The sequence below is a fragment of the Mustela erminea genome, chromosome 21 (assembly GCF_009829155.1).
Source record: "Mustela erminea isolate mMusErm1 chromosome 21, mMusErm1.Pri, whole genome shotgun sequence".
Classification (NCBI taxonomy): domain Eukaryota; kingdom Metazoa; phylum Chordata; class Mammalia; order Carnivora; family Mustelidae; genus Mustela; species Mustela erminea.
The window spans coordinates 26,873,334-26,945,270 of record NC_045634.1 but is presented as its reverse complement, the minus strand read 5'-3'; the positions used below and the strand labels follow the sequence as shown (position 1 = coordinate 26,945,270).

At 46.4% G+C, this 71,937-nt stretch overlaps 1 protein-coding gene across 2 annotated transcripts; it reads right to left on the bottom strand.

Moving 5' to 3' along the window:
- Nucleotides 1–20,601: 20,601 nt before the first annotated feature.
- On the bottom strand, nucleotides 20,602–44,682 carry DCTD (dCMP deaminase). Of its 2 annotated transcripts, XM_032329108.1 has the most exons (6): nucleotides 44,559–44,670; nucleotides 42,883–42,997; nucleotides 42,377–42,512; nucleotides 24,636–24,752; nucleotides 23,216–23,312; nucleotides 20,602–21,950 (listed from the first exon to the last, which is right to left on the bottom strand). In XM_032329108.1, the coding sequence occupies exons 2-6, from the start codon at nucleotides 42,988–42,990 to the stop codon at nucleotides 21,872–21,874; spliced, it is 537 nt and encodes a 178-aa protein (XP_032184999.1). In that variant the 5' UTR covers nucleotides 42,991–42,997; nucleotides 44,559–44,670; the 3' UTR covers nucleotides 20,602–21,871. The 2 variants fall into 2 exon arrangements, with proteins under 2 accessions (XP_032184999.1, XP_032184998.1); XM_032329107.1 differs by lacking the exons at nucleotides 20,602–21,950; nucleotides 23,216–23,312; nucleotides 24,636–24,752 and adding exons at nucleotides 36,262–36,525; nucleotides 36,898–37,169 and having other exon boundaries at nucleotides 44,559–44,682.
- Between the last annotated feature and the right edge of the window lie 27,255 nt (nucleotides 44,683–71,937).

The window sequence follows — 71,937 nt, the reverse complement described above, 5'->3', positions numbered from 1 at the left end:
ACTATTCCAGGTTTTTCCATTGGCGAGAACTAGTCCCATAGTTCCATCCCAGTGCAAGTGGGGCTGTTGTCTCTGGGTGGGCAGCTGCTGCTTCTCTGAAATGGCTTTTTAGTGTGATAGAAGGAGTATGAAATAGTGGGGGTCGGCTGACTGCCACACCAGGGTTCAGTAAGGCCTCTTTGTTCACAGCCAGAGGGCACAGGGCAAAAGATTTGAGCCAGGATCTCAACAAGGTCAAGAAGGGGGTTCTCTCCCTCTCTCTCTCTCTGCCCATCTTGTCTCCTTAGAAGGGAGTTATGGTGTTCAATGAGAGACTGAAACAGGATCAGGAATTGTTAAACGCAGGAAGCAGAGCTGTGGTTAGCTCCGGCCAGCTGCCATGAATGCACCCACATAAGGCTAGGTCAGCCATGAACTTCTATGCGCCTGGCGTTCATTTAAATGGTCTTTTCCTGGGAGCTCTATAGACCCCTCTGTCTTCTGGTAGAACTGTCCAGGGAGGGGTCCCTCTGCCTCTGGCCACAGGATGGATCGTTGACCCAAAGTAGACCAGATTAACCCTTCTCCATGGAACTGGAGTCTTCAGCGATGGGATACAAAAAGTGACATGCACCTGAGGGTCGGGTCCCGAGGAGGTATTTTGCATCCTTATCTTTTTCTTGGATTCCTGAATGGTGCTGGGATCCTGGTGTTTGGGGAGCCTTGTGTGTTAGCTCTGATTCTGTCATTGGCTTCACAGCCTTAAATGATAAGCCTTGTTAACTCAATCAGAGTTCTTTCTTGTCACTGGCAACACAGAATCCCAAACAATGCTCTACTGGGGGCAGAAACCCGAGACTCATTCCAACACCCTTACAACCTTGTGCATTCAAGTCCTACTGATTCCTTGTCCTACAGAATGCTCTAGTCTGTCTCCTCGCGGATAGATCCTCCATGGTTGATGCTGGGGGTCTCACCATGGCCTGCCTGAACTTCGCAAGATCCCTTAACGACTACCTTCCGGCCCCCATGGAAACTTTTCTAACATGCAAGGGAGGGTTTAAAAAAACGACAATACCCCCATCAATGCAGTGAAGTTATGCATTCATATATTACTGGGGGGGGGTTGTAATTTTTATAACCTTTCTGAAAGGCAATTTGGCCAATATGTATTGAAACCATTTAAAAAAATAGTACCTCCTCTGACCCAGCTCTTTGAGTTACAAGAATCTTTTTCCTAAAGAACCAGTGAGAGAGAAATAGATGTATGCCTCACAGTGTTCTCTGAACCACTTGTTCATCCGTTTATTCAACCAGAATATTAAATGCCCCTTATCTGCCAGGGACTACTAGTATTACTTTTAATAACAAAATAGTGGGGAAATAAAAGAACTGTCCAGTTAGTGGAAATCATGTATGGGTGTATGATTGAATGCTATGTAGTCATTAAATAACTTTATATGTATAGTTAAATAAAATATAGTTAAATAAAATAAATTTAAATAAAATAAATTTAGTTATGGTTGCATGATAGAATATTGTGCAGTCATTAAATGCCATATTTTTAGAAGAATAAGACACAGGGAAGCTCACATTACAGGAAAAAAAAAAACCAGTTCCAAAACAGCACATAAAATATCATCTCAAGTTGGAAGAGAGAAACACACATACAGGCGTGCCCACCAAAACGTTAACAATGGCTAGTTCTACATAGTGAGAGTAGGAGTGATTTTTATTTTTTTTGCCCATGTTCCTATAGATTTCTAATTATTAACAATAAACAGAGAAAATTACTTCAAAAATTACTTAAAAAGCAATAAGCAAGTATGATCAGGCCCCATTCTATATAAAACCCATCTCCGGTTCTTGCCCTGCAGCATCCGTGCTACAGAATTAGTTCCTCCAATGTTCCCAAGCCCCCATCTGTGCCGTCTGAGCTCAGCCACCACTGCAGAGCACACTGTGACCTTTCCCACCTCGGGGCCTTCCCCACATGCCTACCCCGTAGGTCCTTCTTCCTGCACTGCCTCTATGTCTTTGTTCATTCAACAAACACTGGCTGGGGCTGTTCCTGTGCCAGCCTCTGTCCTAGGCACTAAGAATACAGTGGTGACCGGGCGCCTGGGTGGCTCAGTGAGTTAAGCATCGAGCTGTTGATTTTGGCTCAGGTCATGATCTCCGGGTTGTGAGATGGAGCCCTGCAATCAGTCCCAACCCTCAGCAAGGAGTCTGCTTGCGATTTTTCTCTCTTTCTCCCTCTCCCTCTGCCCCTCCCCTGCTAACACCCACTTGTGCGCACTCGTTCTCTTTCAAATAAATAAACAAAATCTTTAAAAGAAAAAAAAAAGACTAAAATCAAGGCGTCTGCAGGACTGGTTCCTTCTGGAGGCTCCAGGCCGGAGTCTATTTCTCTGCCTTTTTTAGCTTCTAGTGGTGACGGTGGCCTCGCGTGTTCTAGTGGTTTCCTCCATTTCCAAAGCCAGCTTGGGAGCATCCTCTCGTGTCTTTGAACATCTGTGTGTCTGTGTCGGTCTGACAAGGACTCTTATGCTTGTGTCGGGCACACTCAGATAATCCAGGCGCATGTCCCCATCTCTGGATGGTTAACTCGATCACATCAGCAAAATCTGTCCTACGGTATGAGCTAAGGGGTCACAGCTCCCGAGGATTAGAACATGAACATTTTGCGGGGGGACCAGGACTCAGCCTACCACATGTGGTGTGCCGTATGGGTCGAATGCTCTGGAAAACAAGTCAACAAACAAAAAATAAAAGACTGAAAGTGATGTGGAGGAAAAGTCACGAGTTTTTTCTTTCTAGGGGAGAGTCAGGCACAGCCTCCCTGATCAGGTGACGTTTGAGCACGGATCTTACCACTCTCAGCATTCCTGTGGTTGTCCTGGCCTAAATTAATTAATTAATTAATAATTCATTTTCCAAGAAGTTGTTCAAGGATCCCTCCCCTGGAAACCTTGACTCCATTGACCACTGCCCCCGTGGGTTAGTGTGGCCAAGAGCGTTTCCATATATCCCCACCACCATAATGCTTGGCGTCCTGAGTGATCACGTTTGTGTACAGGTGGGCTTTCCCTAAGAGCTTATGACCCTCTTCAGGGCAGAGTCAATGTCCTGTGACCACCCACCTCCTCCATTCAGCACAGCACCAGGCACGGTCCACTGAATGGTTGCAGAGCAGGTATAGAAATGAGAGGGAACTCAACTTGGAATCCAGCGTGACCCCCAATTCTGCCACGCCCCGCCTTAGCATTCCACGGCCAGCGGGCCAGGTATGAGACCGCCCCACCACTCTCTTCCCATCTGTGAAAGAGATGACAACATCCCTCGCCTTCTAGGATGAATCCGGGAACCCATCTAGAACTAGCGATTGGCTTGAAAGAGTTTCATTCAATTCTATAAAGCTGTGCTGTCATAGAGGCCAAGAGCAGCCAATAGAAAAGTTTATTTTGACGACCTGCGACCCGTTGCTTGAACTTTAAGATCAGGCTCTGAGAGGAGCGTGGACACTCCCTACCGGCTTATGCCTCTGGCCTGTCACCCACAGGAACCTGCTCGCGTGTTGTCTCCCCCATGGGGCCAAGAACGTATTCGTCAGCCCAACAAGCACAGAGAATGCCACCTGCGTGCTAGGAACCGTGCTAGCGGCTGAGGGTACACAGTTGACCCATGAGACCCATGTCCTGGGTCACAAACAGACATGCACTAAACAGCATGGAAGGGCCAGACGCTGAGGCTGGGGAGACTCCCACGGCTGGGAGGGCCTGTGCTTTGGGGCAGTACCGGCTTGTTATTTGCCTCCCAAAACGCCTCGGCCGGAAGTCTTGCATTTCCAGCTTCGCTGCGATTTTGAGAAAAGACAGGGCTTTCTTAAGACACTCCATCTTTTTTCCACGCAGGCTTCTGTTGACAGCAGTACCACTTTGCATCTGTGAAATTTGCTAATGCACAATTCTGTTCTCATGCATCGCAAGGCGTTTGATGACATCCGTGCAGCGCTGTGAAAGAACATGCTCACAACTGGGGGAATAAACAACCAGCCAGGAAGAGAGCGGCACGGGCTCTCAGGAAATTTCCATTTTCTCCTCACTTAGCGCTGTTAACCACCATGCTGGGGGGTTCCTGACTCCGAGATGCTATCAGGGCCCCCATGCAGTTCTCTCTGGACTCTGAGTTGGAGGTGGACAGAATGCCAAGCTTCTCTGCCCTCCCACAAGGTAAGAGGCTCCAGGGTTGCCTCCTGCTTCCTTCCCTGGGGAAAGGTAACACAGAGAGACCTCTCTGACCGCCTTGGCGTGGATGCTGCCCTCTTGGCGTAGTTGTGTTCCAAGACCACAGTGTCATTGGCACTCCTTCCTCCAGCCGGCCAGTGAAAGGCTGTGACAGAGCTGAGACATGCGCACCTTACCCTGGGCAGTGGAGGGGACCTCAGTGGCTCTCCAATCCAGGCACTGGTCCAGTGGCTGTGGCAGTGAAGGTGGGTCCTGGGGACACTGACAGATCCTCACACTGGGACGTCCCTGGTCTTGCCCACCTGCCCGACACTCCTGAGCTCAGATTTGTGCCTTACTTGCTATCCTGTGTCTCCTTTCCCCAGGATCAGCATCTTCTCGACGATACTGCTTAGATTTTCCTTCCTGTCCGTGGGTACCGGCCTCTGGCTGGAGTTCAAGAGAACAATGGGAAAAGTGCAAATGGCCATAGGGTCTGCGAGGACAAATCTGACTTACTTCAAATTTTAAATTTGGTTTTAAGTCATAAAAGGACTATAAAAACCTTACACTAAATAAGGAAAACTATCCCATTCGGGGGCCTAATCCCGGCCCCGTTCTGCTCGGCTTCTCTCCCTCATTACACTTGTATAATACAGTACGGCTTCCACTGAGTATTTCCTTCCGGTTTTTACACTTATTCTTGCTTCACTGACTTTATTATCGGCAGAATTTTGCAGCATTTTTTTAACACAGCCATAAATACTATTCAATTCAACAAATGCATACAAATGGTTTCCATTAGAATTTTAATCTACTCTCAAAATGAAAGAAAAGCTTAATATAAATCTTTTTAAATTACCAGAACATAAATTCAGACAGGGACAGCTCCACCTAGACTACACACACGGGGTCACATCCTGCTGTCCCCACTCATAAATTAATTGAGGTCTCTCGCTGCCGTAAACGAACAGCGCGTCCCGGAAAGATCATATCTGTCAAGATTGCAGATCGGTTTCCCTCAGACTATGTAAAAGTCACAGCTTACAATACCTTCATTATGCCGATGAGAACGGCTGTCCCCCCAGCTGGAAAGAAATAGGTGTTTTGTTCTGTTGGACCCAGATTTACAGAAAGCAATTTCCCTCCATGCAGGAGATATGACAAACCTGCTGGAAAAAAAAAAAAAATGTCATTTCAGAACTTCTTCCATTCCATCACCGTTTTTATTGCTCGACGTAGATTCTCTCCCCTGTGCGAGTGGGCTGGTGACATTTAATGGCTAAGTGAGGTAGTCCCTGGTGAGTGGAGGCACCTTTCTGAGGGGCTACATCGTAGAGCTGGTGTTCCCTCCTGTGTCCCCTCCTAGAGGCTGTCAGGAGAAGCCCCGGCACCCGTCCGCGCCCTGGGGCCACACCCCGGAGCCCCTGAACCCACAGGCCAACTTGAACTTGAGAACTCGCGAGCATCTCCACACGGGCTTTTGCAAACCGCGAGGTTGGCTCAGTTTTCCTCCTGTTGGCTGAGCCCGAGAACCACGCACAGCCCTCTGTCCTTGGCCACGGGCAGCCCGCGGTCTCAGGACACCTGAAGGGCAGAGCTTGGACTTCGGGGTTTTTTTGCCCCCCCCCCATTTCCTCGTGTCATAACCTAACTCTGTCGGGGCAGAGCTTCCAAGTACTAAATTGCCTTTTAGCCACTGGAAAGGGGGTAGCATGATCCGTGGAGAAAACGGATGATGATGGCTGACACTCCCCCCACGGAGGAGAATGGGCAAGATGGGCTTGGAGACCGGGAGTCAGCCAACCCCAGGAAATGTCACTCTTTACAGCCACTTTGTTCTCCTTGAGTCAAGAGCCACTGTCCTGGGTCCCGGCCCCGGCCCCTCATCGCAAGCCTGCCACCACCTGTTCTCTGGGCCGTGGCTGGTGACAAGACCAAGGAAGTCTATGCAGGAGCGTAGGTAAGGTGGTTTGGGTTGGGAGAGCTTTTCTGCAGTTCGGGTACCAGGGAGATCGAAAGATAAAATTAAACCTCTCTCCTGCCAAGGAGAAGGGCCTGGATCTTGGGCAACAATCATGCTACAGAGGGGGTTTCCTACCTGGATTGCCACTTAGCTGCCCTGGGCAGGGAGGGTCCAGCCACCGAAAAGCTTAGTGGGGTGTCACCTCTACGGGCTGGTGAGGTTTTTGTGGCTCCTCCTACAAACAATGCTCTCTATCCCCATAAACTGGCCTAATAGCCTCTTCGCTTTACTGCGTGGTGCTGGCTGTTCAAGTACTTACTTCTTGATTCTTAGCCCATTTGCTTTCCATTAGCAGTAATTCCAAGCCTGGAAAACTCCAATTACTAAGTGATAATAGAAAAGCTGCTCTGCCTGGAATTCTCTGGAGCGTCGGGGTCCAGAACCAGCCCGGGTCCCGTGTACAGCCCCGTGATGATCGTACAGTTGCCATGAGAACGAGACATCTGGCCAAGCCCTGGGTGGAAGGCCCCGGGACCGGGGCAGGGAGGGAGGGGGCGTCTTAGCAGGTGTCTGCCCCACAGGGTCCTCGGAAGCTGGGCGAAACGAGAAAGGTGCCCTTGACACCGTCCAAGGCACTCGGGTGGAGAAGTGGCATCTGGAGGAACCGAGGCATGAGACAGGGTGCTGAATGCGTGTTTCTTTGACTTCTTGGGCTGGGGGCAAGGGTGTTCTCGAGTTGGGAGCAAGGCCGTCCGGGGAGTGAGTGTGTGTGGGGAAGGATGGGGGTGAAGTCAGGTGGGGCAGCTCAGAACTTTGCCCAAGCAGAGGAGAAAATTCACCCTCTCTGTGGCCCCTGGGGACCGCACGTGGAGGGGGGTGGCCGGTTTTTTTTGTTGTTCTTTATTGTGTTAAAACACACAAAACATAAAATTTGGCATTTTAATCATTTCTGAGTATGTAATTCAGTAATACATTCACGTTACTGAATCCAGTCTCCCGAACTTTCCATCTTGTGAGACTGAAATTCTGTATCTGCCGAACAGCTCTCAGCTCCCCCTCCCCCGCTCACAGCTCCTGGTAATCTACTTTCTGTCGCTATGGCTTTGAACCACCCTAGAGAGCTTGTATAAAGGCAACCGAACAGTGTTCCCCCTTTAGTGACTGGCTTACTTCACTTAGCAAAACACTCTAAGGTTCATCCGTGGTAACAAGTATCAGGATTTCCTTCCTTTTTAGGGCTGAGTAACAGTCCACCGTATCGATAATCCGTGTTTTGTTTCTTTGTTGATGGACTGTCGGGTTCCTTTCATTTCTTGGCTGTTGTGATTAGCACATGACTCTCTTGAGAGAGGACACAAGTCAAATGTTATAGCAACACTCAGGGGCCCCATTGGCCCCATTTGGCTCCTTCTAGAAAACTGGCCACTCTCTCCTCCTAACATTTCCTGCCCTTGGCACAAGCTCCCTACACCCTGATCAGCTTCGTCCTGACTTCTTACTCTCCACGGCTCCCTCCATATGACCCCATCTCCCCCCCCCCCTTTCTGGCCTTCAGGAATAACTATCTTTCTTTTCCATTTCTGCCTTAACCTTAAAACTACTCCCCACCTCTTGCTTGTTTCGCTACCAAGCCCTTCTGCTGAATTTCACCAAACACCAGCCTTGCCTCTCCCCAGTTTTTCTTCAAATGTTGTCCATTGCAAAATCCTCTTCTAGATATACTAGAAAGGCAGACTTGTCTAACTTTTATCTATCTCACACCCAGGGACCAACAGATCCCAACAGACAAACAGATGGTAGCATTTCCGGTGTTTTGGGGTTTTTTTGTTTAGACATTTGTACACCTATCCCCCCTTGGAAAACTCACAAGTCATTGTCACTACCGTCCTGCAAAAACACGGAGGCCTTCTCACCTGAGCAAATCCCACCAGAAACGTGTGTCCTGCCTAACAATGAAAAGTAGCAAAAAAAAGCCAGGAGCCTGTGCTCTTTCTCGCTGGCCCCTTGGAACTCACTTTTCTGAGTGTCTTCTCACTCAAATTGTCAATTATGGTATAAGCCACATTTTTTTTTCAGATTTTTTTTTAATTAGCAGATCTGAGTTTTCAGAGCAATTTTAGTTTTACAGAAAGCTCCACATGATCCCCTTGATTCTCTGCCTCACACCCCGAGAAATTCTCCTATTCCTAACATCTTGCATTGGTGTGGCAAATTGGTTACGATTGACCATCCGATATTGATACACTATTATGAACTGAAGCCTATGGTTTACCTTAGGGCTCGCTCTGTGTTGTACGTTCTATGTGTCTTGACATACACAGAATGACACGTAGCCCACAGTATCACGCGAAATTCTTTCGCTGTCCCCCCCCCAATTCCCTAGCCACCTATTTATTCCTCCCTCCCTCTGAACCCCCAGCAGCAGCCATATTTAACATGGCTTTGGAACAATTTTCATGAGACTTGCTGCTAATAGTCTCTGATATGTTTGGCCTCATGTGTCCTCGCTTAAATCCGAAAAAAGGGAGGGGGCATTGATGGGACAGAGTGAACTCTAGTTCTCCTGCCAAGGTTTCTGTCTGAGAGGCCACACAGCAGGAGGTTGGAGCAGAAAGCTGACTTACAAATCTTCTGTGTCATTGAGAAAATATTTCTCCTGTGTCATTGAGAAAGATTGTTCATTGCAAAAAACGGGGAGGGTATGTCTTCTTCTGACACACCATTCCAAAACAATGTAATGAAAGAAATGTTTGTTATTTGGAAAATGCTTGTATGTAAGCTATTAGATGATCAGAATTTTTTTTCTCCATACAGGTCTCCGTTGTGATCAGCTCTCCCCTGGCCTTCCTGGGCCTGGATCCTGAGTCTAAGCCCTTCTGCTTTCCTTCCTCTGAGCAGCAGCTCCAAGACTCACTGGGAGATGTCTCTATCCTGCTGTCTTAGAACCAGTCCCAGCTCTTGGCCCCCACTAGTGTGGGTTATACCCTGGCCCTTCCCAGTCCTGGTTATCATGTTACCTGCCTGAAAACCCAGCCCCTGGAGAACAGGTAGCCTTCCCTCTCTCCGGCAGTTCCCCTCTCCAGGCCCTGCCCTAGTGGCTGGGGCTCAATCACCTAAAGAGCCTTCTGCTCAGGTCATGATCCCAAGGTCTTGGGATGGAGTCCCGCATCAGGCTCCTTGCTCAATGGGGAGCCTGCTTCTCCCTCTGCCTGCCGCTTCCCCTGCTTGTGCTCCCTCGCTCTCTGACAAATAAATAAAATATTAAAAAAAAAAACCTTTTTATTCAGAACTGCTCCCCGCCCAGGCCCTATTCTAGGCACTGGGGAGTCAACAGAGAAGTAGAGAGACTTGGCCCCTGCTGTTTTGGCGGGAGACAAGTAGAAAACAAAACAAAATCAGCCAACACACAGAATAATGCGGAAGGAAGGCAGTGGGGTGCTCTAGTAGAAACGGGGTGTGGGGCTGCGAGGAGGGCTGGGAGGCAGGGTGGGCATCTCGGAGGAGGAGGACCTGAACTGAGTGTGCCGTTGGCAGTGCCCCTGCAGGAAGGAGAAATTCCAAGTGCAGCAGCCTTGACCTGGGAGAGAGCGTCAAGAAACAAAATAGCAAGCCTGGAGCATCAAAAACACGGTAGAAGGGAGGCTGAATATGCAGCCGTGGAGGAGAACCCCAGACTGGGTCTTTAGTGCCTGCTTCAGCCGCAGAGCCAGCGTCAAGGCACCATACAGCCCAGTTTCCCCGCCAGGGCACCGGCCTCCGAGTTGCGAAGCCCGTGTTCTCCTGGTTCTACCTCCCAAGCTGTGCAAGCCCCAAGAGGCCCCTTAAGTGCACGCCCCTTACCCACAGAGAAAAAGTGCAAGACCAGAGGCTTGGACTCTCCTGTCCTCGGGCGACAACTGTGCCGCGCCCCCGCAGCCCCCAGCACCGACTCGCAGACGAGCGCTCTGTCCAGGCGCCCCGCTTGCATTTCCAGAGCCTCGGATCTTCCCTGCAAACCTGCTGCCATTCCCGAAAGGGTGGAACCCTGCCAAGCGTCGTCCAGGGACACTAACAACTCACTTGGCTGGTGAGCAATGTCACCGTCGTGTCCAAGAGAGGACAGGCAGGAGGAGCGAGCAAACAGGCAGCAAGCCCACTCGCAGACAATGAGGCTCTTAAGAGTCCTGACTGCGCGGGGCTGGAAATTGAAACATCACCCCAGTTCGGCAGGGGGATCGCACTAAAGCAGGCTGGCACGACATCAGACAGCAGGTAACACGGCTGCCCGCGCCCAGGTTCCAGCTGGCCTCCTAACTGGGCCAAAGCACCTGGAGCGTTCCGAAGCCCTCAGTTCACGGCCACGGCCACCGGGGGCTGAAACAACGAATCCTTTACTCAATTAAACTGGGCTTTCCAAGGCAGCATGTTGGCCTTCCCCGGAGGGGCCAGGGGCTGACTCTTAAATCTGCTCTGCCCTGGAGACCCACATCCGGGCTGCAAACCTGGGGGTGAGGGGGCGTGTGGAGCTCGCGCCCCAGGCCTGCACCTGCTAGGCCCGGGCGCTCTGCCCCTCCCTCCTTGCTCCTGAGCCGGCGGGCTTAACTGGGGTGTTCTTGAGATGGGGGAGGCACGCTCCGCAGTGAGTCCTCTCTGTAGCCACACGCCTAGCCCTCAGCACGAATGCGCCGCGCCGCTCTGAAATCGGGGTGCCGCTGCTGTTTGATAAAGAACCCTATACCGGGGAGGGAGGGGTAGCACCTGTCCCAAGGCGGCTCAGTACCTCTTTCCTGCCTGCCACAAGCCGGAGCTCCATTTCGAAACCCAGCCCCTGCTTCCTTCCGCTTTTAAAGATATTAGTAGTTATTTCATCACAATATGCCGGGGCGGACAGAGATGCATCTCCACCCCCTTCCCCCTTCGACTGCACCCGCAGCACAGGGCTGGAGTCATGGGCATGCGTATTCCTGCCAGGCACTTTTCCCACCGCGGACAGCACCTTCCTCCCACCCGCCCTGGGTGTTAACACCGGACCTGCCTCACTCAGCATCCCGGGGATGCGGTACAGCGAGGTAAGGGACACGGAGTCGTGGGCGTCAGTCCGTGAAGTCGGGGTGGGGGGGGCGCTAAAGGAGGGTTGCACTGTGCCCTTCCCCAGCCGGAGTTTCCCTCTCAGATGCCAGTGCTGAGAGCCGGGGGGTGGCACTGCATCTGCTCGCGGCTCCCCTCCATTCCTGACTCCTCCTCCTCAAGGTCACAAAGCACGCGGGCGAACATGCTCACAGTACGGAGTTTCTTCTAAGTAATACTTTTCTGATTCATTTCATTAAGAAATTAAATAGTTGATCCATTTGAACTCTCATTAATAGATATTAAATGTTGCTTGTTATAAAAATGCTAATAAATCATTAGGTTTTTAAAAAATTAACCACCAAATGGCTAACAAATTAAATTTGAATAATTAAGTCTGATATTCCTAGAGAGGGATCACAGGGGGTGGTACATTAGAGAACCTGTTTTTATTTTGTTTGGTTTTAAACAAAAGGAGCCCGTGCTGACTGCTGGCTCCTGGCTCCCTGGCCCCCTTCCAGAAGGCCATGAGCATCTGTGAAGCAGCTGCCTGGGGGGGTTGGGGGGGTGCTGCAGTTTGGAGGGTGGCGGGGCTACCTGGGCTGCGGGGCTGCGTCCGTGACCTCGGCCTCATTAGTCCTCGCTCTAACCAGCTGCGCTAATCAGCGCCGACATGTGTTGTTCAAGTGTTGATGGCTCTGTTGCTTTTCGCCTCTTCATGGGCTGCCAGAGATAATTAAAAGCCCTAACTCCACCTCAAAGATGGCCAATCAGCCTCATCTGGAGTTAGAAAAACTATTGTCCCCACTCAGTGAAAAGGAAGCAGGAAAGAAGAGGGTCCCAGGAGAGGACTGAGGTTTTTTTGAGAACTCAGAGCCCACCTTTCCAGCAGCCTGCCTGGATGGCTGCTAAGATCCAGAGGAAACCTCCATCCTCTTGAAATACGATGTTGTTACTCGATTCAATGCACTGTCTTTTATTAACATTTGAACACAGGGGTATTAAATTAGAAAAGAGAAGGTGATATTCTAATTTGCAAAACCATCATGGACTGTTTCCTTGGTTGAGCTGCAGCAAACCAAGCTAGCCTGGTATGTATCAAGGTTTGGTCTTTTTTTTTTTCCTTCTCTTAAAGTGAAGATATTAATCATATCTTGCATACTCACTATGATATTAGAGGAGATAAAATTACAGGGGAAGAATTGAGGGGAAGAAAGATCAATTCTTTTTTTTTTTTTTTTTTTAGGATTTTATTTATTTATTTGTCATAGAGAGAGAAGCGAGAGCAAGCACAGGCAGAGGCAGAGGGAGAAGCAGGCTCCCTGCCAAGCAAGGAGCCGGATGTGGGACTTGATCCCAGGACGCTGGGATCATGACCTGAGCCGAAGGCAGCCGCTTAACCAACTGAGCCACCCAGGCGTCCCAAGAAAGATCAGTTCTTAAAAAAAAAAAAAAAAACTCAGCCCATGTCACCAAGCCAAGAAATGCATAAATACAAAGGGGCCAAGCCACCAGCTAACAGACAGTTCCAAGTGCCCGTTGTCATGGAGGGCAGTGGTTCTTAAAACATGGTCCCCCAGACTCTCTCAGGGGTTCCATATTGTCTTAACTATTTTCATTGCACTACTGAAATGAAATGTGATTTGCTCTTTTCACTGTGTTGATATTTACATGGATGAGACAAAGCAGTGGTGGGAAAAGAAAAGTGCTGCTGAATCAAGGCAGGCACCAACCTGTGTTCCTGTGGTTTACGCAGGAGGGGCAGACAAGAAGGAAAAAAGGAGAAAACAGGCCCGTTTCACTTAAGAATGTTCTCAGCGAAGCCTGAAAAAAAGGTATTATTTGTACTAAATCTTAACACTTGAGTCTCTCTAACATTCCCTGGATGAGATGAGGAGCAGGCACAAAGCACCTGTAGTGGTCGGTGATTGTCTCCAGGAAAAGTGCATGCTCGGTTGTTTGAGTTGCAAGCTGAACTTGCCTCTTGGTTCATGGAACATGTTTACCAGAAAGACTGACAGACCATGGTTACTCAGGTTTGCATATATGAAAATGTTTTCTTAAAAACGAATGAAGTAAGCCTATCACCTCAAGGCAAATGAAATGATAAAACTCAAGCTTTGAAGATAAAATGAAGTTAGAATTTTGGAATATTTGTTATCTGGCGCTGTGAGCTTGACAGTTTCCCAATACTTCAAAGACTTTTCTAACAAGATCAGCTGTGATATTTATATAAATGTGATTTGGGGATACAGTATAATGAAATGTGTTAACATTTGGAAGATCTATCTAATTCAGTGAACCATCCCTCTCCAAATGACCAATGTTGTATCACACACCGGTAAAACATGGACTTAGTGTAGAAGATAGACCACTGGATTTTCGTGTCACTAATGTTCACTGATTCAGTTTTGGATTTCACATAGCAACTCATCTTAAGGGAAGTACCATGTATCAAATTGTGGTGTCCTTACAAAGAATATTTACTGGGCACCTGGGTGGTTCAGTCAGTTAAGCATCTGCCTTGAGCTCAGATCATGATCTCAGGGTCCTGGGATCAAGCCCCACATCGGGCTCTCTGCTCAGTGGTAAGTCTGCTTCTCCCTCTCCCCCTCACTCTGTGATCTCTCTTGCTCTCTTTCAAAAATAAATAAATAAATAAATAAATAAATAAATAAAATCTTAAAAAAAAAAAGAATATTTACAGTTTCTGAAAAGGCTATTAAAATACTCCTCCCTTTTCCAGCTATGTTTCTGTGAGTAGCCAGATTTTCTTCCCACACTTCAACTAAAATATCACCAGACAGCAAGTACACACAGAAACGAGAATCTGTTTTCTATTAAAACTCTTTAAAAAAAGTGTTGTAAGACAGTGCTACTCTTCTCCCTAAATATCATGTATTGTTTTGGAAAACAGTCGTTTTTCAAAGAAGTATTTGTGTTAACATACAAAGGGTTTATTATTGCTATTTAAAATGAATTAATACATTGTAAAAACTCATTTTAATCACTAACATGGTACATATCGATAGCTATAACCCACATAAACAAAAGTGCTTTGGGATCAAATTTTTTTTTTAAACAAGGAATATTCTTATTTTCTTCCCTTCTGAGGAGAACTCTTGGGATTTATTTACTCTCTTAGCAACTTTCTTATATATCCTACAGCAGCGTTACCTATGGTCATGCTGCGCATTGTATCCTTAGTACTTACATATCTCGCCCAATAGTTGGTTTCTTGGTGTTTTGTTTGTTTTTAATCTTGCCCAATAAAGGGAGTGGAAAAGGGCCTTTTAAGAGTGGAAAGGAGCCTTGAGACCAAAAAGTTTGAAAACTGCTGCTTCTAAGGAAACTTAGTGTAAGACAGCGGGAGGAAAGGGCTCTCCTAAGATAAGCAGTGCCACTATGGAAATGTTCCAGGTCAAAGAAGCTAAAGCGACAGGAAAACTGAATGTAATTCCACCCTCTAGACTGATCTCGTGCTTCTGTGCCGTAAAGAAAAATTTTAAGCCAACTGACAAAATTGGAATGTGAATGGTTAAAGTATCGTAACATGTTAGGTTTGCTGACGTCATAAATAGGTTGTGGTTATAGAGGAAGATATCCCCATTCTTAGGAAAGACACAAGGTTTAGGGCACAAACTCCATTTTATAACTTGCCCTCGAATGGTGTGTGTGTGTGTGTGTGTGTGTGCGTGCCTGTGTGTACGTGTGTGCCCACACGGGTGCACCTGCGTTTTTTTATAGCTCCTCCCAACTAAGAAATGAATAATTTTTTATGCAGGAGTTTTGAAAGTCAGCACAAAGGTCCACAAAATTCCCAGGAAGCAGATATCACTCTCCAACTCAACAAATATTTTAGCACCTAACGTGTGAAAGACAGCTAGGTAAACTGCGAAATTTGAGATGCAATTTCCCAAGCAAGGTGTACACCGCGGCCAACGTCATCAGTAACAGCCGCCACTGCGCCCCTTCCCCCGGCAGCCTCCGCTGGAGACATTGGAACGCAAGTGCTCTGCCGGCCTCCCTTTGCCGGGGAGGGTGGTCACGTGACCTGCGCACGACCAAAGAGACACCAGCGAAGGCCTGCAGAGGCTCCTGGGAAGGTCTCTGCTTTCCTGCTTAAAGGACCCGCCCACCCCATCCTCCATCCCCTTGTTCTCAGGTGGAGTGGAGACCCCTGGAGCTTGACCAAACAAACCTGAAGACATAATGCTAAGGATAGTCAAGTGAAAATTCTTAAAAACCCCGGGTCTTGGGGCGCCTGGGTGGCTCAGTGGGTTAAAGCCTCTGCCTGTGGCTTTGATCATGATAAAAGGGTCATGATCATGATCATGATCATGTCATGATCTCAGGGTCCTGGGATCGAGCCCCACATCGGGCTCCCTGCTCAGCGGGGAGCCTGCTTCTCTCTCTCTCTGCCTGTCTCTCTGCCTCCTTGTGATCTGTCTGTCAAATGAATACATAAAAATCTCAAAAACAAAATAAAACAAAACAAAAAAACAAACAAACAAACAAACAAACAAAAAACCCAGTCTTTGCTGAGCAGCTGAACCAGCTCCACCGAAAACTTACTTCTGTTCTTTCTTATGATGCGAGGAAAAAATATACCATTTGTTTAAGCCGCTGAGAGGGGTCTGTCCCTTCCAGCTGCACGTACCCCTGATGCCTGCTTATTCAGGAGAAAACGGTGAAGAGGCAGGAGAAGAAATAGGAAAGGCTGTATACCCCGAGCCGCTGTATGGAGAAAGCAGTCCCGTAACAAAAGGCCCATTAAAAACGAGGGCCAAATGGCATTTTTTAACAATACCGAGGATGTAACAAATTTCATTAATAAAAGTTAAAATAAAGAACCCCTGCAACAGCAAGCATTCTGTCGTGATTTAAGACCTGAAGAGGTCGAGACGGCCTCTAATCAGATGGGTTTAAATGGAAACATCATCTCTGGGTGCTCTGCCAAGAGTGTGTATTATTGCCAAATTCCTAATTCAAAACCATATATAAGAATGCTTTATCTGAAACGCTGAAGTTAAAAATAAGACATTTAAATAGTAATCTCCTTTCTCTCTGGAAAGATAAATGTGCCCATTAACCCTGGATGCTAACAGGAAGATTTCTTACTCTCTATTGGATCATTTTTTTGTAAGACATTCACAAAGAAATCAGTACAGAAAAAATAATTTTGGAAGCTGGCTCATGATCTTCTACTTCCCTGCATTAAAGTGCAATCAGGTTCATAACTTTTAAGTAGAAGTATTAAATGTGTGTATTAAATACCTGTGTGTGAGGTACAGTGCAAACACTTCGGGGGGGGGGGCAGTGGGGCCCAAAGATACACAACACCTACTCTAGGGGCGTGAATCATCTAGTTAGAGCAGGAAGAGAGCAACGTGGAAAGTTAAATGAAGTGTTTCAATAACAGTTCTAGACGGTAGAAGAGATGTCATAAAACAGCACACGATTCATTGCCAGAAAGATTGTTGCTGACAATAGCTGCACAGGATTTGAAAGAAAAAAAGTCCTTTTGAGCTGAGAAAGGCCTAGGGAGACTTTACGGAGAAGGCAGGATCCCAGCTCAGTTCGAGAGATGTAGAGCGAAGAAAACATATTAAGGGCCTCTTAGAAAGGATTTTTAAAAAAAACTACATATATACACAATTACGTCCATATATATGCACACATATATACATATGCCTATATATACATAAGCTCCTCCAGGATGTTTAGGTGACTAGTGTAGGAAAGGAGGCACTCAGGGGCCCAAGTGGATGATGCCAGGTTGTAAAGAAACACTGGAACATTCAAGAGAAAATTTGGCCAAAAGCTGGAATCAATCCAAGTGTCCGCCAACAAATGAATGGGTAAACAAAATATGGTATACAGTGGAATATTATTCGGCCCTCAAAAGGAAAGTTCTGGCACACGCCCCAGTACGGATAAACCCTGGTAGCGCTGCTGGCTAAGTGAAATAAGCCAATCACAAAGAGAAAATTCTGCACGATTCCACTTTTATGATGTACCTAAGGTCATTGAATTCAGAGACAGAAAGAAGAAAGATGGCTGGCCAGGGGCTAAGAGGAAGGGGAATGGGGAGTTAGCTGTTTAATGGCGACAGAACTTCAGTGTGGCACGATGGAACAAGTTCTGGAGATGGATGGTGGTGATGGCTGCAAGATAAGAATGTACTTCATGCCACTGAAGATGGTACGTTTACATGCATGATACCACATTAAGGAGTATATTTAAAAACAGAATAGCAGCAGGCAAGTGAAGGTATAGACTGGGGTTCAAGGGGCGCGGGGTGGAGAGAAGAGATTTGGCAGTTGGCTACCACAAACAGGGGCAGCGCCTTTCCCAAGCTCCAGGCCTGTGAGCCCCCCCACCATGGGCTCCACCCAGGGATTCCATGACTGAGTGGTGAGCAGGTGGGATAGAGAACCCCCCTCCCCATTTTCTTTGGAAATACTGAACTCAATTTAATTTAACAAAGGACCTTTAAAATCTTTTAAAATCTCTGACCTCGGAAACGCTGGAAGAGCCAGATACCCGCAGACATGCACTTCTGCCCCCTGTCCATTTCCCACTGGCCCTTCTCAGAGAATATGGACACAAAAGTAGACCACTCAACCCCTGGGAAAGTGCACAGGCACATGGACAGTGTTCTATTTAGCTTAGCAAAGAGGTAGCCACAGCCAGCTCGGCAAGATGGCGTCATCTGCATTGTTGCACCTGGTCGGGCTCCTGGCCTGGCCGGGCCCCTGAGTGGCTCCTCAGCTGGGTGAAGGCCTGTGTCTGAGAGCCACATGGCAAACACGACCGGTTGGAAGTCAAACTGACCTTGGGCCCGTCTGTCTTCTTGTGGCTCCATCGCATCAAACAACATAATGAAGATGTTTAAGAGCATAAAAGAAGAAATGGGTTGGAACAAACTTTGGAAATACTAATACAGCATGTTGCATAAAGTGATTAAAGTGGTTCTTTTGGATTCACCAAGACGTTGAGTTAAACGTCAGAGGAAAAAATTTTATGTGGATGTATGTCAAGTCAGCATTTGTGTTTCACGTCATTACATGAAAAAAATCAAACTATGTCTGTATTCTTCAGATTACGTGTATTGTGACAAAGTGTAGAAAATGTCAATGCTAAGACCCATTATGAGAAATATTTGGATGTGGAAGTTCCTGTGCTGATAACAGGGTCGGTGGTAATTAAGGACACATGGATAAGAAAACTTGTTTAGTTAATAGATTTTCTTCAATCACTTCTTAAGGATTTACTCCTTATAGCCACTCTTAACTTCTAATCAAAATAGTCTTCAGGGAGTCAGGGTGTAGAACTACTTTATCACTCAAAATACAAATAAGCCCAAATACTGTTTTCTTCTAGAGGCGCCATTTTGGTAAGTCAAAAACTAATGATGAATCTGACTACCAGGCCAAAAACAAACAAACAAAAAAAGGTAGCCAAATTGAGCTTCATCAAACAATTGTCACCTAGCCATGGAGGTCATCTTGAACTGGAAACTAGGAAACCTCCAGGAAATCCAACTCACGCCCAGAAGACATTCAACAACTACTTGGAGATGCATATATTCTAATGATAAAATGGCTTTCAACCCTTCCAACAGTTATGAAGGAAAAATTAAGCTCTAGGTCTTTTCAGAATTCATGGGGACCCATCAATTGGTCTAAATATGACAGGCTTTTTTCTATAAATGTGATCCTGGATCCAAAAAGTCCTAGGCCCAGGGATATTGTACCCGCCTCTGCCAATGTGATCTGTAAATCTGCTCATTAGGGGGCACTGGCCTCTGGAGCTCTGGTCTTCCCACTGAGTATTAGGCAAGGCCTCCAGTCCATGACTTGCTGAAACTACCATTTTTTAAGTGCCCTTACTTTAAAAAACAGAAGCGACTGAACTATGAATATTAAAACTTATCAATGTCACCAATAGAACTACTTCCTCTGCATTCTTGCGTTCTTCTGCAACAATCCATTCTTCGACCTAAATATTTTTAATCCTTGGGTGGATATGGACATCAGATCAGCTATTATGCCCGGCCCACGGGAAGTTTAGATCACTGGTCATCCAAGCCTACATTTTTATTCAAGCTCCTCTCAATTCTACAATTCGCTTGTCCCTTTATTTACCTCATTTGTAACTTAGGAAAAGATGGCTCATACGTGGGTCTTGTTGGGCTTCAGAAATCTTTAAGGACAGACTTGTAAGAAGAAAAAAAGAAGAAGAAGAAAGCGTGAAATGTGTCAGGGAAATGGAGCTCCCATCATTCCACTCACAAATTTTGCCTTTTAAATGTAGTTCTTCTGCCAACAGTTCAGTGAAAGATCGTTTCCTTATTGTCATTTATTAGCCGTGACAGGTAGCAACACAGCTCTCAGATAGAGTCTCCCTTTGCCACAATTATCTAGTAATGCCTGCAAGGCAGAAGGCTGCTCTAAACTCCTTCCTTCTGGAATGCTTCTCCCAAAGGCAATAGTTCAAAGCAAACCTCTATTAACTGGAACAGTGACATCTGTGGAATTCTCTGGATGGGAAGATCCCACCACTCCTGCAGTGATACCAGAAACTAAGACATAATTACTTACTCTCCCGTCACCAGGAAATCAAGTCCAGGCACTGTGTGTGTGTGTGTGTGGCAGCCTTATATACCCACACTGAGAGGATCACCACCCTGTGAACAACCCAACCGCCGACTGTCAGTGGACATACTTCCTTCTTGGCGAGGATCTTTCCTTGTTCAGCTCCTCCCAACAGGGAAAAAAACAACCGTATTTTCCCCCACTAAAATTCCATGCAACCAGTGGGACACAAGATAAGATAGTACCAACATGAAATAAATTAGCTGCACTACTGGCTTATTAGCCCTTAGACGTATTTACGAATGTGACATAAAAATTACATACTCCTTGCCAACAGGGCTCATGACGCGTAATGGGCAGCTACAGAAAAACCCAATATATTTTCTTTCTCTAAGTATCTTTACCGATTTCTTTCTTCTACGTACCTTTTGCCTTATGCATTTTAGAGCAGGGAGCCAAGTGGCTGGGGGGGTAGAGAAGAGAGAGAAAGAAAAGAGAGATTTAGAAAGAGAATAAGGCAACAGAAGTGTCATGGGAGTGGGGAGCCTGGGACCCATTGGGGGGACAAGATGACCCATGAGATGGCCCACACCTGAGACTTCAACCCGGTCCCTAGAGACGCATCACCCATCAACCCCAGGGAAGCACCCAACCCGTCCCTCAAACTGTCATGTCCTCTCAGCATGAAAACATATGTGATGTGTTCCACAGACAGTACAGAAATGACAGAAATGGAGAGTTAAGCCTCTAGTGAAAATATAAAAACGAACATACTTCCGTGCGGTAGATTTTAATAAGATTTTAATATTATCGGTGAGGAACCAAATTACAGATCGCCCTAGAATACAGAGCACAAAACCTCAGAGACAAAATAAAAATTCATGAAATCAGAAGAGCACTTTAGAACGGTAATCATCTTTAGGATAAAGAACCCATTTTCTCAACAAAGCTACTGAGCACGTTTCATAAAAATGAAAGGAGATTAGAGACGAGGCTCACAGTCACAGCCCCGAGCCGCCAGGACTGGGAAGGTGAAGACACTGTGCCGGCAGCATCGTGGGCTCCCGTTACCCACAAATCTGGACTCAACTTCGAGTCTGAATTCCCTCAAGTCTCACGCACAGGGCAGGAGCTCCTTGACCCCCTGGCTGCCGAGCAGCCTTGGACGTGAACCAGGTTGGCACGTGGAGGAGCAGTGATGCTTCCACAGGGTAAAAGAAGCAGGTGCCCGTGCCACTTCCAGCCACATGACCCTGATGCCCCAGCCATGGTCTTGGGGGTCGACAAGGGGAGACAGGCTGTCTCTGTTGCTCCAGGAACAACTCATTATTCAGCTGAAGTAACGTAAGAGCTCGTGTGTGGTGTAAACCAACACGGGTCCCCACTTCCGGAAGAAAAACATTCCACCTCCCCCCACCCCCCCACCACCCCCCACCTCCCCACCTCCCCCGGGGGCAGCAGGACTACAGAGGCAGAGAAGGTGGCCCGGGCTCAGCTGTGCTCATGGCTTCTCAGGAGAGCCTGGGTGGGTGGCTGGTGGTTTCTCTCAATGCCCTGAAGCCAATACGTCCCCATTAGCTCCTGGCATGGTGGAGGGGGTCCTACTCCCCCACCCCCCGCCCCACTCAAGGGCACTACACGTTAGTTATGATTCATTTGGGTCAGACGTTTAAATCAGTGCGTGCGTTCATCCTACCAGGAACACTACAATTACTGATTTGTCGTCCCGCACCTATAGCAGCGAGGAGCGGCTGTCCAAAGCCACCAGCATCCCAGCAAACCAGGAAACAAAGCAGGAGGCACCCCAGGCCAGCCCTACGAGAAAGGCCATTTACCCGCTCCTTGGTTTTAAGCCCTAAATCAACAGTCTAAACAGATGCAGATTCCATGTGACCAGAGAGGCAGTCGGGAAGATTTGAGGCTTTACATTCTTTAGATATCTACTTTTGCTGTACTGGCTATTAAAAAGTTATGTGTAACTTCAAGATGAAAGGTATGAGCAGCTTCTTAGAAGAGGATAATCCCAATCTTTTGGAGATTTAATGAGATGTAACTCACTGAAGCTTCTGGCTCGGTTTGCTGTTAATTGAATCAAAGTCGATGACAATCTTGCTGCACTTTGGTGTGAATTTCCTAAACACAAAAAACAAAATATATCAAGATATTATCCAGCAAGTAGTTAAAGCAATTTGTTTACTTTGGCTCAAGTATTTTCTGTGGGGAGGAAAAAAATTTCCCGGGATTCGCTTGATATTTTATCTCTATAGGAGCCAATTACAGTGCACCATACCGAGAGGAACACAAACCCAAAAAGACTAAGACAAAAAAAGAAAAAAAAAGATGCATGCAGTGGCTCCGTCTGTATGTTCTCCAGCTAGCTGACTTCACGAATTATCAGGGAGTCAAAGGATTTCTAACAAGTTAGCTGCACAACATGATACCCGATTACTAGCTTTCCCAACAGATTTCTCTTCCTTCCTAGGAAACTTTTGCAGCCAACTTGGAATTGCTCAAAAGCAAAAAAGGGTAAATTTCCTTTTGCCTCTTGTACAAACAGCAAAACAAACAAACAAAAAAAATTAGCTTTAGTGACGAGGAATTTTTAAAGTCACGTTCAAAAAAATGCAGATGTAAAAATTTACTCAGGTAGCCTCTAAAACAGCTCAAAGGAAAATATTTGGGGACTAACTGCATTCTTGTAAAAAGCCAGTAAAAGCTTAATACCTAATTGTTATTATGATGTAAATAATCTGGATTTAAAGTCTCAGAAGGCACAACAGTTCAAGAGATTCATTATGTATAACCCCTGTCCCCAGTGATGAGCACAGCTACTGTAAAGGAATTGCTTTGAAAGCTTTCAATCCCAAAAGAAGTTTCCACCATGCATCGAAGATGGTTGAAGGGACCTGCCAGGAGAACATACCTCCCAATCTTTGCCTAGCAAAGATAACCGTAGAAGTCGAAATGACTTCCAATGTCAATTTAAAATGTTGCTGTCAGAAGAATTCCTGGTGTTTCAACCTTGCAGGTTCCTTTCATCCTAAATTCCCAATGTCAGAGTTGTTACATTTACAAAATTTACCAAGGTTTAATGGTACTATTACGAAACCTGTGAATTTCACAATTTCTCGCTATTGGAGTAATTTAGCCCAAGCCCCGGAAAACTCCTAACATTCAAGCGCAGTATCATCCGTCAGATTATCTTCTGATACTCCTGTCCCTGCTTTCAAAAAATCCACTCCCCACACCATCTCGAGATCCTCAGCCCACGGCACTTAAAAAGAGGCTTCCAGGTGTGGAAGTCAGGCATCTCGAGAAGAAATTAAATGTCAGCCAAGGTCAAATGCGTTTCTTCATCCGGCCTCCGCCCACCCTTCCCCCGAGCTCTTCCCACGTACCTGAAGGCCACCCCAGCCATATCGAACAGGCGCCGCGCGGCAGTCATCTCATCACTGTCGTGGTATTTGTCAGATATGAAAATAACTTCTTTTATACCTTCAAAGGCAACAGCAGCAGAAGAAGCCCCGTTAGTATAGACACACAGAGCTACTGCGACAGACACGCAGGGGCAGACGGAGCCCCGAAGCGTCCGTGATGAATTACCCTTCCCGAGCCTGCTCGCCCACAACGGCCACTTACCGCCACCCGTCTCTGCCACCTTCCGAGGCAGCAGACGACAGATTATTTTTAATCTGCCCTCCAGTCTTTATGGATTTTTTTTTTTTAAAACAAATGCAAAGTGAAAACATGTCAAGTAGTCAAGTCTTGATCCGATTAACAAATTTTCTTTACTGTGGGCAATCCGGTTTCTTTATTCACAGGGCGACTACTCCTAACACAAGAGGCTGAGGCTGGGGGTGGGGGAGGGGGGAGTGGAGCGTGCTGGCAAAAACCTGAGGTAAATGCCCTCCCTGCTTCTGAAAATGGCTCTAAGAACTGATTCCAGGCAGCTCCATCGACAGCAGATCCGCTTTCTTTTCCTGTCCCCCAGGGCTGCGCTAACCGGAGGGACACAGCGCCCGCCTTCTCCCCCAGCCTCCGGGGGGACTACAGGGAAGCTGGGTATGAGTGGGGGGAAGAAAACGCCCAGAGGGTCGTGCACCACCAAGGAAGGAGCCCAGAACATTCTTCACCGGGGGCCGGCCCCTGATTCTGCTGCCACCGGACCTCCTCACCTCGGAGACCCGCCGGCTCCTGATAAACAGGCCCTTTAAACCACGTATCTGGCTAACATGGTAAGTCTTTAAATCCAAGCTGAGAGTTTTATGGAGACAAAGTGCAGCCGAATCTCAGATGTGACAGCATGAAAAAGGTGAAATATTCAGAATACAATGGCGTAGATTTACGGTAACTGTAATGTAAGGAAAACTTACAGTAGTACCATTCGAGTCTGATGACATTTATATGCAAAGATAGGTTTGCGTCCTAAAACCTCTACCATATATTAATAAAAATTAAAATTTCATATACAGACTCCCAGCTGACCTTGCTTCTGACAGAAGTTCATTTCTCTCCCTCCCCCTAATCTATGCACGACGTGTCGGAGAACGGTGAATTGGCAGTAATTATATGCACTGCCTGTGTTGTTTCTCGGCAGCCGGCAGTTTAAGAAGTTGCAAACTAAATTAAAAACATGCTAAGAATCACAGAGGACACAATTAGTCTTAGACTACCTGGCACCAGTCAAAAACAGAACACAGGAAGTACCTTGCGAAGTTGCTAGTGCAATTAATTTGGATCTAAACAACAGCGATTTCAGATCAAGCCCGACAAGAAGGCGGCGATGCAATGTGACAAATGGGAGGGGGCCCCTCCTACCTGCCTGGATGATGAGCTTGGCACACTCATTACACGGGAACAAGGCGACATACATCGTGCAGCCCTTCACGTCGGCCGAGTTCTTGTTCATGATGGCGTTCAGCTCGGCATGGCACACTGCGGGTTTGAGAGAGAAGGAATTAGGAAAACTTAACATCGCGACTCCCGAGGAGTTGACTAATGCAGCTGAAGCATTCCACTCGCCCCTCTTTGGGAAAAAACAAAAACGTGTATAACAGACTCGATTTCTTAAAAACTGACCCGGGAAGAGGAAGGACAGAATACCAAATGAGGGCCACGCAGCCCGACAGGTTGGTGATTAGCCGCAAAACTGTTCGCCCTGGCAGCCTTCGGTCTGCAAGCACCCCAGCAGCCAGGAGAGGCCAAGGTCAAGTATCTTCGCCCACCCTGAGCAGGGCAATAGCTCATGGCTCCACAAGACCCTGGGGTACGGGACTGCGCACATAAAATGGCTCATTTGCCTATTGATACGCACATGCGGGGATCTTGGCCGTGACCGTGAAGAGGGCAGGGTGCGATTTCCAGAGCAAGGGTCAGGAGGTGAAGCAGAGCATTTCTATCCCAAGGGATTTCCTTCCCCTCACGGCTCTCGACCCCCATACACACGAGAAGGATGCTGGCAGATAACCAGTGGTTCGTCTTAGGTAAGAAAAAGTTTCCTCTACTTACTGGAAAGCCAAGTTCTGGCTATCATGGCCCATTCCACCAATGATCCCCACAGAGTGATCCGAGGTCACTCGCAGATCTGCCTGAACGCAATCAAAGGGAGCAGCCTCCTCTCCTCTCTTGCAAACCTGTAAGTCCGGCCATCTTCCCGGGCGCTGGCAAGGTGTGCCATCCCCTAACGAGCTCACAAGGGCGCTCCTCCTCTCAAGGCAGTGGTCCTCCCTGCTGTGATTGAGCTGGGAATCCCCTACTCGCACTGGGAGGCCGCCCCATTGCTCTCGTACACTGGTATTTAAGTTTCTGGGTGCGTTGCTAAAACTCGATTATCCTCTCCCTGGCAGTGATTTGCAAACCTGTCCTTGCTCATCTGGGGTGTGGCCTGGGATTAAGAGATTTCCCGCCTGATTCCAACACGCAGATGCACTGCAGAAACACTTTGTTGCAGAACCCTCCAGTAAGTCCCAAGAGACCTAACACATACTAAGCGCACAAGTGCCAAAGTCAATGTTTATTGAACAAATTAATGACAATCTGGCCGTGGTCCAAATCATACAAAACTGCTGGAATTATAAATATGGGGGGCCTCCAGGGGACCCCCACCCGCCCGCCATCCTCTCCAACTGACCAACCTTCTGCCCTGAACAGTTTCTTCTAGGAGCACGGGAGCCTTAAATGAAGAGTAGCTTAAATTCACAGTTCTTGGACATTGTAGCCCTGATGTACTTGCTTAGTCAATGAGCCTTTATTAAGATCACAGACCATCAGAGAATAGTCCCCGCCTGCTGGCCACAGAGAGACCTGAGCCACTCTCCTGGGGATGGCAGGAGAGAGAAGAAAGGCTCCCCGGCTCAGTGGCGTTGAGTACACTGGCCTCAGAGAGGCCCCCTTCAGCCCCATTCACTTCCCTGGTGACCAAGATGTACCCCAGGAGGGATTAACACTTGCTCACTGTTAAAAACAATTAGATGTAATGGTTTCTCTTATTTCCCCCTTGAGGGCAGAGACCGGTAGGTCTCGAGGTTCTTTGTAAATTTCCCAGGGTCTGATGCCCTGCCGTGAACATAATGGGGGTGAAATATTTATTGAATGAATAAAGAAGGAGATGCAGACTCCAACTGTTGATGGTGATGCTGGAAAATCCAGGAAGTCCTCTTAAATGCAAATATCGAGAAGAGGCTTTCCCATCAAAAAATATTTTTTGATGGTGTTGGTATTAATCTCCAGAACTACAGTTTCTGAGTCTGTTACTCACTGTGACTACCATCTTCTTTTGAATCTCTAAGAATGGTCCCACTGACTGCAACGGTCTTCCTCCGATTCATCCCAGGCAGTTTGGGATAATATTGAACATTGTATGGTCTGGATTCATTCATGAAAATTACCACGTGAAACCGATTCTCTTGGGCCCCATCCGACATCCCCGTACTAAGGGCAGCAGATAGAAATGAAACTTGGAATGATCAACAGAATTCCCTTCTCTTAGCTACAAAATAACAAGAAGAAAACTACAAAGCTTCTTGTTAGAAACACGGCCTACTGGGCTGTATGAACAACCGAGTGTCGGACACATGGGAGACTCTATTTTTTAAGTTTTAAATTCTTCCTTTTGATCTTTATTTTTTTTACTTAAATTCAGCTAATTAGCAGTGTACTCAAGGCCCAGTTGCCGCTCGAAGCTACGTGACCCTAGATAAGACGTGTCCTTCCTGTATTTCCCACTCCAACAACATGCATTTCCAACTAACTAAATAAAAATGAATTTTGAAATACCAAGTCATCTAATTCCCAGCTTTTTCCTATTGTGTGTCCAGTTTCCTCCCTCCTTCCTCTAGAACAGCTGACCTTCTCCAAGACAGTCTCTCGACAGCAAATCCTGAGCCTTCTCTCCTAAGGCCAAGGGCAAGAGGCAGCCTTGGCCCAGCCCGCTGGAGGCCGCAGCCCCTTCCAACTCAGGCTCTCTCCATTCTGCATGTCCTTGGTCTCCACTCTCAAGACGCCACCTTCTCGGCACTTCAGATCTCTTTTCTTCTTCCTTTCAAGACGAAATCGTCCTGCCTCCAACTGCAAGACTAATTTATTTTTTAAACAATCATCTCTTGACTTCATCATGCATCTACAACCTCTGGTTTTTGCTAAACCAATACTTTTCAAACTGTAGGTCAAGAAATCAGTTTAGTGAGTTCCAAACAGCTTGTTCCCTCTTTTTAACGCAGGGGAATGAAAACAGATGAGATCAGAATGCGTCCTACATGGCAAAGGTTAAGTCCGGTTCCTAAAAACTGTCTGAGTTCCTAAAAACTGTGTGTGTGTGTGTGTGTGTGTGTGTGTGTGCACGCGCGCGCGCGCTTTAGGTGTGAACTGTTTGCTGGGTCGCCATATAAAAAGTGTGTAACTGTAGGGCACACGTGCGGCTCAGTCGATTAAGCCTCGACTCTTGGTTTTGGCTCAGGTCATGATCGCAGGGTCATGGGATCCAGCCCTGTGCGGGGCTCCACGTTCAGCATGGAGTCTGCTTAAGTCTCCCTCTCCCTCTGCCCCTCCCCGCCGGTGCGTTCTCTCTCTCTCTCAAAATAAGTAAATCTTTTTAAAAAGCATGACTATGGAAAACTGTTGACTTCTGTAATATGTTATTAATATTTACAACAACCAGCGGGGGGTGGGGAGAAAAGGCCTTGATTTGCGAAATCTGCGGATTTCAGTGTGACCGCTCCCACATGCCAGTTTCAAGGTCCGGGCACGACAGAGAGTGGGGAAGAGAGACGCAGGGTTTGCTCAGGTGCGCTGGTAGGAGTGAGCTCCCACGTACACCCCTGGGTGGCCTGATCTTCACCCAAACCCAGGCCTTTCTGGGTGAATCTTTGGATTCGCCTGCCTGCTGGGCCCCCAGTTAGCAACAGCTCTCCACTGGAAACCCTCTCAGGCACCAGACACCGTGGAGTCTCCTACTTCTCCGTGGGTCCTTTTCTTTCTCTCGCCTCTCGGGGGATCTTCCAAGGCTCTGTCCTGCTCTTTCATTTTTCTCCTGCAGTCCCTAAGTCTTCCTGCATCTGTAGAGTCTCAGAAAGCAGATCGATGTCGTAAAACCCAGTGTCCTGTCTTCTCCACCGGCCTCTGCACTGGATGGTCTGAGGTTTCGCTGTGACTTTTCTATGATAAATACTCCATAGATATCTGACAGCAATAAATGAAGGAATAAATGTATCTTTTTCTAGTGATAGCATTTTCCCCGTGTCACCTGGGGAGAACTAAAGCAAGAGCTACAAATATATAAGAGCCAAAACCAACCAACGAGGAGTGGTCCTGTTCACGACCTTGACACGCACACAGTTTTTACATCTGTAATAAGCACAGGACAAGGTATTTCAAAGTACACAGTCCCTAGGAAGTATTCATAAGATAGCTAAAGTGTCCCCTTTGGGGCACATTTGCCAATTACCTACCTAGAATTATGCATCTATGACTAAGCGATGACCAAAAGACATCTCCAAGTACTACAAGTGTATTTGATAAGTGCAAAGAATGACACCAAATCTATCAATTATTCTCACCATTGTTTAAAACGAAAAGAATCAAATGCTGAAAATATCAGATTCATGCATATAAAGTTCTTGATTGCTAGAAGGAGAACCTCTGTTTCAGGTAATTATAAGACAATTCATATGCTTTGGTCTTTTTTTTTTCCTCTTCTATTACTAACTGTCAGAATTCAGAACTGCATTAACCTTGGACCACTGAGAAGAGATTGTATAATTAGAAAACTGTATTTTTCAAATTCCCTCTTACTAGGGCTTGATTAATCCTTACTGTCTCAGGTAGGTGGTTCTCTCAAAGTTTGACAAATTAACAGGATATATTCCATCCTGGCTAGATTTAAGAGATTCAACATTTTATAGATTTGACTTTCATCTTATTAGATACAAGACTAAGACAACATCTATTTTAGCTAGTACTATTATTAAGGTTACTTCAATAGGTTTTACCAAAAAAAAAAAAAAAAAGAAAGAAAGCAAGCATCTTGAATAATGCTAAACAAAGGCTAAGTATGGCACAAATAATTTAAGCGGTAACAGCGTGGCTCTACCCCTCACTTCCTTAGGGGGTGAGGCTCTCCCCCCTCAGCCTATTAAATGAGGGGCGGCTTGGAGGGTCACGTAGGTCACATAGCCCGTTTCTGCACCACCTTCTGCCACCAATCTCCAGGCTGGACCACAGGAGCCTCAGTAAGTCTCTGGGGAAATGTGCCTCTGCCCCTGACCTTGAAGGTTCGAGGGCTGGGTGGCCACCCCTGGGGAAAAGCACGGATGGTTCGCTCGCTGACAGGCCGGAGGGACAGGACTCAAGGGCCGGGAAGCATCTGCTCACGAACTTCCAGAACGGAAAGGTGGGAGGCTTTACCCTGCAGCCGACAACATACACGACGCATGGTGCCCGAGCTCAAAGTTGACCCTGAGCATTTTTTAAAATAACTCGAAGTTAATTTTTATAAGATATTTCATTTCTGTTCTTTTCATCATCGCCTCTTGAAACAAGGATCTATGCGCTTTTATTTCAATGGTCCCATAGCTGTCAATCACTGCACCCCGGTGCGTCTCTCTACTGGGGCGCGGGCACCCTCTTTCCTGTGGTCGGAGCCCCACGGACGCGAAAAGTCCATGGAGGGGTGGGGCGCGAACTCGCTCCTGGAACAGATCATTTAGGCAACTGGGGCTTCGGGAGCTAAAATGGAATTTCAACTACTTTTTTCTTAATTATTGAAAGCTGTCCTGACAGGGCCTCGTACATCACTGCCAGCCTCCAAAGTACCTATCCTTCAAGTCAATAATTTAACAGCAGAGTGGCCTCGGCATTGAAGCCCCCCACCCGCCTCCCGCCACCCCTGGAGTACTACCCCCAACGTTATCAAAGTCCACTACTAGGGCTTCCCCTAAATCCAAAGCATTGCTAGAATTTAGCCCCCAGGCAAGGTCAACACTCTAGTACCTTATCTCCCCTTCCTGAACTTTCCATATCGGTCAAGCAGCTACTGAAGTCAGTATCTGAGTTTTCAAAGGATTTGAACTAAAGGTGGGGGCAGGGGGAGGGACAGACGACTTGGAAACAACAGTCGCACCACGTCCTGGAGACAATCCCGTGCCCACGGGCCCATGGACCACGTCGACCATGTGCAGCCTCTGCTTCTCCAACTCCTCCGACCCCACCCCCACCCCCAGTCTTCCTGGCGACACTTCCTGGCATGCTCCAAAGCCGATCTCACTCTCAGGGCCTCTCAGGCAGAGCGATCCCCCTGCACTGGGCAGTAGGAGGAAGAGGAGACAGTTTGAAGCTGTAGGCGCGTCCCGCAGGCGTGGAGTGAGGAGCGCAGGTCGCAGGCGGAGCGCTCACAAGGACAGCATTCCTAGGACTGCGGGAACAGAGGAGCCCAGCCCTAGAGCTCAGGCCCTGCCCGGCAGGAGATGCCTGAGCCCCAGGCAAGAGGCCAGAGACACAGAGAAGGAGCAGCGAAGAGGTAAAGCAGCGGGAAGAGGCAGGAAACGGGCTGAGAGGTGGAGGGAGACAGGGGCCAGCCCGTCTGCCTCACCTGACCACGTCCACCTGCTCAGAATCAGACACCGCTGCCCCCGGCCCCCCCCCCACCCCGGGCAGTGGGTGGTCTTTCTATCCGGAGGATGGAAGGAACTGGGCCTCACAACCTTCTGGCTTTGAGGGACACACAGCCCCAGTGGAGAGTTAATGATGACGGCTGCGTTAAGTCTGCGGGTGAAAATCAACACAGGTTCCAGCGATAAGGCAGAGGAAGCCAGCCCCGCGCCTGGGAAACGTCCGGAGTCTGTTCCATGACCGCGCTGTGCCCAGAGAGGAGGTCTGCAGGAGAGAAGGACAGCGGAAAGGCATTCTGGCCAGGCCCAGGAAGACGGAGATGAGTCACTCCGAAGGCGGCCAAACCCTCCAGGCTCTGAGTGAAGCCCCGAATCTTGGGGCCCCCGCCTGGGGCCGCTGGAACTTCCCATCTCCACTCCCCCTTGTTCCTCGGGGCTGGACGAAAGGCCCTGGGGCCTGGCTCTGCCTTCCTCTCGCTTCCTCCCAGGGTGACCCCTCGGCCACTCCTCACGGGCTCTGTCCCCTCCACCTGCTGATTCTAGGACCCACCCCCCTTGTGGAGCCTCAGTCTCCTGGCCTGTGAAATGGGAGAGACAAAGACCCGTTAGCGTGACTACGGTCCGTGAAGAGCGCGGCACAGAACTGCAGCCTGGTCAGTGCTCGTGCTCCCTAAGCTCTCCGGCCCGGGCTGTCCCCTGGAGACCCGGCAGCCCCGGGCTGCTCGGCTAGGCAGTGGGAGAGCAGACGGTTCTTTTTCTCTCTGTCCTACCCTGGTCCCCATCCCCTGCCCCCTTCCTCTCTGCCTCTTGCTAAGTAAGGCTGCTGGCAGCGACGCACGGCACCCGGGGGAACCACTTAGCCCCAATGGTAGTGCTTAGGGCTAAAGAGATTTCTGACTGTGGTGTTTCCATTATGGACAATAAAGCCCCCAGAACTCTAATTACATTGCTTCCCTATGTGCTGAGGGCACACAATCAGGTCAGAGGGAGGAGGGTGCGGAAATGCTGCATTTCGTTGATGGGTAAGCCCTGCCTCGCTCGCGTCCTACCGTTCACGGGGAACGCGTGTTTGATGCCTAAGACGTACTCCAGAAACATGAATTGAAACAGAACACTAATCACTGCTTGACAGCTGTGGAATGCAAATACACACAATAAAAACTCCAAGCTTCCCTCTTGCGTTAATAGCTTACAAAGGGTAAACTGGGACGGAGCAGTGAGCACTGGAAGAGGAGTCAGGACGTGTGTGTTCTAATTAATTCCGGCTCTACTGGGCCTGCCTCAGGCAACTCACTGATCCTGTTTCGGCGTGCAGAAAATGGGGCTTAACCCACCTGCCTCTGGTTTCTGAGATGAGACAGGAGCCGTGACCCTGCCCTACTTTTCTAGGACGTGACTCTGGCAGGCCTTCTCCACTCCGCACAGCAACCTCCTCCCCGATTCCCCGCGGCTGACAACCTTGCCGCATCCTTCACGGAGAGGCTGCCGTGGATCACATCCCCCTGCAACTCCGTGGACCTCTGCGCCGGCTGCCGGCTGCCCCCCCCACCCCTACCCCCAAACCTAGTGATCCTCTTCTACCGCTAACGAACCTGCCTGGGAGGCCGTCCCCGCACACCGTCGCAGACCTTCCTCTTTTTCCCTTTCTGGACTCCTCAGTCTCCTACAGACATAGAGACCCTTCTCCGGGTCCCGTCGCGCGGTCGCCCTCTGTCTCCAAACACAGCTCCAAGCCATCTCTGCATGCCGGCCCCGGCCCCTCACCTGCTGCTGGCCCTCCGTCTGCCGTGCCATCACAACTGCCCGCGGCAGCGTCAGTAATGACCTCCAGGTCGCTAAACACCGAGGACATTTGTTGCCCTTCTTAAACCTCTCAGCAGCCTTTACGGAGGCTGACGGCTCCCTCCTCCTCCTTAGAGCGTGCCCCGAGGTCCCTGAGGGCTCCCCCCTTGTCTGCCGCCTCCACCCAACCTCTCAGCGTGCCAGACCTCAGAGACCAGCCCAGAGTCCAGCCTTTGTACCGACCCTCCATCCCCTCACCCATTTCCACGGCCCAATGTCACCCGAATGCCAAACATGCCCCCACGGACGTCCCCAACCTAGACTTCTGTCCCCACTCGCGTACCCAACTGACTAGGTGACACCCCTACAGGGAGGACTCACAGATGCCCCACACTCCAGGGTCCAAATCTTCCCCCAAACTGAGGTGCTCAAGCTGGAACTGCCTGAGGGAGTCCCTCTCCCTCTAGGACCCCCTATCGCCCAGCCCTCTTGAGGCTGCTTCTAGAATACACCCAGACCCATCTCCGACACTCCTACCAGTGTCACCAGAGAGCCACACGTGCCAGTCACTTCAGGGCTGCCATCCTTGTTTCCATTCCTGCCCCGAACCATCCGCACACCCCCTACACACCAGCTCAATCTCGTAAATCAAACTCCTTATCCTACAGTCCCCAGCCTCATCTCATTACTCCAACCGTGACCTTGACCGACCTGGACCTTCACCGCTAAGCGTGGGCCAAATCCTTTCCCTCCCATATAATGCTCCAAGCACCTTCCTGACCAAGGGCTTGCACCAAGCACTCTTCTCAGCAAGGGATGTCCTTCCCATCCCCCAAACACTGACCAGCCCACCTTGACCTCTTGGGAACCTATCCGGTCCTTCAGGTCTCAGCCCAACCGTCACTTCCTCAGAAAGGAATATTCAACAGCATGTGTTGATGTCGCTCCTGTCTACCTCCATCACGGAGTCTGAGTTGCAAACACAGACCCTGGACATTTCGCTCACTACTGCAGAGAGTCTGGCATGGGCCACGCTGCGTGAATGCATGACCACAAGTGAACCTCGTCTGAAAACTGTATTGTGACAGAACATACAGTCTTGATCGCCCATCACCAACAGACAGCGCGTAACGGATCGTGAGAATTTCAATTCCTAAAAAGTTGTAACTCACTTGGAGGAGGAGCCACGACACTTCCCTCTTTCACCTAAACTCAAAATTAATGGCGTTCTGAACAAAGTCTTTTAATTGCAGAATTAAAAAATTCATGCTCCGTTATCACATTCAATATTTTAAATTTACGACGGCATCTATCATTTGGAAGAAGCGCAGAGATAAAATTTACCCCTCTGCTAATTGGCCAGGACCGACCTGCTCCTGCCTGAGCAGGAGGAAGAGTGAGCGCCCCCTTGAGCTCGAACTCCCTTGTTTCACCAGTTCTCCGCTCAACCCACGATTCCCTGATACCGTGTTTCAGGAAACACTGTCGCGCTGACTGATTCACAAAAGGATTTCTGAAATCCTTCCTCTCCGTTTGGTTTGGTCTTAGAACACCCTCTTGTCTCCTCGAGTTCTACACCTGCCTCCTCTAGTCTATATTTTTTTGGACTTCGACGTGGGGTCTTTTCCTACCCTCCAACCTTTTTTCATCCAATGTCTATGAATCTCCATGTTTGTGGGGTAACCTGTAACTTCAACCACCCCCTCCTGCTCGTGCATCCTGTCTCTGTCCGACTTGGAGTCTTCTTAGAGCTGGCACAAGTTTTGACCACTGGAAGCACAGAGAGAATACACCCTGCTTCTCCCCTTAGTAATTCATCCACACATACAGATGCGAATATCCTCTCTGTGTCACTGCCACCCACAGCTTTTTACAGCTCGGAAGCTTTCACCCAGGGCGGCTTTGGAACCTCCTTCAGCCCCACAGGCAGAGAAACGAGTCCCTAATCAAATGCAATCAAAGCTGTATTGTTTAGGGGCACCTGGGTGGCTCAGTGGGTTAAGCCTTTGCCTTTGGCTCAGGTCATGATCCCAGCGTCATGGGATTGAGCTCTGCATCGGGCTCTCTGCTTAGCAGGGAGCCTGCTTCCTCCTCTCTCTCTGTCTGCCTCTCTGCCTACTTGTGATCTCTGTCAAAAAAATAAAGAAAATCTTAAAAAAAAAAAAAAAAAGCTATATGTTTAATTTTTCCCTAGAATTCTAGCACGAATGGAGTTCTCAGTATCATTTATTTCATAAAGATATTGAGAAGTAAATGTCAAGTTATGTTTAGCAAGCCCACAGTCGCTGGGTATAAACATGGCACACCTGGACCCGAGGCTCCAGAAGCCTGTCTGGGATTCTGCCCTGGAATCTGGTCACTGATGTTTTAAGCACTGTGGGGTCTTTCTTAGCCAATACGCAAAGACATATATAAAATCTCATCCAAATATTTTAAAAGGTCCTAAGAAGTCAAAGCAAAATGCAATATAAATATGTCCAAAAATCTCCAGGAACCCAGTTTTATTCCGTATTTCCAGGAGCAAACAGTATATACATATTCTACTTTTCTACCACTATTAACAAGGGTAACGTTGAAATGTTGAAAATGTTGAACATTGAAAAAAAAATGCAAAATAAGACCTTAGTCATTCAGGCTGATTTCAGAGACGATCGGCCCAAATCAGCAAGAACAGATGTAGAATAGATCAGCAGAACAAAGACTAACAAAACCCATCGTTGTCAGCTGCTCTCTGCACCCCCACTGCCTGGCAGCCCAAAGTTCCAGGCCAAAGACTTACTGAAATTGAAAAATTAAAGAAGTTCTATTTACCATAAGGAATATCCACTTGCACTCAGAAAATTAACGTGCTCCCATACCTATAACATAAAATGGGTTGAATGTGACCCTAAAATTTTATTGATACTATTAAGTTTCTCAACAAACCTTTTATGTTGAGAGAGAGTACAAAGATGAACTTGAGCTCACTTCCTGTTCATTAATTTGGAAATCGCTACCCTTGGATTATTTAGGTAAGCTTGTATTACAAATTTCGATGAAGTAAACTGGGTCTTTATAAAACCCAGACAAACGCATTTTTACGAGTAGGCTGAATCCTCACAGATGAGCATTTTAGGTTTTCCTACAGACTTTTCTATATATGCTTTGCAGAATGTGCTACTCTCTGTATGTGCTTTCTAGATATTCCTAGTGAAACAGTAATCTTTGGCTCGTCAAAAATAATTAACCCTGAATCTATAGATTCAAATACGTAGACGAAAGGGCACCTGGCTGGCTAAGTTGATGGAACAAACGACTCTTGACTTGGGGGTCATGAGTTCGAGCCCCACGTTGGGCGTAGAGATTACTTAAAAAATAATAATCTGTAATAAAATAAAATACAGATAAAAATCAAATAAATCAACCCCCCCCATCATGATTTGTTCTTTTCTTAAGACTATTTATAAACAGTTATCCCTGATCATGAAATATCCTTAAATTAAGCTGGTTAATTTCCAGGGGGGAGCCTCACACATAAGCTGTGAATTTCCCCGATTGCCTAAAGCATCACACAATGAAACTTGAGTTTGCCCCTTGATTCATATGAATAATGGACTTTCTTCCTGGGATAAACTTGCTCAAAGGTTTTCCATTGATTTTATTCGTTATTTCATACAAAAGGTCCTCCTTAGGCACACCGTCAGGGCCACCACTGCTAGGAGGCCGAGCAGGGAGGGACAGCAGGAATCTGCAAGTGAAATTAGAATTCTGCAGCCAAAGAAACAGCAAGTCATCAAGTTCACGGATCTGCCGAACAAAACCGGAGGGCGTTCAATTTCAGCTGGCTGAAGGAACAAATTTGATCTTAATTACGAAGAAGCTCTTACAAGTTTTGAGGAAGTCACAGCTCAAGAAGGATCAGCCGCCTAACTTCTTGATAAATTAGTTTCTCAAGACTAACCTTTTGGATACCAAAGAAATACATCACGTGCGTGGCAGTCAGGAAAATGTCAGTGTTCAAGGGGGTAAGGTAAATGGCTAAGTGATCGCTAAAGTGACATCTATGCATGCTTAGCAATATGCTAACTCTAAAAAATAAAGACTAGATTTAAATATGAAATTTACAGAAGCACCACCACACACTGGTAAAACGGTTGGAAGTTGCCAGGCTAACAGAATGCCTTAATGAATTCCAGCAGTGTCCTCCCCAGCACTACCTCGTTTTTCGAGTTTTCCTGCAGAAACAGGAACCAACCCTGGAAGGAGCCCCACGTCTCCATTTCTGCCTGATGCATGAAGAATGAGGCTGCCACCCGTCTTGGGACATCGGAACCTGTGGTCCTCCCGTGATGGGCATCTGGGAAACAGCAGGCAAAGCCATCCGGGCTTCTGGATTGATGAGGACGGAAGAGGAGGCCAAGCAAAGAGGCCCCCTCACCCACACAGACCTCACCAACAGGAAACCGCACGACAGGAAAACATAGGCGAGCTGGAAGAGCAGAGGGAACCCGACTTAAAAAACGCCAAGCTCAAAAATAAATAAATTAATTAATAAATAGATTAATTAATTAATTGAAGCCAAGTTCTGAACAACAGCTCTCCAGGATGAAGGAAGATGATTCCACTCCAGCTCCCGGGTCTGCAAACTACGTCGTCAACACTGGTTACGGAGCCCCAAGGAAGGTGTGATCTCTTGAATTACCACGAGTATTTTTACCTCCATTTTATAAAATTGGTATTTTGATTAAATGTGCTTCATTCTAATGAGTTTCACAAAGAGAAAGGAACTCAATATGTCAGCTGAATACTTCATCCCGGGTTTGCAACCACTCCCTCCTAAAAATAAAAATCTTCCAAAGCTTTTTCATACGGTTAAATTAGATCAATCTGCTGCCTCCCAGTTTTTTTATTGTCACTCACGTGAAAAGGTGTCACTTTTAACGCTGACTTCTTCCTGCCACTTCGTGTTACTGACAGCACCCTAGCTTTTGGATTTTTCAGGAAAAGAATGAGATAAAAGGCAGTTTCTGTGGCAGGGGGAATTTTCATTTTCCATACTCATACTACATTATAATCAAATAGTTTCATGAAGTTTTGATCCCAAGGTTGGAAGAACAAAAACACCCTTTAAAAATGCCTCTCCAGAGACACAGCCCGGAAAAAGCTCCATCTTCCTATTATGTTACAAGTATTCCAACCTTCTCTCCCCTCCACAAAGTGTCGATCAAGACTAATGACGCTAAACTTAACAGAATCAATAAGGAGAATTAAGTTGTATATGCTGCTGGTAAACCCAAACTTACGTGGCTCCCAAGCTCCACGTCGGGGAAGCGCTGAAGCAAGCCCCATGCATGCCGCCCCATGGGAAGTGAGGGCACCCATGCAAGCCCCCGAGCTCGGGGTGGGGGGTTACTTTGCCTAAGCCTCTGCATGCTCAAGGGCACGGTGCAAAGGGGAGAGAACGGGTGCTCCACTGGGCTACGACCCAAACAGCCTTTCAGAAAAACTGAATTCCCCAGCCCCATGGGGGAGGCAGTTGGGTAGCAGAGGGCACAGATCTCAGAGTTTGGAGATGTCTCCCTGCTTGCATCACATTAAGAAGGATACATCACATTTCTGGGCCTTTCTTTTCCCATCCATAAAAACGGGCAGGCTCAAACCCTGTGGGCACAGGACCCCGAGGCACTACTACGGTTCTGGCAAGGGGTCCAAGCAGGATCCCCAGATTGCGGGAACATCATACACCTTCTCCAAACACCAATGCTGGTTCGTAAAACTCAGAGTAATGCAAAGGGTTACTGGCATCGAGAAGATTTTATCAACCATGGATTGTTCTACTCAAAATATGCCAATGGGAGCCCCTAGGTGGCTCAGTCAGTGAGGCCTCAGACTCTTGAATTTGCCTCAGGTCACGACCTCAGGGTCATTAGATCGAGCCCCACATGGGGCTCCATGCTGGGTGTGGAGCCCGCTTAGGTTTTTTCTCTCCCTCTTCCCCAACAGGCTCTCTCTCTGAGAAAAGAAGAGAAGAGAAGAGATGCTAATGTTCTCACTTATATATGGAATCTAAAAAGAAAAAAAAAGCTCACCGATGCAGAGAACGGAGTGGTGGTTGCAAGAGGTGGGTGGGGGGTAGGAGCGGATGAAACGAGTGAAGGGGAGCAAAAGGTACAAACTTCCAGGAATAAAATCAACAAGTCCTGGGGAGTGTGACATACAGCATGGTGACTGCAGTGAGGACAACTGTATTGCATGTTTGAAGGTCGCTAGGAAAGCAGATCTGCAAAGTTCTCATCGCACACACACACACATTTTTTGCAATGACATAAGGTGATCCATGTCCACTGGACTTCTTATGGCCATCATTTTGCCATGTATACAAATAACCAGTCATTACATTGTAACACTCGAAATCTAATAAAACGCTGCATGTCAATTACATCTCCAAGAAAGATAAGGGGAGTTTAACTAGCATTATACTGGGGTTGGGGAAGTGTTGTTGACATTTGAGAGAGGATCCTCCTGTATTCCAAAGAACAAAGACATGGCTGGTCTAGAATTCTGGATGATCCCTAAGGCTCCTTTACAGGGATTAGCACATCATCTATCCTTCCTCAGCAGCTCGGCTGCCGATAAAGACGGTGAGGAAAGAAAGGGTTCAAATCAAGCCCACCCAATCCCAACATTATCGCTGATCTGTCAGATTAATTTAATCTTAACATGGAAGTAAAAAAAAAAAAACGCACAAAAAACTTGCATTTTGGCCAATTACCACCAAACATTTCTATCACCACCTCCAAGGAGATCCAAACATGTGCTTCCCTGTGGCCCGAAATCCCTTGATAAAACAAGACTGAGTGTACAGTTTAAAACTAGTCATCATTATTTAGACTTAAAGCCCATCTTTACGTGTCTTATGATGGTAGTTAACACTGAATGCCTTTTAGAAAGCATTTAATACTGTCTACGACTTTTATAGTACATCAAAGGACAAGTCTACTCTAGTGAAAGAAATTGTCTACATTCTACATTCCACATGTGAAATGGATAATGGGCGAGCAAGGGCAAAGAGCTCTGAAAACCAAGAGGGAGCGTATGGAGAGTAAAAAATAATACAGACAACCAGTGTCCTGAAACTCAGCAACTACTCAATTTAAAAAAAAAAAAAAAAAATCGTTGAAGTTGGACAAATGCCTCCACGTGTTTGGTTTTGTTTTGTTAATTCCTTTTGGAAAGGAGCTCTGTAAGGCATTTGCCTCCAGGCTGGGGAAAGGCAGTGTCTAAGAACAAACAGGATCAGCTACAGAAGAACACCTCCAAGTCAGGTGTGGCCAGTAGGCGGCAAAGCCTTTGGCCTCTAGGTCACTGCCATGATCTGCCTAGGGCTCGCAGTGACCGAAGAAGAAGGGACAGGTCCCACCTTGAGAGCTGCTGAGGAATCAAGGAAGACCATCTACGCCAGTCCAAACACTGAAATCTTTTTACAAGAAGCCTCCGCTTTTTACAAGACTGACACCTACAGACTCCTTCCTTCAGGAGACCCGAGGGTTCACCGTGTGGACTGGGTGAAAAACACTGTGGTTGTCCTTTGTCTCAGTGTAGACCAGAAACACAGTGAACTTTTCATTCTCACGGTTTCTACGTGGGACATTGAACCGTACTGTGCCAAACTACCTTTGCCATGTACCTGCAAACAACAGACAGTTTCCCTTCCTCCTTGCCATGGAAAGCTTACAGAATCACAATCAGGATGACATAAAAGTTTCTAAAATACATTAGCATGTTATTCATTTCAGGAACCCCACTCAGCTACAACGCTAAGGCTGAGAAGACGGTTCGAACTTCTGCCAGTGCTGGAGTTAAAAGGATGAAATTGACAATTAAGTCCCCCTACTCACTGAACTACGTTTTATTCCTGGAAAACCCAGAGCTCTGGGCAGCCCCGTACCCCCACGCCACCCCCAATCCTCGGTTTCCTCCCCACTGCCAAGCAGTCTTTCTTTTTCTTTAGAAAATGGAGCGGTTGCCCTAAGCAATCTAAAAAGAAACTCAAGAGGCTTATTTAACATGATTAAGGTCCAAGAACATTAGTAAAAATATATATATTCAGCTAAGTGTAGACTTGGAATTCTTCTAGAGAAAACCCCAGAGGCCAGCCTACTACAGAAGAGTCAACAAAGCAGAAAGACCGTACATCACTCCTCGACCCTCGCTTCCTAAAGGCCCGATCTTTCCCATTTGGATGGGCTTCGTCTGCTTTACTCCCAACAGAGGCACTCCGTTCATTTCCAGACAGAAACACAGGTCCTCGTGTTATGAAAAATCTGCAACCAGCCTAAGTAGGCCCATTTCCCTCTTTTAGAACATTGGATGCATTTTCTCCAGGGAACTGAAGTTTAGCGAGGCTGTGGCTTGTTCCTCCCAATCGCTGAAGTGGTTCTTCTTGGGGCTCAGATACTCAACAGGTTATAGGAAGCACCCACCCCTAGTTCAAAGCTGGACACCAGAGCTGGCCAGGCCAAAGGTTTTCGGTTCCACGCGTCTGGTTTGGGGTCTGACTACCAGCCGCCTTGGGAATACAGAGCCAGGCCTCCAGAACAGGGGGGGAGGTGACGGATGAGAAATGGATGCCAAACCATCCATTTCTTAATGCCCGGCTTGATGGAGGAAAGATGTCAGGGTTCGAAGCTATTGGCCAAGGAAAAAATTTTGGGAGGTCTTTGGCGCAAAAAGGTTAAGGCACGGGGATAGGACCCATGAGCAGAAAAAGCTGCCATGGGGTCAAGAGGAGTGGCCCATTACGTATTTTCCAGTTGCGAAGGGATTAGGGATAGCATCAATAGTCTCTAAGGAATTTTGGAAGCAAAGGTTCCCAGGAGCTTGAGCGGGCTAGCTGCTGTTAGGAAAAGGTCACTTATTGCTGTCTAATAAAACCCGAGTCATGAGACCCTTCAGATGTATATCAAAGGGTCATATGCTTGGGGGACAATTGCCAACATGTACGGGGGGGGGGGGGGGAGAGATAAAGGAAATTTTATATGTTAAAGTAGACTCACAGGATCCTGGGGTTGGGCTAGGATTGCCTGTGCCCCTTAGCAAAGTATTATCACGGAGGCAGCTGAGTCTCTAGAGGAAGGTCACTCCACCGGTTTCAAGGACTCGTCAGGGGCTGTAAGTCTAAGGAAATTTACTAACTTCTCTTCTGCCTTTGTTTCCCACATCACAGCCCACAGTCATTTCCTCCTTCTCAGAGAGGAGCTGAGATTTCCTCTGTAGGCTGGAGGGGGGCTGAAGGAACCCTGCTTCTCATCAGAGCAAAGCCCTGGCCAGTCCTTGGTTAGCTGGCTTTGCTTCTGGGTAGCCAAGAAACAACCTGTGGAGCCACCGTGCACATCCTCTGACATACCCCACCCCCGCCCCAGCCAGGGGCTGGGGCCCTCTGCAGAGACATCCGCCATCCACGCGCGGGGGTTGTAGAGCTCAGTAGATCCCTGGAGCTCCGGGCCAGGCTGCGTGACCACTCACATACTTTCCATCACAGACCCTCTCTGAAGCATAAAGGGTCGGGGGCAGCACGCTAAAGTAGTTGAGTAGGATTTTTCTTTTGCCCAGCTGTTGATGACTTAAAAGAGAGCGTACTTAAGCACCCGCAAGGCCAAGCCACGAAAGCAGAAGGAAACACAGCCCAGGCCCTACCGTAAGGGTACTTGGTGTCCAGCCTGCTCTCCGCCGTCCTCCTCCAAGGCAGCAGGTCGTCGCTGCACCCGTTCGGCATTCCGTTATACCCGATGCCCACGATCTTGTTTTCCGCATTCACGATGCAGGCTCCAACCTACAGGGAAACGTGCCGGAAGGTGTGGTGACCTGGCGAGGTCCTGGACAGGCAGTGCATGAAACCAGAAGCTGGCAGAGCTCCAAAGCGAGCATGCGGCTTCCGGAGGCTTGTGAAGGGTTCTCTATCCCCTCGCTTGCTTTCGGTGGCAGCTCCCACAAGCCAAAAAAAGCAGACCCCCCAAATCGCAGAGCGGGTCCAAGAGGCCGTGAACGGTGGCCTGTGAAAAAGGTAAGCACCTGGGGAAGCAGCACAAAAGACAGATTTACTCTGCCTTTAAGCTGCCAAGGACCCACTTCCGGCTGTGATTTGTGCATTTCCAGGTTATCTCGGTCTCTGTGTGTCCAAACATTCTAGAAAACTCACTTACCTGTGAATTTGGATCTTTGCTTCTCTGTGCCGATAAGAAGGCCACTGCCATGAAATACTCAGGCCATTCCAAATAGTCATCACGTTTTTTGCAGGGAACTTCACTCATGCTGGGTCTAGAAGGAAAACAGCGGTCGAGAAAAGCATTTTGGTACCCCGGCTTTCCAGATCAACGCAACCGCATGTCAACTTTGGAGCTGCAAAGTCAGACAATTTCTGTGACATTTACCCCGTCAGAAATCACAGATCACAGAGTCCCAGACAGTGTCTTGCCTTGAGGAAAAAAATCAAGTTAAGTTACTGTTCCAGAAGTTCAGGTTTGGCATGTAGAGTTCTGCATTCCCAAATATTACATCTATGAACTGCTTTCTCATAGGATTTTTGTCAACCTGGTACAAATGCCTTTGCCACAAATTGTTCTCATCCGTCACCTCCCCCCCTTCGGAAATAAGAGCCAGCACAAGGGGGAGGGATGGATTATCGATCATCTGCTATCTTTCAGACACTGTGAAGGGTTATACACATCATCTTACTCAAGCTTCATTCCTAGCAAAGGTAGTAACATCCCTTCTTGCAAAGACTCCCCTAAATCCCGCAGGATTGTTATCCGGGCCAAATTTCATTGGAGCTGTCCCAGCTCTGATGTTAACCGGATAATCTGTCCCTTGTCTTTCCCCTTAGCGTCCCCAGATGAAAACAGATGTTATCACCCCTGAGCATCACGTCTGAGTACTGAATCAAATGGGGAGAAACGATGGAAAGCGTCAGGTGTTACAAGTGAGGCAGAGGTTTAGTACCATGGGCTCTACTCACTCAAGGGGCAAGGCACAAGCTGATCTACAACAGGGACAGCCCCTAAACTTCCAGTAAGGGATGGGGTCCTTTCAAGGGAAACTAAACAGCACAAGGGAGGAGGGAACACCAGAACCGCGTGGGTCTCCCCGAGCATTCTTGAGCATCTGGGCGGAAGGGGTGTGTGAATTTCCCTGCACTTGGGCTTCAGGCTCTAGCCCTTGGCTTGCGCGGGTCAGCGCCTCAGACTGGGAGACCGTGAAAAAGTCGCTACTGGGACCCACGATTATCCCCTGATTCTGCTGCCCAAACTCTGTAAGCCCTCTGAACACCCAGCCATGCTGCACAGGTTTTACCACCGGCTCCAGGGTTAGCGGGCGGCCACCGGCTCCAGGGTTAGCGGCCGTAACCGAGGTCGGGCGCTAGGTACGTGCCACTAAACAGGAGGTGGGAGGGACGCAGAGAGGGAAAGGGAGGTGTTACTCCAACTTCAGCTTTAACGCTCCGGGGAGCCCCGAACCCCAGCCGCGGCAACTCCAGGAGGACACGCCGGGTAACCCGCCGGGACAGAATCCAGCACCCCCCCCCCCGCCCACCAGCCCCCTCGGACCCCACCCGAGCCAGACCACGCAAGCCGAGCCTCCACGTGGGCGCAGGAAGTCCTGCCGGCCCCATCCTCCCCCGGCTTCCTGGGGGGAGCGAGTCTCCAGAGATCCGGCCCGCCCAGCCGGCGCCCGCGGGCCCCGCAGGAGGTTGCCCTGGGAGGGGTGGGGGGGGGAATCCTCGGGCTTCCCCCCGCCCCGAGCCCCCGCCGCGAGCCGGGCGTCCAGCACCCCCGCGCCCAGCGCTCGGGCCGCCCCGCGCAGTGGCGCGCACGCCGCGTACCCGCACCGCAGGGCTGGCCCCGGCGGGTCCTCGGCTCCCGGTGGGCGATCGCAGCCGCCACCCGCTGCCACCCGCCGCCGCGCGCCGGGAAAGGAAGTCGGGAGAAGAGGCGGGGCCGCCGCGGGGCCGGAAGGGGACCTCGGCCGAGCGGCCGCGCGCCCGAGGGAGGGGGTCCCGGCGGGCGCGCACCGGGCGGGGAACTCCGGGCGAGGTCGCCTCCGCCTCCCCCGGCCCGGCACCCGGCTCGCTCGACCCGCGATCAGGCCGGCGACCTCCAGGACCGGCAGCGCCCGAAGGACTCCTCCCGGTCTGGCGGCCTCCCTTGGTTGAGGCGGATGGTTTGGGATTTGATCCTGGCCGGGCGCCGGCTCCTGGGTGCCCTGGAGGCCGCCCCCGAGGCCGCCGGGCTGGGACCCGCGGGATCGCCCCGCCCCGGAGGTCCCCCCGACCCAGGCCGGCGCCCCGGGCTCCCCGAGCTTCTGCCCGCGTTCCCGGTCCCCAGCCTGGGCCCCGCGGGGGAAGCTCGTGGCGGCTCCCAGGGCTCTGACTTGATCTTCGTTGCATTTTTCAGATCCGTGAATCCGAGAGTTGGGTGCTTTTCGTTGTTGATGGGGAGTTTCTTTCCACCACCATTCACCCCGACCCTCACCCCTCACCCCGGATCTACCGTCCCCTTAACGCTCTCTCTGTAAATCTCTGTTCTTTGCAAGTAACTAAAAGACGACCTGAAGGAGTCTAGTGCCGTGAAACTGGACCGGTCAGGACACGAGGAGAGGCACAAATGTCTCGAAGTTACATTTGCATTTTGTGCTTTGCATGGCCCGCTTAGTTTCCACTCAAAGGGTGTGGAAGGGCCAGAGCTGTGCGCTGAAGCTTGCTACCCTTTCCTAACCCCAGCACGGTGTACACACACACCTCTTAGCCTTCCCCTGTTGGGTGGGCCAGGTGTAAAATTTCGCACAGTTACAATTGATTACAAAACAAAACAAAAAAAACCCACAAAAAAAAAAAAAATCAGAGAAAGGGGGCGCAGGTCAATAGGAAAGGCCATCAGGGAGATTTCTGAAGCCATAGGCCCGAGGAAGTAAATAAGATTTTCTCGAAGTTCAATATTCTATTGAAACCTATAGCCCCCCGTCCTGGCTGAACACAGGTTCCCGAGTAGAGAATGACAAAAGAATCTTTTCTGTGTCACACACAGGGCTTGAAGACACCGTCAGCACTCCGTAAATAATAGCTACTGTAATAATCAGGAGTTCTGATCGGCACATCCCAGATCTGAGCCACTAATCCAAACAAAAGCTTGTTAACTATATTCATTTTGCCTAACGGGGAAAGAATGATGAGACTAAACAGTTGGTTCGATCTAATTTCTCCCCACCACAGACACATCACTCTTGTCTCCAAGGTCCAGCCTGTAGAGTCAATAATTAAATTATGTACTACGTTTTGTGGATGCCGGGAAAGCAAAGAGAAAAAGACTTCATCATTAACTATAGCTTTTGTTTTGTTTTGTTTTGTTTTGGTTAAGAGTCAGGCTTGAAAGAGCTACATAGATTAAGATGATGATTTTTAATGTCAAGTTAACTTCACTTGGCTGGCTTGTTGCCACTAAAACGTATTGTATACGGAGCCCTTGGTTTCCCCTCCCCCTTCCAAATCTGCTGCTTGGTCTTTGTCACACTCATCTATAGTCTTTGAGTCTTCATAGATCCATTTCTCTTCTTACCAATCTCCAGCCAATACATCACCAGTTGCTGCTGGTCCTTCAACCACAACATCATTAAGCTTTCTTCCTTCCTCTGCTCTGTAAAGACTGTCATACATAATTTAGTTACTTCTCATCATTCTCCATTTTGGTCAGCTCACACACTCCCCTTGGCAATAAATTCAAGATCCTGCTTGCTGCAAACACATTATCCTGAATGTTCCTGCGTTTCACGGCAAGTCTCTCATCTTACGAGATGACATCATTCATAACACAGGAAACCCTCCTGATTCATAGTCTCAGAACCTGAGGTTTCCATTATTCGGCTCCCACAGCCAGCCCAGGAAGCCGGGGAGGAAGGAAAATGCATTCTATGGTTTTCTTACTCATTAACACCTTGTAACTCCAAGTGTGAGTGTAAGTGTTAAGTCTCTCTTGCTAATACCTTGTATTTTGGTTCATAACTGAGGATCTTTGTCCACCTACCACAGACGTAGAGGCTCACTCCGTTTTCAGCCAATCAAGAGCAAGGGGAGGGGGGCTTCCCCTAGGGGTGAACACAGGCAGACTCTGGAAGGACCATCGTCCAGTTTGGGCCTGGCTCCTCGGCTTATGAGACTGTGGGTTATATCTATGCCTCACCTGTAGCATAACCTGGAATATATTACAGGACCGTGAAGGTGGGGGGATTCCAACAAAAAAAAATTTAAAGTCAAGGTGAGATTCTTTGGGGGTTCCCTCCAATGGGGCTCTGATGGCATCCGTGGACGTCTGCTCTACCACAATACCGCTTACCCCTTGCCCGGGAAAGGGTGTGACTTGCAGCCCGGAAACAGCCAGGGCACCTGGAGAGCAGCCCGTGTATGCGTCAGGGGTTGTCATGGGAGAAGGGCACACTTGGACTCAAACCAGAGTTTGAACTCTAGCTCCATTTCTCACTACCCAAAGGACCTTCAGAAGACACTCACATTCTCAGGGTGTTAGTGTCCTCATCTACAAAGTCATTCAATCATTTTTTAATACTCTCCGTGCTCAGTGCTGCGAATACCAACATTGAACAAGATAAGCCAGCCCTGGCCCTCACAGGACTTACCCCCCACTACCCACCCAAACAAATGCTGAATAAATGAACGTCATTGCTGGCTTGGTGAACACAAGAAATGTTATGATCAAAGTCTCCTGTTGGAATATCTTGGTTCTTAATCCAATAGTCACCTGGGTCAAAAATTGCTTTTCATAGCTCCACAACCACACTTAGAGGCAAAGCACCAAGGTTTCTGTGTTTCAGAGGAATAATTGTTTATATTTCCACGAAGCAGTCCAAACTAGAGAGAACTGTATAAACCTTAAGTATGGGGATGACCGGAATACCTGGTAAACCACAAAAGGAATCAATGAAAATTCTAGAAAAGAACTGACATATGTGTTCTTGTCTATATATATATATATATATATATATATATATATATATTTTTTTTTTAGGGGTGTCTGGGTGGCTCAGTGGGTAAAGCCTCTGCCTTCAGCTCAGGTCATGATCTCAGGGTCCTGGGATGGAGCCCCGCATTGGGCTCTCTGCCCAGTGGGAAGCCTGCTTCTCCCTCTCTCTCTGCCTGCCTCTCTGCCTACTTGTGATCTCTCTCTCTGTGTCAAATAAATAAATAAAATCTTAAAATATATATATATATATTTATGCATATGTTAGAATATGAGGTCAGCAGTTCACAATGGAAAACATAAAGACTGAAGATTGAAACATCAAAAAAAAAATTTTTTTCAAGATTCCTGGGGCACCTGGGTGGCTCCGTTGGTTGAGCATCTGACTGTTGGTGTCAGCTCAGGTCATGATCTCAGGGGTCACGGGATCAAGTCCCTCATCGGGCTCCACACTGAGCATAGAATCTGCTTGAGATTCTTTCCCACTCCTCTCCCTCCTTCTTTCTCTCTCTCAGATAAATAAATAAAATCTTTTTTTCTTTTTTTTTTTTTAATATTTTATTTATTCATTGGACAGACAGAGATCACAAGTAGGCAGAGAGGCAGGCAGAGAGAGGAGGAAGCAGGCTCCCTGCTGAGCAGAGAGCCCGATGCGGGGCTTGATCCCAGGACGCTGGGATCATGACCTGAGCTGAAGGCAGAGGCTTAACCCACTGAGCCACCCAGATGCCCCAATAAAATCTTTTTTTAAAAAAATGTTTAAAAATTCAAGATTCCTAAATGAGATCTTTGTTCTTAGTTGGTGGCCCGATTATCTTTACTGCTACACATCTTCGAAATTATAATGAAGCTCAAGGAGGAGACGTTGACTTGGTAAATGCCCAGAGCTGAGTGCTTTGTGATTGTAGGTCAGTAAATGTTAGCTGACCAAATTAAGGAACAGACAATAATTGCCTTATGCCAAAAATTTTGGAGCACCCAACACACAAAGAGAAGTCTTCATCCATAAACTCTAGTTATACCTCATTGTCTGCTTCCTTTTTCTCCTTACATTTAATGGACCTGGGAAGACATTCGGTAAATGACATCTTGGGGCTGGTAGATCAGGAAGCAAGGGCAAGCAGAATTGTTTTCAAGTCATGTAGTATCTCAGTCTTAGGATTTTGGTCTTACCCTGCAAATAACCATCTCTAGAACAAGAATAAAAGGCAGCTGGGAAGGCTGTCTGCTTTTTCGTGGTTATGTCAGCTCTCCTCACGACTTGCTTTTCCTCTACAGAGCTGAACTTGTAGCCTCTTTCATACATAACTGGTTGAAGTTGATGGAAATTACATGTCTTATCACTTCTTAAAAGAAAAAAAAATACATAAAATGTAAATCTAAAAGAAATGGGCAATTTTCTTGTACCACTTTATATTTCTGTGTAAGTTACCAAGTGCCAATCATTCTTACTTTTTTAAAATTCAAATTTGTCAAGCAGCATGTAAGCTTTCAGTGTTGTACAAGAAAAGATAATGCTTCGTGTGGAACAGTCACTTACGCTAGTTCTGCAAAAGTGCCTACCAGAAGAGAATTTATCAGATTCTGGTCTTATGGAAATATTAACGACCTCATTAAATTGTCCCTCTGCTCGGGGGTCACCATGGACTCTATTGAAAAGGAATCAGCAAGGTACTATGGTGCTGGATGTGGAATTCTTTATTGACATCAAAGTCATGGCTCAATTTGTCGTGTATGTTCTAACTAATGTAACAAGGTGAGTGGCCAAGAACCATTGTGAATGAAAGCTGCCGTTGAACTAATTTTGGGAGGCAATGGCTATATGATAACCCGCATGGCATGGTGTGTCTTCCCTCAGCTAACCGGAGAGCTCATGGAGGGTAAACTTCTAAAACGGGAAAGCAAGAATTAAATGAATATCTCAGCAGCTCCCTTGGTACACGTACATGCAAGGGACCATCTAGGATCCAGCCATGACAAAGATCAAGGCCAGGAGATGAAACTTTATCTTCTGTACTTGCGAACAAAATAAGGAAGAAAGCCTATCTTATCTGAATAAGTATTAGCGCTGTTCACAGTAAGAAATTCCAAGCTTTGATGCAGGAGATGGTAGAGAACAACATGGCAAGAGCAAGGTCAGAGTCCTCCAAAAGTCCCATTTTTTATCAACCTCGGTCGGCTGGAGTGTTCGATCAATGACCCAGAGGTGAGAAAGGTAGAGAGCTGTCAGCCACAAAGCATTTGGAGAGAGTTTGATAGTGATGCCGTCTTCAACTTAGCCCTGGACTGAGTTAAATATCAAACAAAGGGAGTAGAATGACACTCGTGAAGTCATCCTTGTGAGGAGGAGAGAGATTGAATAGTTTGGTGGTTACAGTAACCACTAGCCTGCAGAAAAATCAATACAGACACGGTGTTAGAATCACACCGAGAGCTCCTGGAGTCGAGCCATTTCACTGAAGAATAAACCCAGATTCATTAAAGTAGAAAGTCAGGAGGTGGTAGGAGGTCAAGCAGGAGCACACCCTGGGCTCTTTTGTCCGGAAACCCAAGAAGATGTTCTCCTTTCAGCATCCGAGTATTTTTTAAAAACATAGAATTGACAGAGCTGGCAGTGACCTTGGCCATCACGCAGTCCAGCCCCTTCTTTTTACAGATAAGGAAATAGTGGCCTAGAAAGATGACTTGGCATGCCCTCCTTCACACAGCTGATCTGCCGTGATTTCCTCTGCACCACACGTCCGTCCCCCGTCTTAGAGCCTACGAATGAAACCACCGGTGTTGTGGAGAGCCTCTATAGAAGACACTCTGCTAAAAAAATAAAAAGCTCAACCAGGTTTCTCGGAGTGTTTGCCAGAGAGGAGGTAAAAACCGCGTAACGGGTTAACCAACATTCGCTGATGAAGCAGTGGGTGGGAAACAATAAAAGAGCTGTCCCCAGGTAGGACATGAATTGTCGTGTGTGTCTTCCACCTCCAGGAAAACCCTTTCTGCCCACTCATGAGGTAGTTTAGGGACACAGCGGTACCCCTGTTCCCTTCCATATTACTTCCGTCTAGTACAATATTCTGTGTATAACCCATTTTGGGTTTGTTTGTTTGAAGAAGTAAAAGATCTACAAGATGCCCCCCCCCCCAAAATGAGAGTTTGCACAGACATAGAGAGGCATCTGTATCTCACCCTTGAGCAGAAAAGCTTGCCCTAATTGTCGTCCCATGCAACGGAGGGAAAAGATCCCATCTGAGGAAATCTGAATTTCCTCCTAGAGCTGTAGGGAAGCCCAGACGGGGAAGAGTGAGTGTCACCTCCTTGCACTCACCACACATCCAATGGGCATATGTCACCCACAGAATCGTAGCCCCCGAGAACCAAGAAGTTTTAGGCAAACAAAAATAGATCTGTACCCAAAAGCATACAATCTTCCTGCTTTGTACTATTTAATTCAGTCCTTGGTGATATCCCAGGGATGACATTACCTCTTCGATAGTGTTCTACTCTCTTTCATTCCCCACAAAAAGCATCACATGAAATAGACCAGCGCCGGCGGGAGGAAGACCCTCCAGGATGGCCGGGCCAGGTGCCTGGATCCAGGAAAAACACAGATCACTCACAACTAAGTCTGGCTGCTGAGAACCAACAATATCTTCACAATAATGCTTATACCCCCGTGTGAACGCCTTATCTTTGCCTTCCACTCCTTTATGTTGTCATGTTCATGGCTCCCTGTGAAACCCAGAGGAATCTTTCTCTTGAAAGTCTTTGTTAATAGCCTATCCCCTCCCTTGCTCGTCTCGCAAACAGTATGTGTTGGCAAAAGGGGAGATAGCAAGTTTATATTTTAGAGGGTAATTTCCTTACGAAGCCGTCCTTTTGTTTGCAACAGTCTGCCTCTGTGCTAGCCGGGGTCCTGAAGCCAGGCACCCGGATAGAGCAAAGGACTTCTTTTTTGTAAAAAACGGTGGCAAATTCTATTAATGATTTCAGTGGCGCATTAAGCAGGTTATTATTAGAGCCGACATTTCGCATGCAGAAATATGCTTTACTTGAAAGTTGAGTGTCATTCAAAAGAGGGAAACGTTATTTAGAATTTTGCAAACATCAAAGAAGTCCCCTGCACACGGATCCTTATAAACACCTCAATGGGTTTAGGAAACGGGGCTAGAACTAATGCTTTTTGATTGCTCTTTGATGCAAACAATAACACCAGAATGCAATGGCTTTGCAGAAGGCTCATAAGCAGTGGCCAAGAAAGTACATTCTTCTTCTGTCTCCGCAGCCGGACCCCAGCGCTGATGGGCCCGAGCACAGCCGAAGGTCGGTGGTATTCATTCACGCTGCACGCCACAAAGAACTCCCCCCATGCTCAGAAAACAGAATCTCCTCCTCCCGTTGTAGAGACAGATATTACAGCCGTCACCGAGACGCTTGAAGAGTTTTTCACTGCATACGCCTTTAGAGGTACACATTTGGCTCAGCAGCAGCTAAACATTTTTAAGAGCACAGTAAGAAATAGGCCAGAAAACATCAAAGCTTTATAGCTTTTTAGAAAACTTGATGGTCTTGCTGGTACAGCTCCCTATGATATGGTTCAGTTGTAATAACAATGGAAAGTGTATCAGTGCAAACTGCTGATGAGACATCAGAAAATGTAGCCAAGGGTCTTTTAAACACATTTAAGAACTGCTCTTTTGAACAGCGCCTCTTAGCCTTGGAAAACCTCTTCGAGATTTTAAACAGGGCTTGGGACGAGCTGCAGAGTGAGAACCTGAAATTATCTCGTGCACTGGAATCAATATCAAGCAATATTTTCTCTTTGAGAGAAATTCAATCTGACAGAAAAGAGGCCGAGCAAGAAGGGAACTGGGACCCTGGCTAAAACCCTCGCCTTAGAAATACGCCATAAAGCGGTCCAAATTAGGTGATGTCACTAGAGGCAGAAAACCAAAGTGACAGAATAAAATGTTATCTGGGCTGCAGAATACTTCATTATCACTACCACGGGTCACTAAGCTTCACAAAATGCATCCATCAGCCTTGATGGCCCTTTGTAAGTCATCGGGGTAGCTAGATGGCGCAGCGAGCGAGCGCAGGGCCCCTCGGCCACCAGCCACCGCCACGGGGGACAGGGGACGGGGTTCAAACGGAGGACCCGGTGCCCGGCCTCAGCTTTGTTAGTCTCAAAGTGCTCTCTAGTGGCCGGATGCTCATAAAACTTCTGATACGCAGGACGTACTTGGGGAGAGGATGCAGAAATCTACAGCTGTCTTGGAAAGGCAGGGTAGAAACCCTTTCTAGTGCAACCGGCATCTCCCGGACCCACGGGAACGTTTTACAAGCAAACTTGCCTTTTCCAACTATTGTGTTGCAACCCATACAACACTTCTAAATTATTAAACTCCACTGTGTAATTTGTATACTGTGTATTAGAGGCTTATCAAATTAATGGGGAAGCATTTAGGTTGAAATTAATCCTTGTGCACTTCTGGGAGGTTCATTAAGGAGAGGTATTTCTACGCAGAATACAAAGTACATGTCGTTTGTCCATGGATCTGGTTGAGCGAGTGCTCTGTGCCGTGCTTCAGAACCATCTCGAATGCAAAAGTCACTGTTTTACGGAATGTGATAAGGTTCAATTATCAGGCTTGCTGGAAGGGAATCATTTCTCAGGCACCTGTGGATTCCAGGTGCAACCCCATATTTTATTTCTAGTATTCATTTAATCCTCACACACAAAAACAACCCTCTGATGTAGGAGGCATTATCCACCTTTTTTTTTAGATAAAGCAGAGGTGAACAAACGTTTTTATAAAGGGCCAGAGAGTAGAGCCCATAATTCCGCTATTCCAGCATGGAAACGGTCCCGGGCAGTATGCAAACAAATGAGAGTGGTTGTTTTCCAATAGAACCGTATTTATAGGCCCTGAAATGCGAATTTCATGTAATTCTCACAAGTCCCAAAATACTGTGTTTTCTTTTTGTTTCATTTCAGCCATTTAAAAATGTATAAACCAGGGCGCCTGGGTGGCTCAGTGGGTTAAGCCGCTGCCTTCGGCTCAGGTCATAATCTCAGGGTCCTGGGATCGAGCCCTGCATCAGGCTCTCTGCTCAGGGGGGAGCCTGCTTCCTCCTCTCTCTCTGTCTGCCTCTCTGCCTGCTTGTCATCTCTCTCTGTCAAATAAATAAAATCTTTAAAAAAATGTAAAAATGTAAAAACCTTTCTTAGCTGACAGGCCATAGGAAAACAGGTAGCACCTGAAGACGGTGAGCAGCATTGTGCACTGGCCAGAGTTTGCTGAGTCCTGTGATAGGGAAACCGAGTCTCAATCCACAAGCGTGGCAGTGTCAGCAGCCAAACCAGCCTGTCTGCAGTCAGTGCTGAAGTGAGTCTCCATTTCTACCACCTCAGACCTCCTCCTGCTGTCAACACCAGAGTAAAATTTATTGTTTTGGGGGTTTTTGCTTTTTTTTTTCCTTTAGAAAAAGAAGAATCAAAAAGAAACTCTAAGAAACCCCAAAACAAAGACAGAGGAAAGAAGAATAAAAGCATCGAGGGAAGCTGAGTAGACATGAAGAAATGCATCCCATGCCTTTTTGGAAGACCTCTACATAAGACTTTGTGGACATTTCCGAATCACGTAGAGGGCACCGTTCCTGAATTCAAAAGATGTCATATCATAGAGGGAACACATTAGAAATTCATGGAAACAAAAAACTCACAGGTGTATATCTAACCCCCTTTAGCCATCAAACACACATAGCAAGAGTTGCTTCTAGGAGAGAGACTCTCAGGGAGCACAGGTCTTCTGCCTGCAAAGGTGTCAGGCATTAACTCATTTGTAGTCTGAACAACAATTTCAAGCCACAAAACCTGGGTGAACAAAACAAAAGGTATGGTTTCTGGTATTTATAGAATTTCGATTACACTCTACCTTGAGCTCTCATGATGCCTAGTGGAAGAAACGTAGACTTAGTCACTGAAGGCTTAAAATTAGTTATATCAACATTTCCTTCCCTCTCCTTCTGCCTAGGAAGCAAAGGCCCGTTCTAAATGTTCCATGGAAGACAACTTTGTAGCCCCAGAGGAAAAGGTGTTTGGTCCTCTGTGGGCATCTGCCCATGGAGGTCTGTGACTCCCTCCTATCTTCAGTTGCGGGCGGAGATCCCCTTAGGCCTCAGTGGAGATGCAAATCTCTTCTGTTTCCAGGAGCCCTGGGTCTTCCTCATGCCAGTGCAGAGGGTCTTTCTGTGTGGCTCCCACTTCCTCACCCCACTGGGCACTGTTCAAGCCTCCTTGCTCGACAACGTCGGGCAGTCCCGTGTTCCCCTTGCTGTGCAACCCCACCGTGCTGGCCCCGTGCTGGACAACCCAGGACCCTGCTCTTGTCCCTGTGCCATAGCAGAAAGCAGGCACAGAGTCCACCATCTCCAAGACTCCAAACCCACAAATGCATAAACATACAGCTGTGGCAGGTACAGAACACTAACTCACAGCACATAGCTCACTCCCCTCCCCTCCAGCACTTGGCACTCCCTCGGCATGAAGTTCTCTCACACCTCACACCCTTTTTTCACTCCTAGGGGATAATGTAAATTCTCTCATGAGACCTCTTCTGTATCTATTGTCAAGCTCAAGATCTTGGCTCTGGAAGCTTCACATCTCCTTTTTTCCCCTTTTCTCCCTCCCCAGGAGCCTTACCCTGACAATCTGAAGGGCCCAGGTCTAGGTGTAAATAGGAAAGGAGACTGTGACTTTTTAAAAGATGTGTGTTTCACTGGACCAGAGGGACTTCACAGGTATGTACAGAGCATTCCAACCTAAAGCAACAGAATACACATTCTGCTTGAGTGCACATGGAACATCCTCCAGAATAGATTACATACTGGGTCGCAAATCAGGTCTCAGCTAGTACCAAAAGACTAGGATTATTCCCTTCCCATTTTCAGACCACAATGCTTTAAAACTTGAACTCAATCACAAGAGGAAATTTAGGAAGAACTCAAATACATAGAGGCTAAAGAGCATCCTCCTAAAGAATGAATGGGTCAACCAGGAAATTAAAGAAGAATTTTAAAAATTCAGGGGAACAAATTAAAATGAAAACACAACTGTTCCAAAACCTTTGGGATGCAGCAAAGGCAGGGAGGGAGTATATAGCAATACAGGCCTTTCTCGAAAAACAAGAAAGGCCTTGAATACACAACCTAACCCTATACCTAAAGGAGCTGGAGAATGAACAGCAAATAAAGCCTAGACCCAGCAGGAGAAGAGAATTAATAAAGATTCGAGCAGAAATCAATGAAATAGATAACAAAAGAATGGTAGAACTGATCAACCAAACTAGGAGCTCGTTCATTGAGAGAGTTAATAAGATCAATAAACCCCTGGCCAGACTCATAGAAAAGAGAAAGACCTAAATAAATAAAATCATGAATAAAAGAGGAGAGATGACAACCAACACCAAAGAAATACAAAGAATTACAAGAAGGTATTATAAACAACTATATGCCAACAAATTAAGCAATCTGGAAGAAATGGATGCATTCCTAGAGATATATATACTATCAAAACTTAACCAGAAAGAAATAGGAAACCTGAACAGACCCATAACCAGTGATCAAAAATCTCCCAACGAACAAGAGTCTAGGGCTGGATGGCTTTCCAGGGGAATTCTACTAAGTATTTAAAGAAGAATTAATACCTATTCTTCTGAAACTGTTTCAAAAAATAGAAATGGAAGGAAAACTTCCAAACTCTTTCTGTGAGGCCAGCATTACCTTGATCCTAAAACCAAAGACCCCATCATAACAGAGAATTACAGACCAATACCCCTGATGGATATGGATACTAAAATTCTCGCCAAGATACTAGCCAGTAGGATCCAACTTATTAACCTTGACCGAATGGGATTTATTCCAGGGCTACAAGTTGGTTCAACATCTGCAAATCAATCGATATGATACAATACACTAATAAAAGAAAGAACAAGAAACATATGGCCCTCTCAATAGATGCAGAAAAAGCATTTGATGAAGTACAGCATCCTTTCTTGATTAAAACTCTTCACAGTGTAGGGCTAGAGGGTGCATTCCTCAATATCATAAAAGCCATCTACAAAAAGCCCACAGCAAATATCATTCCCAATGTGGAAAATTGAGAGCTTTCCCCCTAAAGTCAGGAACACGGCAGGGATGTCCACTATCACCATTGTTGTTCACACAGTACGAGAAGTCCTAGCCTCAACAATCAGACAACAAAAAGAAATAAAAGGTATTTGAATCAGCGAAGAAGAAGTCAAACTCTCACTCTTTGCAGATGACATGATACTCTGTGTGGAAAGCCCAAAAGACTCCACTCCAAATTGCTGGAACTCATACAGGAATTCATCAAAGTGACAGGATATAAAATCAATGCACAGAAATCAGTTGCATTTCTGTACACCAACAATGAGACAGAAGAAAGAGAAATTAAGGAGCTGATCTCATTCACAATTGCACCACAAGCCACAGATACCTAGGAATAAACCTAACCAAAGAGGCAAAGGATCTGTACTCAGAAAACTGGAAAACACTCGTGAAAGGAACTGAGGAAGACTCAAAGAAAGGGAAAAACATTCCATGTCCATGGATTCTAAGAACAACTATTGTTAAAATGTCTATGCTACCTAGAGCAATCTATACATTCAGTGCAATCCCTACCAAAATATCATCACCTTTTTTTGCAGGGCTGGAACCCTGTAAAAATTCATATAGAACCAGAAAAGACTCCCCAAATTTGTATGGAACCAGAAAAGACCCTGAATAACCAAAGGAATGTTGAAAAAGAAAACCAAAGCTGGTGGCATCACAATTCTGGACTTTAAGCCCTATTACAAAGTTATAGTCATCAAGACAGTATGGTACAGTACAAAAACGGACACATGTATCAGTGGAACAGAATAGAGAACCCAGAAATGGACCCTTCAACTCTATGGTCAACTAATCTTTGACAAAGTAGGACAGAATACCCAGTGGAAAAAAGACAGTCTCTTCAACAAAAGGTGCTGGGAAAATTGGACAGCCACATGCAAAAGAATAAAACTGGACCATTTCCTTATACCATACACAAAAATAGACTCAAAATGGATGAAAGATCTAAATGTGAGACAGGACTCCATCGAAATCCTAGAGGAGAACGCAGACAGCAACCTCTGTGACCTTGGCCTCAGCAACTTCTTACTAGACACATCTCCAGAGGCAAGGGACACAAAGGCAAAAATGAACTATTGTGACTTCATCAAGATAAAAAGCTTTAGCACAGCAAAGGATGGAGTCAGCAAAACCAAAAGACAACTGACAGAATAGAAGAAGATATCTGCAACTGACGTATCAGATAGAGGACTAGTAACCAAAATCTATGAAGAACTTGTCAAACTCAACGCCCAAAGAACATATAATCCTGTCAAGAAATGGGCAGAGGAGGGGCACCTGAGTGGCTCAGTTGGTTGAGTGTTTACCTTCGGCTCAGGTCATGATCCCTGGGTCCTGGGATCAAGCCCCAAGTTGAGCTCCCTGCTCAGTGGGGAGCCTCCTTCTCCCTTTCCAGCTCCCCCCGCTTGCTCTCTCTCTCTCTCTCTCTCTCTCTCCATTAAATAAACAAATAAAATCTTAAAAAAGTAAAAGGCAGAAGACATACAAATGGCCAACAGACATGTGAAGAAATGCTCAAACTCACTCCATATCAAGGTAATACCAATCAAACCCACAATGAGATACCACCTCCTACCAGTCAGAATGACTAAAATTAATAAGCAGGCTATGACAGATGTTGGAGAGGATGCGGAGATGAAGAACCGTCTTACACTGTTGGTGGAAATACAAGCTGGTGCAGCCACTCTGGAAAACAGCATGGAGGTTCCTCAAGAAGTTGAAAATAGAGCTACCCTATGACCCAGCAATTTTACTACTAGGTATTTAACCAAAAGATACAAATGTAGTGATCTGAAGGGGCACCTGCTCCCCAATGTTTATAGCAGCAATGTCCATAACAGCCAAAGTATGGGAAGAGTCCAGATATCCATTAACAGATGAATGGATAAATAAGATATGGTGTGTGTGTGTGTGTGTGTGTGTGTGTGTGTGTGTGTACAATGGAATACTACTCAGCAATCAAAAAAAAAAAAAAAACCAAAATCTTGCCATTTGCAATGTCGTGAATGGAATTAAAGTGTGTTATGCTAAGCAAAGTAAGTAAATCTGAGATAATCAGAGATTATCATATGATCTCACTCATATGTGGAATTGAAGAAACAAAACAGGGGATCACAGGGGAAGGGAGGAAAAAATAAAGCAAGATGAAATCAGAAAGGAAGACAAACCATAAGAAACTCTTAAGCATAGGAAACAAACTGAGGGTTGCTGGAGCGGAGCTGGGTGGGGGATGGGGTAATGGGGTGACGGGCATTAAGTAAGACACCTGATGGAATGAGCACTGGGTGTTACATGCAACTGATGAATCACTGACGTCTATCTCCGAAACTAATAATACTGTACATGTTAATTAATAGAATTTAAATTTAAAAATTAAAAATTAAATCAAAGATGTATTTGTGGGGGGGGGAGAGAGGAAGTGACAGGAAAATGTACAAATCAGTATTTCACAGTACCATTTCACCACACCTTCTAAAAATACATATTAAGCATCTATTATGTGCTCAGCATCTAGAATACACTGGTGAGGAAAACGGACAGCTCTCTGCCCATATGGAGATCCATCCAGGTGGGACTATAATGAGACACAATGGACAAGAAAATAAGTTCACTTATCATTATGACCCACGAGAAAAGCTGTGCAGCGGGGGTGGGGGGGAGTGTCCCCATCCATTGGGGGAACACCTTCTAAAAACCCAGAGACTGGAGAGAGCTTGCTCTATATCCAGAATGAAACAAATTGGTATCTGGAGTAGCTGAACCCAGGTGTTCACCCAGTAGTGAACCCAGGTATCACTCCCCGGGTGCCATGGGGAGAAATACAATGAAGCCAATGACATTGGAGAGAAGGGACAAGACTCAGACCAGGGTAATGAGATTCGATTATTCATGTAATGCAGTGGGAACCCAAAGAAAGGAATTGAAACCTCAGAATGACATGGTCTCCTGTACATTTCTGAAAGAGAACTTAGCTGCTATACCGAGGACAGAGTGTAAGGAGACCAGTCAGTTGGCTGTTACCGGAGTCCAACGAGATGTGGAGGTAAAGGGACAGATCTTAGGTAGACGTTGTAGGGAAAATTGTGAAGAATTGGGTAGAGAAGTTAGGGAGAGTGAGGAATTAAGAATGACTCCCAGATTTCTGTCTTGGGCAACTGAATGGAATCAAGATGCCACCTTCTGGAACAGCAAAAATGAGGGGGTCGGTCAATAGAAGATTGGGGGACTATTGTATTTGAGAGGCCACAAAGCTATGTAAGGACACCCCAAGTCAGCACTCTCCCCCTGACCCCACCCTTCCCAATGCCTCTACCTTCCACCTGCCACAGTAGGGGTGGCAGAAACCTCTGGGCCCTGAACAAGCAGGGGGACACCTTGAGCAAACCAAAAGATGATGGGTGAATAAGGTACCCACAAAGGGAGGGAAATGCTGAGTGGAAAGGGATGGCTCCACCAATGTGCTTCGCCTGTAGGATGATGGTTGCTTTTGGAATTGCATGATAGATATGCAAATAACTATAGGAAGAATTTATAAATAATGGGGTGTATTACCAAGAGCCTTTCTGACAAGCATGGGTTGAGGAGGACATCCACACTGAGGGATGGTCCCCGTTTGGGGTGTCAAAGTCCCAGCAGGATAAGGAGCGTGGCCATCCAGGAGTCACAGGCTGGGAGGAAGGGTGGCCTCAGGGCAGTGTGCCAGATCTCAAGAGAGCCACCGCTTGTGGAAAAGTGGGGCGCTTAGCATTGGGTGTCAGCTGAGGGGGAGGTATGTGGGTATGTGGCCCAACACAGGTGTTGAAACCCAGGTAGGATAAGGAATGCACCCATGAGGAGAGGAGAGGAGGCTGACAGTGATGACAGATTTGTTACTTACTGAATCACTGATCAATAAGTAAGTATATCCAAAGTACGGGGGCTCCTGGGTGGCTCAGTCGATTAAGCCTCTGCCTTCAGTTCAAGTCATGATCTCAGGGTCCTGGGATCAAGCCCCCCATCAGGCTCTCCACTCAGTGGGGAGTCTGCTTCTTCCTCTCTCTGCTCATGTTCTCTCTGTCTCTCTCCAATAAATAAATAAAATCTTAAAAAAAAAAAAATACTAGGAGCCCGGTTTCTCACTGTTGAGAAAGGGGAAACTAGATGGACGCTGCATATCAATTAAAGATATCACTGTGACTTCATTATTTTAAATATATAAACAGATATGGAAATGATCACAACCGGAAGGATGCTTGGGTGGCTCAGTCAGTTAAGTGTCTGCCTTTGGCTCGGGTCATGATCCCACCGTCCTGGGATCAAGTCCCACTTCGGGCTCCTTGTTCAGCAGGGAGACTGCCTCTCCTTCTCCTTCTGCCTGCCAGTCCGCATGCCTGTGCACTCTGTCTCTGATAAATAATAAATAAAATCTTAAAAAAAAAAAAAAAAAGAAATTACCACAACTGGAGCCAATGCTTGGTGCTTATTACTATCAGGGTGTCCCTGCTCCCAGAATCTCCCAGATGACAAGGTTTGAGAATACGTACACACACGGACATACAACATTCACTTTACATCTATGTTACTTTCTGTAGCCAATCAAATCAGTGATAATTTGGGCATCAAAATAAGTAATGATAGTAACATAGTCTGTCTCATTGAGTATAACAGGAAAATATCAGTTCATCCTGATATAAATTCATTCATTCATTCATCACTGAAAGCTTATAGAGACAGGAGACATTCCCATAACTTCAAAGTACTTTCTCCAAGCATATTTAATCCAAGGGGGGAAAACCCAGCTTTACAGTGGAGAAGCCTGGCAGACAGCACCATACTCAAGGATTCAAAGTTAATATGACCAATAATGGCACAAATCAAATTCATATACCGCTTGGGAAGATTCAAGGAGAACACAGCATTGGCACTGTGATAGTTCTGCCAAAGACATATGACCTGGATCTAATAAAGATCAAACATGAACAAACCCAGATGTGGGAACATTCCCTAAATTCAATGGCCTCTCATCTTCAGAAAGTGTCAAGGCACAACATTCAAGGGAAGGCTGAGAAATGTTCTAGACTGGTGAGGACTAAAGACACAAACTGAATGCAATGTATGACTTCAGACTAAATTCTTGGGACAACTTGAACGGGATCTAAGGTTTCAATGGCAAAACTCTGTCAATGTCAATTTCCTGATATTGAGGGTTGATTTTACAGGGGGATGTCTTTGTAGAAATTCACCGAAGTGTTCAGGGGTCAGGGGGCAACTTAATTCACTAAACTTAACTCACTAGTGGTTCAGAAAAAGAGTGATTGTTCTGTGTTTGAAACTTTTCTGTGAGTTTGCGGTTATTTTAAATGAAGAAAAATAAAAAGTATGCGCGGAAACATAACGGTTCAGGAAGAGCGAAGACATTGCCGAAGAAGACCAAGTTGAGAAAAGTTGTTTTACCAGATGTCAACACATATTTAAGAATGGTAATTACGATCATGTGATACTTATCAGCACAAGGGGAGATAAATGGGTTAATGGAACAAAATAGAGAATACATAAACAAGTTCACTGATAAATAGAGGCTTCATAAATTACTAAGTTAGCCACTGCAGAGCATTTTGGGGGAAAATAAATAGTGCTGAATTAACTGGGGATGCATGAGGAAAAAATAAACTTACCGCTACCAAACACATACGCAAAGATTAATTCCAGGTGTACAGCAGAACCCAAGGTAAAAAGTAAACCATAAAACTTCTCGATAGAACTTTCTACACTGTCCAATACATTAGGCACTAGTCACATGTGGCTGTTGAGCACATGACATGTGGTTAATGAGAGAGAGAAACTATTTTAAATGTAATTTAATTAAATAGTCCTATATGGACAACGGCTATTAGCACAGATTTAGAAGATAATTTAAGGTAATACCTTCATAGCCCTGTGTGAGGAAAAAATGTCTGAAACAAGACATGAAGAGTACTAACCACAAAGAGAAAGTGATCCATCGTACTTAATTAAAGTTAGTAACTTCTGGGACATCATGCTAAGTGAAATCAGCCAGTCACAAAAGGACACATACTGGATGATTCCATTCATAGGAAGTATCTAAAGTTGTCAAAACCACAGAAACAGTAGAAAGTTGGTTGCTGGGTGGGAAGGGGAGCGGCTGAGTGTTTAATGGATACAGAGTTTCCGTTTTAGACAATGGAGGAGTTCTACTGTGCAACAATGTGCAATCGATGTGCATCCGTAGCATGGATGGATCTCACAAACATGACCTTGAGCTGAAGGGTCTCTGCAGGTTGTCTAGCTGCTGGCTTTCAGCTTCAAGCCCGGCTTTCCCTTCTCTGCTCCGGGGGCTGGGGCTGGGACTCCGGTCTGTGCTCCGCGAGCGGGCTCCCCGCCAGGCTCCGCCACCAGGGGGCACCAGAGGGACCCCGCTAGCTGGAGGAGGACAGGGACCTGCTCCCCACCGCACCTGCCAGGGGTTTCCACTTTTGGTAGAGGGGGCAGCACTGCCTCCTCTCAGAGGCGTGAGCGTCACTCCACAGCACCCCGCCCCGTGGTCTTCTAAATGGTAATAGTCGCCTCTTGTCTTCACTCCTGCAATCCGAGAAGTGGTAATCGCATCCTGAGGGTGGTGGTACCCACGCACTGCCTTGGTTTCCCTTTTCGCCTTCCCAAGTTCCCATGCCAGCCATTCTTATAGTAAATGAGATTATCTCCGCTGCGATAACTGGTGTGGCTTCAGATGATAACGGGACGCTACCAAACACAAAATAATAGGCTCCCGTTCAAGTTGTATAAAGTTCAAAAACAGGCAAAATTAGCAGCAGCTTCAGAGAGACAGGAGGGAATCGTCCCTGGGAGGGTGTTCGCAGGGAAGCTGGCGGTGTTGTGTCGGCTGACCTGGACGGGGGCGGTGCTTGCCCGGGTGCGTCCCCGTGGGATCAGTCACATGTGGCTCTCAGTCGGTAGCCCTGGATGCCCGCTCAGAAACCGGAGCTTCAACAGGCTCTCTAGAAACTTCTTGTGAACTTCGAGAAGCACTAATCCTGACGATCTGGGCCTCTTCCTGGAGACCTGATTCATCTGTCAGACACAGCAGCTCCCACCAAACCTCTAGGAAGCCAAGCCCTGGCTTTATCTCCAAATCCTGCTCACCAGGAGGTTCTCTTGTATTTATTTTAATAAACTTGTAGCATAGAGAAACAACTCACGTAATTAAAGTAATGGGACTTCACCAATAACCTGCATCTTCTGCTGAAGAAAAAACTAGAAGTCTGGATTCAGGTGTAAGATTGACCCAAAGGATGGGTGATTTGATGGGCCCTTTGAGAATCCACTGGTAGCTCTGAAAATATGCACAGCAACAGTTTGCATACAGTCTGGAGCAGTCTCCGAAGCCCATCTGTAAGCCTCGTCGTGATCTGTAGACTTGTGGTTAAGAACTTCTGCTGTGAAGACTCAAAGCCCACACTTGTGTGAATCTTATTTAGGAAGCAAGTAAGGCCTGGCAATGTCTGGGAGAGGGTGATGTGCCCCTAGTTCTTGCTGTTGTGTTTTGGATTCCCCAGAATGAGGAGAACCTGGCAAAAGAGAAGCCAGCAAGGGTCAAATTCTAGTCCCACTCCCAACAACTCTGGGAACCCGTTCCCATTTCTCCATTTCTGTTCCAATTTCTTCTCCTGAAAAAAAGGCATAAATATTTGCCCTGCTCTCTTCACAGGGCTGTTCTGAGGCTCAGACAAGATGTGGGAAAGCATATGTGCTTTGAAAAGCATGAGCATCCCATACGTTTACTGAACACCTGAAGCGGGTTCTGTGGGCAAACAGGCATCAGATACTTCTCCAAACACAAGCCATTATCCGTAGTCTGCGTACAAGGGGTGTAAAGCCTGCCTCTTCTAGTGTGGCAAGTAGAAGAAATAGGTGAAACCAAAAAATACACGACGGCTGGTTTTTGTTTTAAGGGAGAAAAAGGAAAAAGCCTCACAGATAAATATCATAGATCTGAGGGTCACAAAGCGTACAGTGACCACTACTGTGATGGCTATTTAACTCTCCAGAGAGGACTCTGCAGAGAAGAGCTCTGTCAGTATGCCCTCCCTGTCCCCCTACGCCCCCGGCTCCTCCCCCAACAAGGAATGCCTGTCTGGGGGCCCTGGCCCCCTGGGGCTCCATCCTGTGGCCAACCCCTGTGGGGTCATGGGCACTCTCCTGTCTCTGTATTTGCTCTTCCCACCACCTGGCAATGTACCTTTATTTCAGTTAATGCAATGGATCTCAATGTTGCTATTCTAGGGTCATTTTGTAATCTATCATTACCAGTGATGTCTTAACTACTAGGGATTATTATAAACCATCATCCGCATAATGTGAAAAATCCATTCCAACCCCTCACCCCCTATAGCCACAGCCTTCAATACTAGGCACCAATCCTTTCCATCAAGAGATAAAACAGAATGTACTCCCCCTGCCCCCCAACTTAGCACCAACATTTGCCTGACAGGTAACAATTTCAAATACCTCTGTTACGTTGCTCTTGGGGCGATTATGCCTTCCACCATTTTTGTTACTCCTGGGCCAATAAATTTTAGTATTTTTGAAAGTTTGTTTGAAAAATTTGGAATAATTTTTCTTCTCAAATTTTTGGAAGCTGTTATAGGAAAGTATTATATTGATGCAACCAAAGCTAATTGCTTCATGCATTGGACAGAAGGTGAAGCAAACAGATCTCACACGGCTTCACAAGAATTTGAATTCCATTTTTGAATTCAGACCCGCATCATCAACTGAGATAATAACGAAGATTCTACCAGGATTTTTCTCTGACAATAACAGATATTGTATGGAATTCATTAGCACGCGAGTCATCAAATAGAAGATTATGTCGGTGAAAATAATGAGTTTAGTGATCACATGAAAACCAGTGTGACATATGCGAGGTCATATTTTTAGCATCAAAGCTGGAAGGCAAAGAGAATATTAATAGATATGTGTGTACTTTTATTCATCATAAAGTGACATAATCTTCAGGCTCACCAAAGCTTCCTGTTTCCAGAAGAGACTAAACATTGTAGGTGTGACTCAAAAATAACAAGATTGATTGATGTGGAGTCTGTCTTGTTACTTAATAAACTACATGTTCTCTTGAAGTGGTTGACCTTTTTCTTTGGTTCAACAGTCTTACTTAAAAAAAAAAAAAAAGACATATTAGTTATTACCTTACAAGTTTTACTTTATTTGCACCATTTGGAATCTTGAAATATATTTTGTCCATTAGCCAACCAGAGCCCCCCTTTTCTCTCCCCCTTGGCCACTATAAGCTCTACACTTTCAGTTAAGCTTACTCCCCAGAAATTATAAAATGAGTGGTGCAATTGGCATACATTGGAAACATCTTAAGTATTTGGAAACACCACCACCATTTACTGAGTATTTCATATGTATTGTATCAGTTAAATATCATAACAAATCAGGAGAAATATATCCATTTCACAGGTTAGAAAATCGAGATTATAGAAGTTAAGCAACTCACCCAAAGTCACAGGGATAGTAGCAGAGCCAGAAATTAAACCCAAGCATTTTGACTTTGGAGCCTGCCATCAGGTGATGCTGCCTTTAGTTTCTACATTATACTGTGATCGAAAAGGGATGGACGGGGAGCCTGGGTGGCTCAGTGATTAAGCCTCTGCCTTCAGCTCAGGTCATGATCTCAGGGTCCTGGGATCAAGTCCCATGTCGGGCTCTCTGCTCAGCAGGGAGCCTGCTTCCTCCTCTCTCTCTGCCTGCCTCTCTGCCTACTTGTGATCTCTGTCAAATAAATAAATAAAATCTTCTTAAAAAAAAAAAAGGGATGGACACAGTGTACATAAATATGGGATACTAATGGGAATGAATCCTGTATTTGAAGGATATTTAATAGAATGAGAAATTTTCATTATATCTTAAAGAAGAAAATTTCTTGAGTACTTAAACTGTGTCTGACATTGTGATAAGTTGCTATATACACATGATCTCATTTAATCCTCATATGAACTGGTGGTATATTTAATTTACTATTATCTCCACTTAGGATTGTGGAGACTGGGGGCACCTGGGTGGCTAAGTGGGTTAAAGCCTCTGCCTTCCGCTCGGGTCATGATCTCAGGGACCTGGGATTGAGCCCCACATCAGGCTCTCTGCTCAGCAGGGAGCCTGCTTCTCCCTCTCTCTCTCTCTCTGCCTGCCTCTCTGCCTACTTGTGATCTCTGTCTGTCAAATAAATAAATAAAATGTTAAAAAAAATGAGTGTGGAGACTGAGTCATAGATTTATAAATCTTTGCTGAGATCACACAGCTAATAAATAGCAGAGCCTGCGTTTAACTTAGGTGGATTGACTCCAGAGCCCACGTATTTAAGCACTCTGCTACACTGATTTTAAGACACAAACTCATACGCCGCATGTGACGTCAGTTTGGGTGATGAACGCGTGCATGTACATACATGTGTGCACATGTGTAGGAAGAAGACTGGAAAGATATGAATAAAATATTTAAAAGTGATTATCACCACGAGTCAGATTCTTGATGATTTTTACTGTCTTTTTTATGCTTTTGTATAGTTTAAATGTTTTCCTTAATGAGAATTTATTTTTTTTTAATTAGTGAAAACATTATTAACAATATCAAACAAACGTATTACTTGTGTGTGATGCACTTGGCTCTCTGGAACCCTCATTCGGTGATAAGCAAAACTCTGCCCGCATCATACGTCTTTTCTTGCAAGCTCTCACCCCATTTCCCGCCTTGTCACTGAAACCTTGAGCTGACCTTGAGCTCCTATGTACAAGGGGACTATTTCAAACTCCAGACCATCACTCCTCCCTCCCTTGAGACACACAGTTGGCACCACTGTCTCCTCCACTGAATGCTGTCATTAGCAAGGCTGGTCTCTCTCCTTTATATGTCCCTCTCCCCCAGCCCTTATGATCTTTCTTGACAGCTTCAATATCTACAGGGATGACCCACCGGGCGCCCTGGTCCATCACTTCCTTGGCTTCCTATGGCCAAAGAATGGCCTTTTCCTCCACTCCAGTACTGTCATCCTCTTGCATGATCGTATACACATCACCAAAACTTGTATCACCTTCAAAACATTACATACTCTACCCCAACCTACCATCTTCTATGACACTTGGCCAAGAACTTCCATCATATTTCACATTTATCAGGACCCCTCCATCTACATCCACCCTTTCTTCATATTTCTTCTCCTGATTACGCTCCATGGCCAGTCACTGGAGTCACCTAGCCCCTGTCTCCCTCCACCCCACTTCTCTGAACCGACTGAGATGCCCACCAGCCGCAACACTGCCCCCTGGCGGTGGACCTTTGTCAGACACACACAACTGGGAAATTTGGCTTTACTTTAGAATTGATGATCCCACACCCCAGATGGCTCACATTGTAACCTACCACACCAATGTCTTTTTTTTGGCTAATAAGATGACTGTCCCTGTTTCCAGGAGACCTATTTTTTCTTTCCTCTTAACCCTCTCCCTCTTCCCTGTTGCCTGCTCAAATCTCTCACCACCTTACCTTCTACTTGGTTGAGAAAGTAGGAGCTATCAGCTGATTAGTTTCTTACCCTCCCATCCTCAGATTTACAAACTGACCTGCGTCTGTGCCGCTATCCATCTCTTCCTTCAGCAACTGAAGAAATGCCTCCTTTCTTATCAATGGCTAATCTTCCCATGTGTTTTCTCCCATTCCTTTCTCAAGGAATTTGTGCCTTAGTCATTCCTTCTTTCTTTCCAATAACAATTTTTCCTTAGCTCATTTCTATGTCATAATCACACAGAACAGAATTTTCCATCTTTTATCATTTCAGCCTATGCTAGGCAAGGCCAAGTCATTGGGCAGACATCTCAAAAAACCAACACACGCGCGTGCACGCACACACACACACACACACACACGTGAATACAACACCTGACAAGTAATTTTCTGAATTTCAATTAACTTGTCTTTTCGCCCTGAAAGACCCTGTATCCCAGAGTCAGGTTCAGCATCCTTTTTTTCTGAGGTTATTATAAACTGTGGTGACCTTACCTTATGGAATAAACCTTTTTAAACGTATTTCTCTCACTCAATTATTTAGGTTCAACGTTTTATGTGACAGTGTCGAAAACTCTGAGTATGATTCTAACATATTCAAAGTCTGTCTACTCTCTGGACATCTCAGGGTAATTTCTGACATTATGACAAATATAAAAACCTGAATGACTGAACCTGTGAGTACGAGGACTTATATTATGGCATTATAAAGGAGCTCTCAAAAGAATCCATTCGGTCATATATTAGAGTTCATTTCTATAACAAAATTTCACACTAGGGGATCTCAGGAAGAGTTGCTTTACATGGTTCTAGGCTTCGCTTCAAGCACAACAGGAAAAATGCCTCTGGCATTTCCAGAAGAATACAAGAGAGAAGATGTTCCTTGATACCGCTGGCCATAATTATTAGCTATAATAGCTAAAAAAATATGATGATGTGTATTTTGTGGAAGTTATTTAAATGTATGTATTTTTGTATTTAGTAGCTAAAATAAATAAAATCTAAATAAGGAAAAAAAAACCATGTTCCTATACATATAAATAAGCAAAATTAGATTTGTCCAAAAATAATGCTAAAATTGTGGGATAGATTTCTTCGGTCTTCCTCTTCACTCTTGATCATCTCCCCTTTTGAAGACTCTTCGAAAGCTTCCCTAACACCCATCTCTTTCTTTCCTTCTGACCGTTCTGCCTACTCGAGTGTATTCTCCCTTGATGGTCCCTGTTCCTCCAGTCCCTGCTTAAACACTACCTTTCCCCAGAGACTTTACACAAGTTGTCTGCTCGCTCTACACTCTCTCTGGGGATCCCCTCATGCCTTTTCACCCACTGTGGCAGAATCAAGGATATATTTTCTTGCCGGTGTGTGATCCATGGGCACCTCAAGCACATGTCCAAAACTCATACAAGCCTTCTCCCAAATACCTTGTGCCGTCTACATTCCCTTGCTCAGCAGATGTTATTCTTCTCCCAACATGAAACGTTGGGGGTTATCTGAGACTTCTTTCTTTCCCTTGCCTTAAAATTAATTGTTTAATATATCCTATTGCAACTATAGCCAAAATATCTTTTAAGTGTTCCTCTTTAGTCTCTATCTTCATTTTTTTTAAAGATTTTATTTATTTATTTGACAGAGAGAGAGAGAGAGAACCAGAGAGCACAAGCAGGGAGAGGGAGAAGTAGGCTCTGTGCTGATCAGGGACCCCGATGCAGAACTTGACCCCAGGACCCTGGGATCGCACCTGGAGCCAAAGACAGATGCTTAACTGACCCAGGAGCCCCTCCATCTTCACTTTTGATGACTTCATTGACAGCTCAACATTTCTGTAATATTTTAAAATTTTCTCCTTCTTTAGGGACCATTTGTGAATCTACTCCTTACATTATTTTCAGAAGGATTTTTTAAATACGCACATGATACAGTGTCCCTTCACTGCTCACAATCTTTGAATACCTCTTCTTTCTTTGTTTTTTTTTAAGTTTTTAATTTTAATCTCAGTTAACATACAGTGTGATGTATTAGTTTCACGTGTGCAGTATCATGACTCAGCACATCCCTACAACACCCAGTGTTCATCACGACAAGGACACTGCTTAAAACCCATCACCGACTTCACCCGTCTCCCCACCCACCTCCTCTCTGGTAACCATTGGTTCCCTATAATTAAGAGTCTGTTTCTTGGTTTGACTCTTTTTTCTTTGTTCATTTGTTTTGCTTCTTAAATTCCACATATGGGTGAGTCATATGAATACCTCCCCTTTACTTCTCAAAACATTCTATACCTAGAATAATCTACAAGGTGTTTTCTGATCTTACCTTTCACCCATTCATACCCATTGCACCATGATTCTGAACTGCATTTGACTTCCAATTTTTTTTTAATATTTTATTTATTTATTTGACAGAGAGCGAGAGATCACAAGTAGGCAGAGAGACGGGCAGAGAGGAAGGGGGAAGCTAGCTCCCACTAAGCAGAGATCCCAATGCAGGACTCGATCCCAGGACCCTAAGATCATGACCTGAGCCGAAGGCAGAGGCTTAACCCACTGAGCCACCCAAGCGCTCCTGATTTCCAATCTTGCCCTACTGCTTCACACCTCTTTGCCTTTGCACATACTGCTTGCTATCTTTCCTGGAGTGACTTTCTTCCATTTGCTTGCCTCGTTGACTCCTCCTGTCCCTGAGAGAGTGAGCTCAAGCAATATCTCATCTAAGAAGACTGTCCTGGTCTGATTAGGTATCTCCCTGTGTGCTGACACACTATTCTGTTCATACAGCTATCAGACAATATAATACAGCCATGCTCATTTATCTTCTTGTCTGTGTCCTTCACTGGATTGTGAAATTTCTAAGTGTCAATGTCTGTCTTTTTAATCTCTATATCCACATGGCCCAGCAAGTAATACTTGCAAACAAACATTTATTAAATGGAAATCTATGTTAACAATTTGTATCAAAGAGTTTCAGGGCATTGGGTCATTCAAGTATTATGGTTGACATTGAAATTGAATATTGGTGGTGATACAATGAAACATCCATTTTTCTCAGCATCAAGTGACCCCAGATCTGGCCATGGAAAGAAAAAAGTATATTTTCAAATGGTCTACAGAATGTTGCCCTAATGATTGTAAATTCTCTGGCATTATGGTAGAACCATTAATAACAGATGTTGTTCTGAATTCTCAATACATTTTAACTGACATGAGAAACCTATTTTCTGACACTCTAGGTCTCACTTAGGGTTTCTAATTTGCATCCAGCTGAAGTGCAGCTAGCTGAAAATTTTGAGAGGAAATACTCTTTCATCATTTATACAAGAAGCGCTACCGCTTCTATAATCTTTATGAGTTTCATATGAACCACTAATTTGTGACAAGATCAGTTGACATTTTATAGATCATCAGAATCTTCCTCAAGGCGGAAATTTAGTCTTGCTTCTAATAGCCAAGACCGCAAAAGTCCTCATGTACCTGC

Coding starts and splice junctions, on each gene's coding strand:
- DCTD (XM_032329107.1), bottom strand. CDS start 42,990: ATGAGTGAAGTTCCCTGCAAAAAACGTGATGACTATTTGGAATGGCCT. Junction 42,513..42,882: donor GCAAAGATCCAAATTCACAG/GTAAGTGAGTTT, acceptor GTTTCCCTGTAG/GTTGGAGCCTGCATCGTGAA. Junction 37,170..42,376: donor GGACACCAAGTACCCTTACG/GTAGGGCCTGGG, acceptor CTGCTCTTCCAG/CTCGCCTATGTTTTCCTGTC.